Source organism: Schistocerca cancellata, chromosome 7, assembly GCF_023864275.1.
Source record: "Schistocerca cancellata isolate TAMUIC-IGC-003103 chromosome 7, iqSchCanc2.1, whole genome shotgun sequence".
NCBI classification, from domain to species: Eukaryota; Metazoa; Arthropoda; class Insecta; order Orthoptera; family Acrididae; genus Schistocerca; species Schistocerca cancellata.
The window spans coordinates 234,947,263-235,019,351 of record NC_064632.1 but is presented as its reverse complement, the minus strand read 5'-3'; the positions used below and the strand labels follow the sequence as shown (position 1 = coordinate 235,019,351).

The 72,089-nt window shown below is 43.5% G+C and overlaps 2 non-coding genes across 2 annotated transcripts; one reads left to right on the top strand and one right to left on the bottom strand.

The window, feature by feature from the left end:
* Nucleotides 1-46,828: 46,828 nt before the first annotated feature.
* On the bottom strand, nt 46,829-46,903 carry Trnas-cga (transfer RNA serine (anticodon CGA)). The gene has a single exon. It is a non-coding gene; the product is annotated as a tRNA-Ser (tRNA).
* A 546-nt stretch (nt 46,904-47,449) lies between these two features.
* On the top strand, nt 47,450-47,524 carry Trnas-cga (transfer RNA serine (anticodon CGA)). The gene has a single exon. It is a non-coding gene; the product is annotated as a tRNA-Ser (tRNA).
* Nucleotides 47,525-72,089: the final 24,565 nt, after the last annotated feature.

Genomic DNA, 72,089 nt, shown 5'->3' with positions numbered 1-72,089 from the left:
GCCTCCTTGTGTACTGTTTGCCTCCCCAAACTAAAAGCTTTTGTGTAACCGTCGTGTCTTGAATGTGTGTGTGTGTACGCCAGCCTCGAGTATTTCAATCTCGGTGCGCAATTGCGATTTCCTTGTTATTTGCATATCGTTTACATGAATTCATACAACATTGACTTTATCTTATCGAGTTTGGGTTCGAATGAAGCGTCTTGATGTGCAGAATATGATTGTGAGGGCGGAATATGAAAGCAATGAAGGTCAGGAGACCACGACATCTTACAACGCAAAGAGCAGAAAATACATTGGGCACACTCTTTCATTCGTGTTATATTTGAGTTCTGTTTATACCATGTGTCAAGAGGAGGAATGTTGGAATGCGAAAGAAATCACTTCTGCCTCGTTTTGTGGCGGGTGACAGCGGTGAGATCTGAGGCTCACAGCGGTCCATTTGCGCGCTGTTGGCGAGCCGGCAAGAATGCGCGACCACTGTGGTGAGGGTCGCGTCGCGTCGCGTCGCCCACACGCGCCTCTGTGTGTGTTCGCGTCTGCCGGGAGCTGGCTGCCGTCCCCTGCTCCGGGGCTCCCATTATACCGGGCTCCGGCAATTACTGCGTAATGTATTCAGTACGAACCGCGTTGTGTAATTTTTATAATAACGTGCTCGAGATAAGCGTGTTACGTTAATAGCGCGGCCGGTCGCGCTTTTGTTCTTGTTTGACGGCGGGGGCCCGTGGGACGCACGACGACGCACGGCGGAAAGGGATTAATAGCTGGGAAAACAGTGACAAGGGGTAATCTAATTTGTTGGCCCAGTAACGGAGCTGCGAGCGCCCTTGTAATGATGCGCGCTGATACCCGGAGTGTCTTTGCTGCATCTTCGTAGAACGAAGGCCGATTACGTGGACAGATTGGGACGGGGTCCCGACGCGGTAAGTGGCTGGCGACTTTCTATTACCGATGTCAACCGAGGGCTGAACATGATTTATGGAGCAATCAGCCGATAAAGATTTCGTGCATTCGTGGCTGAGGGCGACGTTTGTTAGTGGAACGTGACCGGTGAACTCAAAAAGGAGAACCTCTCTCTCTCGTAAGTGTGTGTGTGTATGTGTGTGTGTGTGTGTTTGTGTGTGTGTCTGTGTGTGTGTGTGTGTGTGTATATGAGAGAGTGAGAGAGAGAGAGAGAGGGAGAGAGAGAGAGAGTGAAATTCTGAACAAAACAAAGAGTGAAAAAAGATGGAAAACAAGGGTTACCTTTGGATTAATGCAACAAGTGAATCGATTTAAGGGGCTCCGGAAAGGCTCAAAATCATGAAAGTTCAATTTTTACTTTTTTGCGTTTTCTGAATCTGCAGACTATTACCTTTTAATAGATATATAATTTATTCAATTCCTAAGACTACCACTATTTTTAAATTTTTTTTGAAATGTCTTCTACATGGGCGTGACCCACTGTGGCGCTGTTAAACTGCTGTCACATGGTGTTATTATTAACGTCCGTGTTCATCAGGTACATTTTAGTGATGTGAGATAAAGTATGTGTTGTGGCTAACCTATTTTCAGAGACTTAGCAGCACCTGAACTGCTGAAAAAGTGTATTCACGGAAAAACTCAAAACCCCAATGAAAGTGTAAATAGTGTTATATGGTCGAGAATCCCCAAGACTGTATTTGTTGGAATAGAAACACTTCACTTTGGTGTGTATGATGCTGTTGCGACTTTCAATGATGGCAACATTGTAAGGTGCAAGGTATTTAGAAACATGGGAATGAAGATAGGTTCTAACATGGTACGAGCGATGCTTGCTTTAGACAAGGAACGCCTTCGGGCTGCAGACAGGGCTGAAATACAAGCAAGAGTAAACAGGAGGAGGAACAAGAGGAAGCTGGAGGAGGAGTTTGCAGAGGATGAAGATAATCCATCCTATGGACCTGGAATGTACTAAAAAGTTAATCCAATCTTTGTCGCTCGATTCCCAAAACTTTTATTTTCTCATACTAATTACATGTTTTCTAAGGATCTTCGAAACATATTTGTTTCAAACTTTCAGTAAATGTTACACAGTACCTTCTGCATAATTTAACACAGCCTTTTCCCAAAAAACTGTATATTTTTGAATATATAAATAAAAAATTGCAAAAAAATGTTGTGAATTTTCATTACAATTGAAAAAAATCATCTTTAATAACTGAACTAAAATTTTGTAAAATCCCTGTGTTAAGTTGTAGTCCATATTCCAATAAATAATCTGTAAAAAGTTCAACTTCCTACCTCAAATACTTTGTGAGGAAAGATGTAATTTATAAGCGTTATTTTAACATTGCAAGTATAGGGCGTTCCGGAGCCCCTTAAGCAGTGCGGTAGGTAGAATGAAGAAATGATCAGTTGCAAGTTGGAATAATAACAGTTTTCGTAGCCATCACTTCGTATGCTAGTGATGTGGGGTTTTTGTTTTTTATTTATTGCGCTCTCGTTCGGAGACAGGTTCGTTTAAAGTGTTTCTTTGTGCTAATGACGTGAATTACACAGTGCCGACAACGACTTTTACACGAAATGTTTACAAGTAACCTGCGACAGTGAATGCCAAAGGATGGCAGTAAGAGTTTTCAGTGAAAAGTACACGTTTCTTGGCCCATTATCCTTAAGTAACTCATTAATATTTTAAACCTTTGCCTACCATTGGGACATATCTGTCCCACGAAAAGTTATCAGAGAGCGAGAGTGAATTTGGCGCTTTTTATTCCTATGTATCAATGTCCCACTGCTTAAGGGAAGTCTGCAAATGGTTTTCAGGATTCTTACAAATACACGCTGCATCCGCACGTTGTGCTGTCCTCGAATTTCATTGTTAACCCTCGTCTCCGCCCTACCGTATCGCAGTAGTTCGCGTCTGCAGATAGGTAAACCAATTACAAAATTTGCAAGTGTCGACGAACTGCACACATGTATTACAAAGGAATTCCATATTGAGCATCTATAATATGAGTAGCAACCTTGGAGCAATGCTGTTTCCCATGTTATGTGTGTGTTTTCTTTGTCTTTTGAAGATTTTGCGCAGTAACCTTCTGAAACACTTATGAATAAAGATATGTGTCCTACCTCACCTCGTGTTGGAAAACGAAACGGCGAGAAATATTGTTTTCATAGTTTTACTTCTCACTACGACATTAATTAAAATAATCATACATAAACGACTCAAAAAATGGCATTGTAGGGTTATAATGTAAATTTAGTGCGCTATGATACGAAGCGTCACTCGCAAGAGCAACTTAAATCATTCATAGCATAACGAAGGAAAATGACCAAGCAAAATAGCGCAGTCACTGGAATCCCGTACGGTACAAACTATGCTCAGTTCCCAGTCCCGCCAAAGATTAGGAAACTATTGAAGGGATCGTCGAAGATTGCACCAAAGGAAAAGCAAAATGTTCCAGAAGTCTGAACGCTTTCATTTAAGTATCGTCATTTTCAGAACATTTCGAAAAGAGTCCATTCTTTGTGTCACATGCTATCATTTTCCCTGTTTAAAATCACACTTAGTAACAAGGAAATGTGACTTCTGTTGATGATGTTACGACAAGATTTTCTGTGAGTTGGCTTCTGTACAATCGTCTCCCATAACTTGCCATATTTATTAATAGTACGGAAAAATCTATTAATTTTCAAACACAGTTATTATCTCAGTTCAGAGATAATTTGTAACTGTCCACCACCACTGCGCAAATGTTGATATGGGTAGTCTGAATCCCATAGCAACCAACCCATTTTAGAGAAGAACCGAAAAAATCGCACTTCAGTCGACGATCTACAATGGACCTGCTTTCAGCGTTAGATGCATATCGCTTTGGAGACGAGATATGCGAATTTTCCGGAAACTGTTCAAATCACTCTTCAAAAAATCACCGATTACGGTGAAACTGCGGAAAGATGGTAACTACACCGTCTGATTTTATGTAAAGTGCCGAAACACAGGGCCACGTTGTGTTTCGACAATACTTTTCCTATTAGTGTTCATGAAGCACCAGATACCACCACCTAGCCCAGAATAGACACTGGTCTACACAGCTCGCGTCTTGTTAGATTGCGGCAGCTTTCTCTGGGAACTGAAGAATAATGTTGGGCTTCCGGAAGAATTGGTGTTGTTCCGAGACATCAATTCACCATCCACTTCCATCAAAACATGCAATAACAGCAGCATAGTAAATAAATGAACAAAAGAAAAAACTCTAGTGAAAACCTTTTTTTTCATTTTTCCGACGAATCTCTTTGCATTTGGGTAATTCGTGTTCCGTAACAATGTTAATAGTCAACTACGAAACGCGGGCTGTCGCCATATCCAAAGAGACGAAACTGGTATCGTTTGAATTGTTGTTAGAGGCGCCTGCTGGATGTTAAGTCTAAGAAGAATACTTAGAATATGATAATGAAGGAGGGACAGTTTAGAAACGTAAGCTCACGGAAAAAAAAGTTAGTTATCCTCTTATAAGGGAACAGTGGTCATCTTGTAGCGCTGTAGATGGTTTAGGACTGGAACGAGGTGGGCGTGGCAGTGAAGTGGCGTCTACACGCCAGTTGCTTGTATGGAACCAGTATGATGCAAAGACACAAGATAATGGTAGGACTGAGCTATTGTGGTACACGTCCTCATGGTCTCCCTGCCGATAAAGCTGTCCGATTTGTTGGTGTCTCAACGCCGACTTTCCGGTATTTCTACAGGTAATGGTGACAGGAACTCGAGAGGAGTGTCACACCTTGATAATGACAATCGATTTAGAACCCGACAAGAATTACTGCTATCAGTGAATGCAGGTCCATGTGAACCAATTTCCTAGCGAACATCGCGAAGGGAATTACATGTAATGGTCACCTGGAGTCCGGTATCGCGCAAAAGGCAATTGCTCACAGCGTCGCATGAAGTTTTACCTCTTCAGCGGGTGAACGAACAGGCAAATTGGATAATAGCTGACGGAGGCTTTTAGTGTGCTATGTATCTTTTTTCCACATGATGCGTGGTGTCGAGACCGCCGTGCATTATGAACAGGTGCTCGATCGTGTTGCAAGATGCAATCGCCATCCTCGAATTGCTCTTCAAAATTGGGAAGCAAGAAGGCGCTATAAACATCAATGTAGGCCTGTTCTGTGATAGTGCCACGCAAAACAACAAGGGGTGCAAGCCCCCTCCATGAAAAACACGACCACACCATAACACGCCGCCTCCGGATTTTACTGTTGGCACTACACATGCTGGCAGAAGATGGGCCTTCGCCATACCCACACGCTGCCGTCGGATCGCCACATTGTGTACCGTGATTCGTTACTCCACACAACGTTTTTCCACTGTTCAATAGTCCACTGTTTACGTTCCTTACACCAAGCAAGGCGTCGTTTGGCAGATGTGTGGCTTATGAGCAGCCGCTCGACCATGAAAGCCCGCCTAACTGTCATAGTACTTGCAATGGATCCTGATACAGTTTGGAATTCCTGTGTGATGGTCTGGATAGATGTCTGCCTATTACACATTACGACCCTCTTCAATTGTCGGCGGTCCCTGTCAGTCAACAGACGAGGACGGCCTGAACGCTTTTGTGCTGTGCGTGTCCCTTCACTATCCCACTTCACTGTCACAACGGAAACAATGGACCTAGGGATGTTTAGGAGTGTGTAAATCTCGCGTACAGACGTATGACACAAGTGACAACCAATCACCTGAGCACGTTCGAAGTCTGTGAGTTACGCGAAGCGCCCCCGTTTGCTCTCTCACGATGTCTAATGACTACTGAGGTCGCTGATATGGAGTACCTGGCAGTAGATGACAGAACAATGCACCTAATATGAAAACGTATGTTTTTGGGGGTGTCCGGGTACTTTTGATCAGATAGTGTATATCCTCCTGTGACATCAGAAGGTTATTGGTTCTTGTTACATGCAGTCTCAGCGTAGAAAAACAAAGCTCGTAGCGTACGTCACTTTGGAAGTGTGCTCATTTATGAAACTTGTCGCACCGTTCAATGGGATTGCAATGAGATCTGCGGTCATATATGCGTACAATAGAAGCCACATTCTTCAATAGCCGAACAGAGTCTCAATGACATCATGAGATGACAAAGCTTCCACTAGAAACATTTCTTTCTATGATTGCTCTACCATATTCGCGTATAAGCGCAACAAATCACCGCGTCCACTCTCTAGGAGCCCCCCCCCCCCCCCCTCCCCCTAGGAATACTATAACTGCAGCTAGCTCCTACCGCAAAATTATGTGCTTCAAAGTAGCATTTCACTCGTTAAGTAAACTCTGATTCTTCCGCTAGTGGGGTATGTGATGATTTGGAGAATGATGGCTTAGAAAGTTAACTGACATAGACAATTCTATGTAACTGTTGATACCTGTGGGCAGATCTGAAGAGCAAAGGTATGCAGTTCAAATTGTTTACAACCGGGGATAGCAGAAAACTTCTGTATTTTAGAAGCTGAAGACGAATTAAGTATATGGCCAAATTTTTTGTCAGTTATAGCAATCAGACTTAGTATCAGTTGGTTACTACCACTTTTGTAGAAATATTTTCATTAAATTGAAAATGTAATGAACATGCTCACTAATTCTAGCATGTACACTCTTGACTAAACTATTCAGAATCAATAAATGTGAGCATTACATGCAGTTATTGCAGTATCATTGTCTAAGGCCTCCCCGGTTGGCCGTGCGGTCTAACGCACGGCTTTCCGGGCGGGAAGGAGCGCCTGGTCCCCGGCACGAATCCGCCAGGCGGGTCTGTATCGAGGTCCGGTGAACCGGCTAGTCTGTGGATGGTTTCTAGGCGGTTTTCCATCTGCCTCGGCGAATGCGGGCTGGTTCCCCTTATTCCGCCTCAGTTACACTATGTCGGTAATTGCTGCGCGAAACAAGTTCTCCACGTACGCGTACACCACCGTTACACTACCACATAGGGGTTACACTCGTCTGGTGTGAGACGTTCCCTGGGGTATCCACCGGGGTCCGAACCGCACAATAACCCTGGGTTCGGTGCGGGGCGGCGGAGGGGTGAAGTGGACTGCGGTAGACGTCGTTGGGTTACGGACCACTGCGACTGCGGCGGGGACGGAGCCTCTCCTTCGTTTCTAGGTCCCCGGTTAACATACAATACAACATACAATACAATCATTGTCTAAAATCACAGAATATATATACAGGGTGAGTCACCTAACGTTACCGCTGGATATATTTCGTAAGCCACATCAAATACTGACGAACCGATTCCACAGACCGAACGTGAGGAGAGGGGCTAGTGTAATTGTTTAATACAAACCATAAAAAATGCACGGAAGTATGTTTTTTAACACAAACCTACGTTTTTTTAAATGGAACCACGTTAGTTTTGTTAGCACATCTGAACATATAAACAAATATGTAATCAGTGCCGTTTGTTGCACTGTAAAATGTTAATTACATCCGGAGATATTGTAACCTAAAGTTGACGCTTGAAACCTCCGACGTTCAGTTGTGTGTTGTAACAAACAGCTGCAACATACATCGCGTTTCTACAGAATGATCTGCCAACGTTGCTCGAAAATGTCCCACTGCACATTCCGCAATTAACACTAGGCTGACCCTTGACAGGATGTTCGACGGGCGTTTCATAGGACGTGGAGGACGCATAAATTGGCCAGCCCGTTCTCCTGATCTTACACCTCTGGACTTATTTCTGTGGGGTACGTTAAAGGAGAATGTGTACCGTGATGTGCCTACTACCCCAGAGGATATGAAACAACGTATTGTGGCAGCCTGCGGCGACATTACACCATATGTATTGCGGCGTGTACGACATTCATTACGCCAGAGATTGCAGTTGTGTACAGCAAATGATGGCCACCACATTGAACATCTATTGGCCTGACATGTCGGGACACACTCTATTCCCCTCCGTAATTGAAAACGGAAACCACGTGTGTACGTGTACCTCACCCCTCATTGTAATGTACAAAAAGACCAATAAAAAGGTGTTAGCATGTGGACGTAATGTGCTGTTCCAGTCTCTTCTGTACCTAAGGTCCATCACCGTTCCGTTTGGATCCCTACGTAATTCCGTACTCTCCGATACACACGATCGAACAGCGGAGGAGTGGTACTCAAGCGTCAACTTTAGGTTACAATATCTCCGGATGTAATTAACATTTTACAATGCAACAAACGGCACTGATTTATATGTTCAGATGTGCTAACAAAACTAACGGGGTGCCATTTAAAAAAACGTAGGTTTGTGTTAAAAAATATACTTCCGTGCATTTTTTTATAGTTTGTATTAACCAATTACACTAGCCCCTCCCCTCACGTTCGGTCTGTGGAATCGATTCGTCAGTATTTGATGTGGTTTACGAAATATATCCAGCGGTAATGTTAGGTGACTCACCCCGTATATCAATACAACTGTTGCTTTTAACTGAAATTAACATACTTCATAAAGATTATGTCTGTACTAGAAAGCCGAGGAAATATGTCCGACAAATAAATAGATCGGGTCCAGTCGGTAAGAAATATCACTACAGCGACAGAAGAAACATTTCTTTCAACCAGTGTGGTATGGATATATATACCTCTAAACTCTGTATCAATCTCTTTTGTAACTGCAGCATTTAACGTGCTCTATAATCTAAGTAAAATGGAACTCATAATGCTTTGTATTTTAATAAATTTTACTCACAGGTATTTCATTCATTAACAAATTAACTATTCTTATTCGCACAATGTGTGTTCCATAGTGTAACTACACTGAAATGGGATTTCACATATCTACGTTGATTAACATATTTCTGAGGCAACCACATTTCAAGTGTTTCCAATTCTTTTCCGAATTTCTCTCTAATCAGTTCCCAAATCCCTTTCCCAAAATTTCTCATTATATTGTTTTCGAAAGCATCATTTAAATTTGGTCCTACATTTCTGTTTTTGTACATTTTAAAAATAGTTTTCTAAGTGTCAATCCGACAGATATAAATTTTTTGGAGTTTGTATTTCTGATTTCTGTTGCTCTCGTTTTATTTCTGTGTTTTGTTTTGGCCTTTGGGAGAATTCAATCAGGAAGCGAAATTCAAACACGCATGTCAGTACGGTCAGATATCCATTGCACTGTTACTACTTTTTTAAAGTATATTTATAAATCGGTAGCCCTTTTCAGATTTTATTATGCAGATCCAGATTTAGGCCAGTAGCTAACCATTCTCAATGCGCTGTTTTTATTCCCAATGCATGTAAGTCCCCGTTGTTCGGGCGTCACAGTTCTTTGAATTAGTATTCAAATAACTATGACTCCCGGACAACAGGGACTTACCTACATTGGGAATAAAAACAGTGCATTGAGAGTTGCTAGCTACTAGCTGAAATCTGGATTTGCATAATAAAATCTGAAAAGGACGACTGATTGCTGCACTCTATAATTTATAAGTAACATACAGTCACTGAGTGCATCCATTTTGCGAATGGAAGGTAACCTGACTTTTTTTGAGATTTAATTCTTTCATTTTACTGCCTCGCTTACTGGTGATTACAGGCGACCCTGATCCTAACATGGGAACAGAAGTCTCGACGTACAGATATTCGTCTGTTTGCATTTGCTCTGATCATTTCACACTTTATTTCAATTGATTCACTGGCTCTTAATGCGTATAGGAAACAGTTAGATGATAGGTCATTACACTGTTCTGAAATGTGGAAAAAAGTATCGACAAGCGATTCAGTTGAGAGCATGTATATCAGCCATGTAATTCGAGCTTTGAGTGCTAGTTTATTGAGACGGATGGCGTGGGAGGTGCAGAATAGCGCGTCTGGCGAACATCTCCATCTCGGGGCGAGCTCTGCTCGGAGAACATAAATTTCTGGTCGGTGTCCGATCTCGCGTAACCGAGATTAATGGTCCGGCTATCCGTTGCGATGCAGCCCCTAACAATGCTGGTCCGCCCCAGCTCCACGTGAGCAATTACTGCCGCCATATTTCAGAGGGCTTCCCGGAAAGGAACTCCATCACGGCTGTATGAAGATGTGGCGCTGACCGGGTCAGCGGTTCGCGAGGCACGTACCGCTCCGTGCACGTTTGCCTGCCGGGCTGACCATTATCCTGTCCCCTTGCAGCTGGCGGATTGGCGGCTTCACTCGCAAACAAACCTGTGGCGGACGGGAAAATTTCCTTCAATCGCCGGTTCTCGCTGTGATACTTGTCGGGAAGTTCTAGCCAGAATGCGGAAGGAAGTACGTACGGCCACTAAAGGGTGCATTGCGTAATTACAGGTTTGTGAAATAGTTCGAGACGGAAATCTGATATTGTAATAGCTGCGATAACTCGAGCGTCGGATGACTGTGTTCCGTAAGTACACGGTGGGAATATGGGAGTGCTAAATTGATACAAACATCCGATGATAAATGCTGATCGCCTCTCATTTTCACACTTACATAAATTACTCGAAATGACTTCGGATTATGCAGGATAGTTAGTTCAATAATGTTTGCCAAAACCTCCCCTGGAGTTTCTGCACAATTCGTTTCAATTATTCTCTACGATCAGTCGTTGTTCCTCTTGGACGGAGTCGTGGGAGATCGTCGTTTCCATCTGGGTGCTGGTGTGGCACTGCGCCGTTATCAAGGTAATACAAGTTCTTGTTCTCAGAAACTGTAGGAACGGTCACTAAATAGTTTAGGGCTGACATTTTTCATGCTCTATCACGCATCGCTTTCTTTCACATAACAAGAATTGTTGGGTGCGACCAGTCTTATCTTCAGATGAGCGTTTGGGAGAGCTTTGTCGTTCCTTATGTCAATTCAGATGTTTTACAGGGGTACAGTTGCACCACAGGTCGTCAGCGAATGATGCACTACCTTAACAAATTGTGGTAAGTATTAGGAAACACTGTCTCTGAAGGTAATATACCACACATCAATAACCGTTGGTTGGTTGGCTGGGATTTAAGGGACTAAGCAGCGAGTCATCAGTCCTTGAGCCAAGAGGTAGTTCATCTGGAGTTAGTGACGTCCGCCAGATATTTGATCGAATTATGGAAGTACGTATGTGTGGTAAAATCGAGGCATTGAAGGCACTATTATCGCACGAGCAGAGAAATAATATAAAGAAGAGTATATGTGCCGAGCAAGTACAGGTGGGGTGTCTCCAAGGATTAATCGGTGACAGGAGAAACCCCACCCACATCCCACGCTCCACCAGTTCAAATGGCTCTGAGCACTATGGGACTTAACTTCTAAGGTCATCAGTCCACTAGAACTTAGAACTACTTAAACCTAACTAACCTAAAGACATCACACACATCCATGCCCGAGGCAGGAAACGAACCTGCGACCGTAGCGGTCCCGCGGTTCCAGACTGTAGCGACCACCATGGCCGGCGTACGTTTACATGGAGACAGTTAGACAGTGGAGAATGCCTTCTTTCTGGGAAATTCGTAGCAGTAAAAATGAAAAGGCGAAAAATGAAATGGACAACTGTTGGACTCATAACAATAAAATACCCAGAGCGGGGCGCAGGCGAGGAGTGCCCCCTGGGAACACTGCGTGCAATGGCGTTCATCCTGCCCACAACAACCCCATCCTAATATGTTATAGCCCAACTGCTGAAGAGGGAAACAACACCCACTGTTCATCGAAATGCTACCCACAAAGCGGTAAGAAGGGTGCTGCAGAAAAAAGGGGCTAGCTGCATCTAAAAGAAATTAAAAAAAAAGAGGGATGACAAAGGCAGCTGGCAAGTGAGATAGTGAGGTACAGTTGATGGTCCCATAGACGCATCAGGCGGGTAACACAACAACTCCAACCACACTGCCCTTGGCGAAAGTAGTTTAAAACGTTATGTCTGAGAATAATAACCACTTTCGCGGTGAAAGCAGAGAAACAGCTCAAATCTTTATGAGTTATTCGCCAATATTAGAAGCAGAGAGTCCAGAAGATCATGCCTAACATGGGGAGGAAGAAGGAGGGGTATTCCACCAGGACGTGAGCTGCTGTCTCTAAGGATCCACAATTACAGCATGGTGATGGCTCGTTACATAAGAAAAGAACTGAGTATATGGAGCGACATTGGACTATGAATTTCTTCTGGTAGGAACGGAAAGAGGAGCGCCATGCAGCAGTAGTCTCCTTGATAGCGTTGTGTCCTTTAGGGGGGGGGGAGTGGGGGGAGGGGCAGGTGTAGTCACCAGATGTTGATCAATCACTGAGTGAGGAGTGCTCTTGCTTGCACTGGCAACTCCACACGTAGATATGTCAAATTGAATGTTGGGCGAGTAACAATTGGCGAGTTCATTCCCTGGGATACCCTTATGACAAAACAACTGAGCAGGTCTTTATGACTAAGCTCAGAGAGAAAATTATGAGTAGCATGTATCACAAGGTGATATGAGTAACATCAATCAGTAGCCCAGATACTGCCCATAGAACCACTAAAAATTGAAAATTGGTCGAGCAGGTCTGTTTAAAATAACGTAGGGCTCTGCCAATGGCTGTTAGCACCAATGTAAAAACTCTGCATGTTCTGGCAACAAATAATGTTCGTGACTCGTGAGATACGTGATAGCGTATTTTGTTGTATCCGCGGCTTTAGAGTCGCAGAAAGGTGATTAGTAGTTCCAACGACGACTGTGATTGCGTGGGAGACGTCTCCCACAACCTCATCTCGATGCAGTCTGACAGAGGTGGGGCGAAGGTGATAGCAGAGGTATAGTAGACTGACAGTTGGCTCTTCAAAGAAACAAAACTGGTAACTGATACGCTGGGTGGTGACAAAAAAATGAAAGGATCACCAGACACTGGTTAGTCACGAAGATCATCGTGTAGCAACCATTGTAGCGAATCGACCGGTCCTTGGGAACAAATTGCGAGGTCGATAGATGATGGAACTGGCAGTGCTGAAGTACCGTCAGCGAGGAAACGCTGATGAAGATCGTCAAAAAGCTGTTCAATCGAAAGGTCCTTGCCACACGACATGGCACTTTCCCACTTCCCAGCAGGGAGTGGTGCGCATTGTAACCTCCAAGCAGGAGAAAAGTTTGGGAAAGACAGTTGTTGCAGTTAGGGGGTCATGTAGTAGGTGATTTCCCTGCCTATGGGTAATTAAACAGTATGAATGGTGAACACTGTGGTCGTTCGCACTCATAATTCTATTGCTTCTAATGTTGTGTGGAGAGGAATGCACTCACTGAGGAGGTCTGTGCGAACTGTGAACCACTGTACAGATCCCTCCAGAAGTTCACTTTGGACCAGTGCTATCCTGACAGAACACACGGTAACTTGCAAGTCTTGGAGAATGGTCGTCAGTGAAACGTGGTTCTTGCAGAGCAATGCACAATGCAGGAGAGGAGAAAATTAGTTGTTCTGCTTGGCAGGTGACATGTCCATTGTAGTTTCACCGAATTACAACCTTAAGAGTGTTCTGGCTAGGCCCGAAGAGTTCAGGAGCACTGTCACTGGTGGGAAAGCGCCAACAGACATCGGTTCAGATTACGTCGGAGAGGGAGGATCTCGTCACTCCAGAGTCATGAGAGTGAGATTTTCTTCCTTTACACCTTCACTACTTTATCGGTCGAAAATCTTGTGATGTGGAAGTAGGAACCAAAGAAAAGTTGACGCTCTTGGGACCCACAGTTCTGTTAGTCCAACATCTGGCTGGTGTACGGTCGCTGTTCTGGAAACTTTCGGTGAGGTTTCTCGAAAGTGGGCCGGAGGAAGGTGCTGCTACTCTGGCCAGTGTGGGGAGTCGAGATTCCTACAGATGGTTCTGCAGGAACCACACGAATGGAGATCCTATCGTCCCACTCTTTCCTTGGCGCTACCGAAGGTTGGATAATTACACCAGGTACTGCCAACGATGTGGTCACACTAGTGGCAAATGAAGATGTCTTTGAGACAGGATATAAAATATGCTATTTTTCCGCATTTCGAAATATGAGAGACAGTCGTAGGCCTTCAGTTCCTGGATTTAGGTTCTTTAACTGGGGTAACACATTTCAGTAACGCGTGTGTGATCATTTCCGCAACTAACCAGACAGGTGAAAGTCCATACGGTCAGTTTTCGTGAAACGGCCGATCAGAGTTTCCACAAATGGGATCGTTTGTACACTGGGAAGGCATTTGCCTGAAGCTCTGGTATTTAAAGCACCGCATCAGGTGTGGGAAATGCGGCTACTCACCACAACGGTAAAGCATGATTTCGTACTTCTGTTGACTTCTGAAGAGTGATGATGACTGCTCCAATGTCAGTCTTTTTCTCTGTCACATCTTGACGTAAATATATGAGACGGATAACAAACTTCTCCAACTGTTCACGTAGTTCTCCAATTATCTGCAGCATTAAGTCACAATGAAAAGTGACATGAATTCTGATAGGTTTCAAGGGACTGTTAGAGCCTCACATTCAGCGGTTCAAAGCTTATGTCCTTCGATGGTGCCAAATATCCATCATGATGCTGGTTAGTCTAAAGAGGGTTTTCCCCATCAGCGTCACCCAACCAGAGCAATATATACTTGGTCTAATGGCAACTGCCTGGGTTTCCAGTGCTTCCAAATGGACAGGCACCTACACATTGGCATGCAAGGGGAGATAACCGCTTGGGCATCAATAGTGCGTCCTTGTGTAGTCAGGGGGCAACCACTGCACAGTTGCTGACGACCCCTCACATAGGCTGGCTACCATGCCGAGTATTGAGCGGCCTTCCCCGCAAAGCCCACACACTCTGCAAAAAGTTTTGAAAAGGTGGAGGTCGAACCTAGATGTGAAGAAGGAACTTAACGGACTTGGGTGGGACAAAATGGGGAGAAGGGAAGCCAGAATCGACGCCCTAGAAACGAGGTAAGTTGTCAACAGAGGATCTGTCTTAGAGAATATGTCGGGGAAAAGTATAGTGAGAGAATAAAATTACAGCACAGAAAAGGGATAAGTACTTGGAACCCTATGCACGCTACACGTGACTCGCAAAGGGGTTGTGTACCTCTTTGGAGGAGTTTAATGTGGATTCCAAACTATGCTGTATCTTGCAGTTTTTTTACGTTTACAGATTACTGCCAAATGTGAAAGGACCTAAATGCTATAATTAAAGATCATCTAATAGTTGCACGCAAAATGAAGCTTCATCCTAAATGCTGTAAGATCATTGAACAATCAAAGAGTCCTTGGCCCTCTGCAGTGGCCTTCGTGAAGAAGGATGGCATACGACGTTTCTGCGTCGACTACCGACGACATAACACTCTCACGTTGTAACAACAATCAAATCCAAATCCGAAATTAGGGTCGTCAGTGAAGTACAGCAATTAGCACAGAGAGCACGTTTATTACGAAAAGCAACGTACAGCGAGAACAGAGCTGAACTACTTTACGGAGAGTGGTGCTTTTTATATAGATATCACATGTCACATTGCCTTCCACAAATGTTGAATACAAAATTACAAATGGTTGGTGGTGATCGGGCATGAACCGGGAACCGGCTGCACATCATCCAGCAACACTAACCGCTACGCTATGCAACATGCAGCACAGCTCAAGGTATTACTCGCTCTCCTAGAGAGATGGCAACCTAATGTCTCAGAAGTTCTTATTGGAGGCGACTGCAGCACTCTGGAATTAGAGCTTGTTAACGATCCTCTGTATGGCAGAACTAGAGGATCCTCGAGTTCTGGTCGTGCTGTCACAGCCTCTTCATCTTGACGAACATGGAGGTAGCCTGACAGCAGGAGCCGTGCTGCATCCAATGTCAAGTAGCATTTAGCGTGCATGTGTAGTAGAAATACACTGGCGTGTTGTTCTCTGTCTTCCAAACGTCCGTTCTTCTGCAAGGCCAAGGTGTTGGTTCTACTTGTATTGATCGATTGCCGCGTTGTCGTTTGACAGCTGCAGCATAACTCCTAGCTCACCGAGTCTATTCTCCCTGACACGTACGCCTGATGGCAGAGATTGGTGCTAAAGAACGATACACCTCTTTAACATTCTCTATTGCCTCCTGACGTATGCGGTCGACATTCATATCTATTACACAGTTCACTTATATTGTATTTTGATGGTACCTCTAATTGTTACAGCCGTTGACACAAATCTATGATGTGTGTATGCAGACTGAAGCGACGAATGAAAATTTGTACCAAGGTTGGGAATCGAACCCAGGTTTCGTGCTCGCTCCGCAGATGTGCTGACCACTAGCCACCCTGGCACGGTAGCTTTTGCACAACTGCACGGCTACCTCCTCAATCAAAAATTCCCATTCACGCCTCTGCCCATTTGGTACTCCCACTAATCTCAGACAGTATTGCAGAGGCACTGTAACTGTATTGGAATAGCACCTGAGCATCGAACGAAATGGGGATCCTGCCTTGAATCAAATGAAGCGCTGGAGTTTGGTGGAAATACCAAGTGGGCTGAGGTGCAAATGGAAATTTGGATTGAGGATGGAGCTGTGCTAGAGTAGTCCGTACAGTTGTGCAAAGACATTGTTCCAGGGCGGCATAGTGGTTAGCCCATCTGGCTAGTGAGCAGGGGACATTGGTTCGAACCCTGACGTTGGTACAAATTTTCATTTATCGCTTCAGTTCGTATATATACGTCATGGGTGTCTGAGACTTTTAAAGGTCTCTGGAACCCTATTGTTTCATTTTTCACGTATGTCTGTTGAGGATACCCTGAAGTGTCTTAAAGAAAGGTGTGACGTTTGAGCATTGGCTGTCAGGCCCTCGCGCAGACTATTCTCCATTGGATACGGGGCTCCAAGAGGCGGCTGATCAGCTGCTCCAGCCGGGTCGCTGCAACGAGCATGCAACGCGGCTGTCGCAGAGCCCTGCGGCCACCTCAGCAGGTCTGTAGGTTAGCAACGTGCTCTCGTCGTGCCGGCCGCCTCCGAAACCAGGTCCATAAATTCCTGTCACTGGCCGGCCGGGCGCAGCGGGTTTTTTTGTCTCTGGCCAGGCGCCTGTCCGACTCGTGTCTCTATTCGGGCCGGTGCTGGCCCGCGCAGATGAATCACCTACCGCCAGACTGGACGATCATGCAACTTCCTGGCGGAGGCAGTGCGTCCTCAGCGAACAAACGAGTCGGCCGACATACACTTAATCTCGCATTCCAATGCAAATAGCATAAAAACAACTAGGGGATAAAATGACTGCGAAGATCTGTACTGATGCCCATTCCAGCTGTAGAAAATCCTAAGTGGTTAACGAATGAGTGGTACGCAAGCTCGGTGTTCGGCACTGTGCGAAAGTAATACAAGGAGACGACAGATTCGAAGCACTAACGCTCTTACCTCGCAATCTGAGCGGTGTTCATCGGTTTTTATGTATATGGCTTGACAGTAAACCGAAGAAAGACGAGAGTAATGAGGAGCAGCAGGAATAAGATAGCGGCAAACTTAACTTCAAAACAGGGGACTACGAAGTAGACGAAGTTGATGAATTCTGTTATCCTGGTAACAAAATAATACATGACAGATGAAGCAAGGAGGACATACACTGAAGCGCCAAAGAAACTGATATAGGCATGAACATTCAAACAAAAACATATGTAAACAGGCAGAATACGGCGCTGCTGTCGGCAACGCCTATATAAGACAAGTGACTGATGCAGTTGTTAGATCGGTTACTGCTGCTACAATGGCAGGTTATCAAGATTTAAGTGAGTCATAACGTGGTGTTATGGTCGGCGCATGAGCGGTGGGACATAGCATCTCCGAGGTAGCGATGAAGTGGGGATTTTCCCGTACGACCATTTCACGGGTGTACCGTGAATATCAGGAATTCGGTAAAACATCAAACCTCCGATATAGCTGTGGCCGGAAAAAGATCCTGCAAGAATGAGGCCAACGACGACTTAAGTGAATCGTTCAACGTGACAGGAGTGCAACCCTTCCGCAAACTGCTGCAGATTTCAGTGCTGGGCCATCAACAAGTTTCAGTGTGCGAATCATTCAAGGAAATATCATCGATATGGGCCTTCGGAGCCGAAGGACCACCCGTGTACACTTGATGACTGCATGACACAAAGCTTTACGCCTCGTCTGGGCCGCCAACACCGACATTGGACTGCTGATGACTGGAAACATGTTGCCTGAACGGATGAGTCTCGTTTCAGATTGTATCGAGCGGACAGATGTGTATGGGTATGGAGACAACCTCATGAATCAATGGACCCTGCATGTCACTAGGGGACTTTTCAGGCTGGTGGAAGCTCTGTAATGGTGTGGAGCGTGTGCAGTTGGAGCGATACGAGACCCCTCATATGTTTAGATACGACGCTGACAGGTGACACGTACGTAAGCATCCTGTCTGACGACCTACATCAATTTGTGTCTACTGCACATCCCGACGGACTTGCGCAATTCCAGCAGGACAATGAGACACCCCACACGTCCAGAATCGCTACAGAGTGGCTCCAGGGACACACTTCCAGGAACGCTTCCGCTGGCCACCAAACTCCCCAGACATGAAGGTTATTGAGCAAACGTGGGATGCCTTGCAATGTGCTGTTCAGGAGATATTTCCAGCCCTCATACCCTTACGGATTTCTGGACAGCCCCACAGGATTCATGGTGTCAGTTCCCTTCAGCAGTAGTTCAGACATTAGTGTAGTCCACGCCAAATCGTGTTGTGGCACTTCTGCGTGCACACGGGACCCTACACAATATTAGGCAGGTGTACCAGTTTCTTTGGCCCTACAGTGTAAAAAGCAGATTAGCACAGCCAAAGAATGCATTCCTGGCCGACAGAAGTCTGCTACTTTCAATTGGAGTTAGAAATCTCTGAGAATTTCCATTTCGAGCGCAGCATTATACAGAAGTGAATCATGGACTGTGGCACAAAGTGAAAAGACGAGTTGATGGTATCGTGTCAGAGAAGGACGTCGAAAAACCGGTGAACTGATAAGAAATTAGGTCCTCCTCCGAACCGGCGAAGGAAGATGCGTATGGAAAATAATAACAAGAAAGAGGGAGAAGACAATAGCACATGTGTAAACGCATCAGTGAATAACATCCAAAGTACTAGGTGAAACTGTAAGGAGTAAAATTGTAGAGGGACGAAGAGATTGGAATACATACAAAAAATAACTGAGGACGTGGAGATGAATGGACTGGCACAACAGCGTAATTCACAGCGAGAAGCTTGGAACAAGTCAGATGACTGATGACTCAAAAATCAGTACAAAAAAATAACTCGACGAGTTAGGAACAGTCTTGGGATCGTACAAAAAAAACCGCAGTGCCATTTAGAGTTTTACTCTTGTGTGTCAGTACCATCTGTTGTAAACTGAAAACTTAGAAAGTAGCTAATAGACTGAAGAATTCAGATACTGTTGCTCGACTTTAGAACTACAACAGACCATTTAAAGATAGGAACTGTTATAAAAATAAGGTGCATTCGCAGTGTACATTCTTACAGTGTTAGGGGTGATATATAGGTAAATCTTTTCATTGAATGGTAGTCCTCTGAAAAACAGCTACAATATACTGTTCACATACGTATTATGAGTTATGGTTTGGCGGAAAAAGATTGATCCAATAATTCGCGTTGTACAAACTGCACACGACACTCCTCTTTCACATTGTGCTGTCCTTTTCATGTAACAGATAATATTTCCAGAACTCTATCGACGTTTATGGCGATGGTTTGATAAGTCTGGTAAAAAAGCAGGAATAATGTTTGTTCCGTAAACAACTCACTTTACATCTCGATATAATTTCCTTTGAGGATATTGTTCAGCTTTTTCATCCCATCGGAAAAATAGGTTCCGTCAATACTCGACAGCAACTATCACTTCTTCATTTGATGAAAATTCCTTCTCAGCAAGCTACAGTTTCTAGTTAGGGAACATCAGGGAGTCAGCTGCGGATACGTCTCGTGAAGGAGGCTGGATGAGGAACCAATGCAGAGCCTAATTCATGCACTGTGAGGAGTGATGCATTAGTCACGTGAAAAAGCTCATTTGTGTACCAACCTTGGTCTTTTTTTCAGTCAACGGAAGTTTCAAACGATCCAACAATGAAGCATAATAGGGTCCAGTTATGGTTCTGCCTTTTTCCAAGTTATCTATGAGGATTATTCCTTGGTAATCCCAGAAAACGGTGGACATCGCCTTACCTTTGCTTCTATGACGACTTTCACCAGCCATTGTCCATTGTTTTGACTGTCGTTTTGACTCTGGTGTGTAATAATGGATCCAGGTTTCATCAACAGTCAACAACTGCCGCAAAAAGTCTTGCGGATTGCGATTAAACATCGCCAGACGTTGTGTTGAAATGTTGTGCCGGATGCGTTTTTGGTCGTCCATAAGCAGTCTCAGCATCCACCTGGCACACAGGTTCCACATTGCGAATTCTCTGTGCAGGATTTATCCACTCACCCAACTGAGATGCCTAAAGTCTCAGCAATCTCAAGAATTTTCGGCGATCTTGTGTTACCGTATCATGGATGTTGTCACTGTCTTTCTTTTTTGTGGTGACCTCACTTGAACGGGCAGGGCGCGCTTCGTCTTCGGCACTTGTGCGACGACGTTTAAATTCAGTAATTGAAAAGGAAACGATCTTTAGTCTTGATGGTGCAAGGTCCGCGTGAAATTCATCCAGTTTTGTTTTGATTTGTGCGGCAGTCCAACCATTCAGATGGAAACAGCACGAAACTCTGTTTTCACCATTTTCAGTCGCCGTCAACGGACTGACCAAATCATGCGGCTGTCAATAATGAACTGTACGCCGTAAATTTTTGGAAATCTTTATAGCATTCTTGAAATCACCTATTTTACCAACCATGAAGGCGCAACACAAATGTTCCATTCTTCCATGGAAATTCACCAGAGCTATCAAACCATCCTCGGAGTAGCTGCGACGATCTCCAAGTTCTATAATACCTGTAACTTGTACGAGGAGCTCCGATAGTCTGCAAAAACAAGGTTGCATTAACATATTCAGTAACGGTATATATGTGACCGTTCTTTCGAACATGTCTGAAGAACACCATTTTGATCCACAGCCACTATGAATTAAGCACAAAGGAATAAGGAGGCCCGAGTTCGAATCCCAGTCCGGCATAAATTCTAAACATTTCCCACTGGTTTAAATCGATGCCCACTGGCAACCAATATCTGTAATTTCTTTGTGTCTCTATTCAGTAACAGACCTAGCTAATGACGTTTTCACCGAAGCATAAAAATTTCAAGAGGAAATACCGTGTGTGAAAAACCATTTTGCAGGAATTTTTTCAAATACTGTTTCAAATGCTCGAAGGGAGAATCGTCAGTCTGTGAGGCTAGCAAAGCAGAGCCATAAGCGTTGAGATAACATAACAGTTCATTAAAAAAAAAAAACGCTGTACTATCGTTTCTGGTGTAACTATCTTATGGTTGACAGACTGACTAATCCAATAAGTTTATTATTGAGAACAGTGAGAATAAGAATAGTTCATCCGTATTATCTTAGAATAATGGTAGTACAGGTTGTTTCCAGTTATCTTATTCTAACTTGTACAAGATGGATCAGATACATAAATGAATCATGTGGAGGAAATGACGACGATGACAACGACGACTATAATGATGACGATGATATAATGATGGTGATGACGACAACGCTGGATGAAATAATGATGATGATTACAGATCATATCTGAAGCAATGCGGATCTCAATGAATAAGTGTTTTACTACTGAGCCGTGGACCGGAAAGATTCGATTGCGGCGGCGATAAAAGGTACTATGTTTTCCCCGGCTGCACATGCGAGCCGAGAAACTTCCACCTTCACGTTTACCACAGCAGGGCTGTTATTGGTACATCGATACACGTCTGCACGGCAGAGGACGGCTCGTAGCGTCACTACTCCATGTGGGGCGAACCATTGGCTGTGGGACTAGGTGTAAGTTTCCGGCCCAAGTCTCTCCTGTGTGTGGTGAACTCGACGCTGATGTTCACACAAGACCTCTGCCAACAGACAGGTTTGGACTATTATACGTTAACTGAATGTGATGAGCATCCGTTCCAGAGAAAACTTTGTTGCTATGTTCGGGCCCACGCGTTCTTCTACTATCCTTGGCCGCGTTCTAATCATACATTTTCTGAAGCAAATCTTCTATCCCAGTGAGTTATTATATATATTTGAGGGCTAGCCAAGGAACTACTTGTTCCCTCTATTTTGAGTGTTATGTGGCTGTACACTGAGAGTCAGTTTTCGGACTTGCGTTCTGCTTCAGATAATCCTTTCTGATGTCAGTTTGTACAGAACGCTGATAAAATCACAATCGTTTGTTGTGCTCACACAATCGCGCAGCATCTGTAGTGAACTATGATTCGCATTCTGGTAACTTTTATTTCTGTATGTAAGCTGTTTGCATGGCTAGTTGCATCCGCTTAACGGCTGGACAAACATTTAAAGTGGGTGCAGCAGGAGTCCTTTCCGGTCCCTCGTACAGAAGTCATTTCATTCGCCATCTTGTTTGGTGTATTCTTTGTTATTAAATTTTTACTACATGTAATATGTGTGGGAAGACTGTCGTGTAATTTTATTTTAACATTCATTTGAAATAAAATTTCGTCAAAGTTTTTGGGTTTTATCTGGTCAGTTATGTTTTATGTAAGATTACATTTTGAATTTATAAATTTCAATAGTGTCCGCTTTCAGTAAGGGAGCTAGATTTTTCTTAATTCAGTCACCTGATTTTTGGAAACCTTAAGCAAAACGTTTGAAATGAAATATACGATAAATGGATTAATAACTGCAATCAGTACATTTATTTGGTTATGTAATTATTGTTAATGAATGTTGGCTTTAATGCAAGGTTAGACATAGTGTCAAGTTTCATGTCCATAGAAAAACGGCTCTGGGAAATAAATGCGTTCTAAACGAAAAAAAACGCTTCAAGGTCCATGCCTTTGTTATCCATGCCCCCCTCTCCCCCTCCACCCACCCTCATTCCAACTCAAATGGTTCAAATGGCTCAGAGCACTATGGGACTTAACATCTGAGGTCATCAGTCTCCTAGAACTTAGAACTACTTAAACCTAACTAACCTAAGGACATCACACACATCCACGCCCGAGGCAGGATTCGAACCTGCGACCGTAGCGGTCTTGCTGTTCCAGACTGTAGCGCCTAGAACCGGTCGGCACTCCGGACGGCTCATTCCAACTACGCAAGATACCGTAGCGTTGTTTCTAACCGGTTTTCCGCAATATTTTTGGCAAGTTCCGTGTTTGTCCACAATAACGCCCCATATATGGTAGATACTACAGCGAGAACACTGTTTAAGAGGAGCGATGTACAAGTTATCGTCTGGAGGTACATACACTCCTGGAAACGGAAAAAAGAACACATTGACACCGGTGTGTCAGACCCACCATACTTGCTCCGGACACTGCGAGAGGGCTGTACAAGCAATGATCACACGCACGGCACAGCGGACACACCAGGAACCGCGGTGTTGGCCGTCGAATGGCGCTAGCTGCGCAGCATTTGTGCACCGCCGCCGTCAGTGTCAGCCAGTTTGCCGTGGCATACGGAGCTCCATCGCAGTCTTTAACACTGGTAGCATGCCGTGACAGCGTGGACGTGAACCGTATGTGCAGTTGACGGACTTTGAGCGAGGGCGTATAGTGGGCATGCGGGAGGCCGGGTGGACGTACCGCCGAATTGCTCAACACGTCGGGCGTGAGGTCTCCACAGTACATCGATGTTGTCGCCAGTGGTCGGCGGAAGGTGCACGTGCCCGTCGACCTGGGACCGGACCGCAGCGACGCACGGATGCACGCCAAGACCGTAGGATCCTACACAGGGGACCGCACCGCCACTTCCCAGCAAATTAGGGACACTGTTGCTCCTGGGGTATCGGCGAGGACCATTCAAACCGTCTCCATGAAGCTGGGCTACGGTCCCGCACACCGTTAGGCCGTCTTCCGCTCACGCCCCAACATCGTGCAGCCCGCCTCCAGTGGTGTCGCGACAGGCGTGAATGGAGGGACGAATGGAGACGTGTCGTCTTCAGCGAGGAGAGTCGCTTCTGCCTTGGTGCCAATGATGGTCGTATGCGTGTTTGGCGCCGTGCAGGTGAGCGCCACAATCAGGACTGCATACGACCGAGGCACACAGGGCCAACACCCGGCATCATGGTGTGGGGAGCGATCTCCTACACTGGCCGTACACCACTGGTGATCGTCGAGGGGACACTGAATAGTGCACGGTACATCCAAACCGTCATCGAACCCATCGTTCTACTATTCCTAGACCGGCAAGGGGACTTGCTGTTCCAACAGCACGTCCGCATGTATCCCGTGCCACCCAACCTGCTCTAGAAGGTGTAAGTCAACTACCCTGGCCAGCAAGATCTCCGGATCTGTCCCCCATTGAGCATGTTTGGGACTGGATGAAGCGTCGTCTCACGCGGTCTGCACGTCCAGCACGAACGCTGGTCCAACTGAGGCGCCAGGTGGAAATGGCATGGCAAGCCGTTCCACAGGACTACATTCAGCATCTCTACGATCGTCTCCATGGGAGAATAGCAGCCTGCATTGCTGCGAAAGGTGGATATACACTGTACTAGTGCCGACATTGTGCATGCTCTGTTGCCTGTGTTTATGTGCCTGTGGTTCTGTCAGTGTGATCATGTGATGTATCTGACCCCAGGAATGTGTCAATAAAGTTTCCCCTTCCTGGGACAATGAATTCACGGTGTTCTTATTTCAATTTCCAGGAGTGTATTTAATAAACTGAAATACAAGGAATCACAGAATAGAGGTTACCAGCAGCCCAGAAAGACAACACACACAGCATAATGTTCTGCATGTTATTACACAAAGTATTCAGTCCGCTGGACAGTTGGGCAGTATCAGCGCTTACAGTCATCATTTCACAAAACTACCCAGGAAGTAATTGTTTTTAAAAATATATATGAGAAGCGGGAAATAAAGTGGCATTTTCTGGTGCGGAGAAAGGAAAGTCTATTAATGAAAGTAATTTCCAAACGACTGACAAGCCTCTCTAATTCGGCGATGATGCCGGAGGCTGGAAGCGCTAAGGACAATGAGAGGTGACATGAATGCACCGTTTTTTTCATTGGTTCTCTTTTGAGTAATAATAGGATTCTCTGTGCAAGTACGTCACGCGCAGTCTTTGTGTGTTTAGCATGTGTGCCCTGAAGCACCGACCGGTCGTTTGTGTATCGGCTCATACAAAAATGAAATTCTCTCTCCAGTTAAATTGAATATTTCAATGATTGCAGATTACAATTTCTAGGGGTTTATGGAACTGTCACTTCCAACAAGTCCTTGGGACAATTAGCCCATATACCTTTAAACATTATAGAAAAAAATAGGTAGGTGTGTGTGCGCGTGAAGTTGAGCAGTCTTAGCAGATATCTCTCTCTATCTATCTCTCTCTCTCTCTCTCTCTCTCTCTCTCTCTCTCTCTCTCTTCCCCAAATCTTCCTCACAGTGTCTTCTTAATTTACTGAGGAGGAATGTAACAGCGTTGTTTTTTATCTGCGTGGACTGTTGTGTCTGCATATGTGACGTAGATGTTTGTGAATTCCATGTAGAAGAAGAAGAAGATTAGAAAGCAGTTTGGGATTCGTGTAAAGGATACTAACTGCAAAAATGGCACCCTTCGTGGTATATTTTCATAAAACTGGTGGTAATTCACGCAACGAATTCGCGCCATGTCAAACCAACATTTATATCATGTTACCGGTACAAGTAAGTCATAATTACTTTTTTTATAATAGTCTACATAGATGTTATAATACGTTATAGTGATGCTGACAACTGCCTCATAAAATACTTGGTAGTGGATTTTAGAAGTTAAACTAGGACCAAATATCTTCCGCTACGGAACGTATGATGAGGCGAATATAGAAACAGACTGTGTGCTCAGTTGTGGAGAATCACGGTTGATTTCGATTTGCGGGTAATAAAACACCACAAAGTATAGTGATCAAGGGCGTTTCAATAATTCTATAAACTTGAATAGTCTTCATCTTATCTATGACTGTGTGGCTCATCAAACATGCTAAAATAAGAGTTTACATACCCTGAAATCATCTCAAAAACTAGAGTATTAAAAGCAATGTGTTAAATCGCTACATAAAAACTATAATTTTTCCTTATCATGAACATCTGAAATTTCTACATCCTCAACTAGTAAGGAAGAAGAAAGAATTTTAAATCGGAGATAGTCGCAGTCGGAGAATTAGTCATCACTATATGTACTAGTACAATTGCGTAACTCCAAACATGTTATGAGGAAACAGACTGACAAAGAAGCATCCCTTACAGCAACAGGGCATTTTGTCTAGCATTCATTACCTAAGCGTTTGATAGTAAGTTCTCAGAAAAAAGAGGAAAATTCTAACTACTGCACGTTTCGTAAAATCTGCTACACAAGCAAGCACTTGAAAACTTGCAGTAGTATTATATGGTATGCCAAGAAAATGTGGCGAACTTTGAAATGAATCACAAAGGAAGAGAATGACTTAATTGAAGCAGCTTAGTACCATCAGTGAATTGGCAGTCGCGATCTGTACATCGGAGCAAGATGTTCAGAAATCAGATCTTTATCCAGACCGAGATCACTTTAGAAAAAGATGTTTCTTTATTTCTTGGAATTTAAAAGCGCAGTTTTAATAGAAAGAAGGAAATACAAAGCCATTAAATCGTTGTTAATCAGAAAAAAGAATACCGCGAGTTCATTCGGTTGTCTTGATTTTCGACCAACATGATCCTATATCAGCGATATTCGATATTGTGCGCTCGACCTTATGGCATAACGGACGTTGCCCATAGCCAGCACTAGAAGGTGCTGCTATTACAAGCAGCATAGAAAAACAGAAATGGCCAAATTATTCCAAAATTTGCTCGTTGTTGCTAAAAACACTTCGCTGCTGATGACAAATCGGTATAAAGCAGCCCGCAGCTCGTGGTCGTGCGGTAGCGTTCTCGCTTCCCACGTCCGGGTTCCCGGGTTCGATTCCCGGCGGGGTCAGGGATTTTCTCTGCCTCGTGATGGCTGGGTGTTGTGTGATGTCCTTAGGTTAGTTAGGTTTAAGTAGTTCTAAGTTCTGGGGGACTGATGACCATAGATGTTAAGTCCCATAGTGCTCAGAACCATTTGAACCATTTGGTATAAAGCAATACGAATACTGCCTAATGATAGCTGTTAACGATGTGTTGAGATTAAGAAGAGTAACTGAATTGTGCCAGAACACCTGTTCTTACTACTACTGTTCATCAGCTTAAATGCGCCACTTCAAACTTCTTAAGTTCACATAGTTTTCTTGCGGTGTACCGATAACCGAAAAAAAATCTATTTTTTCTGACGTTGCAAATCATCCTCTATCTTCAGTATCTTTGTGTTAGAGTGGTTCCGAAACGTTTTTGTGACGACAGTAACCGTTATGAAAACCGTCCTAAGTAGCACGGAAAGAATATTCATTTAGTGATAAACAGTTCCGTACTGCTTGTTCATTATCAAATCAGCAATAAGTGCAAGTCTTGTGTTACATCAGATGTACAAGTGGAAAATTGGGTGTGAAATCAATAAATGTGATATTAGATAACGTGGCTTCCAATGGGCTGATCGCTGACCTTTATCTGCTATATCTACATCTACGTCTATACTTTACAAACCACCGTGCGTGGCAAAGGGTACATTCCATTGTACCAGTTGTTAGGGTTTTTTCCCATTCCACTCACGAATGGAGGGCGAGAAGAATGATTGTTTGAATGGCTCTGTGCGTGCTGTAATTATACTAATTTTATCCTCAAGATACCTATGTGAGCGATACGTAGGCGGTTGTAGTATATCCCTAGAATTTTCGTTGAATGTCGGTTCTTGAAACTTTGCCAGTAGACTTTCTCGGGATAGTCTACTTCTATCTTCAAGAGTCTGCCAGTTCAGTTACTTTAGTGTTGTTGTGACACTCTCCCACGGATCAAATAAACCTGTGAACATTCGTGCTGCCCTTCTCTGTATACGTTACTGAACGTAAGCAATATTCGGGAAACGGTCGCACGAGTGATTTGTTGGTGAACTCCTTTGTGGACTGACTGAAATTCCCCAGTATACTACCAATAAACGAAAGTCTCCCATCTGCTTTACCCACCACTGAGCGTGTGATAATTCCAGTTCACATCCCTAAAAGGTGTTAAACACAGGTATTTTTATGAACTGGTCGATCCAATAGGGACTCATTGATAATCTAGTTACAGGATACTGCGTTTTTTCGTTTTGGTAAGTGCACAATGTCTGTGTATTATTAACAGTTAGTCAAAACCAATCCTCAGTTAGGGATCAATCAAGGTTTCCAATAACTTTGCACCTTATCTTGTAACTAATAGTAATGTATGTTTGTCGTAATTTAGTATCTAAGAAGGTAAACGACTATTACAAACTTAGGATATGTACAGGGTGAGTCACGCAATACGCAACACCTCTTTCATTTCATGTAGCCCAAGATACTGAAAGAAGGTTTCCAGCTCTGAAGAGCATGTAATTTTGTTGTAGTCTTTTTAACTCTTCTATCGAATAAGATACAGGAGCTCATGACTTTTTTATGGATCAATAAACTATTTTACTGGAATCTGAAAGCACTTGAAAAGGCAAATGCAGCGAGGTAAATCCTCCCAGCACTGATGCTGAAACATTTCGCAAAAATATCCCAGAACTGCGCTGAACCTGAAATGTATAGAGGCTGGCATTAGCTGCTGTAGTGTAAACACTGCTGGGTGGTACTACTATCACACTTGTTGATTCCATGGCCAATTTTCATAACGGTTCTGTAATAGCAAATCATTGTTGCAAGAACCAGTGTTAATACACTTAACAACTATTGCTTCAGTATATTACCACTGTTCAGAGCATGGTCGTACGCTGCAAAAAAACTACTACTCCCCTGCGTAGTAGTCGCACGGTCGCGCGGTTCCAGACTGAAGTGCCCAGAACCGCTCGGCCACTCCGTCCGGCTGCCCAGAATTACTAGTAGTGAAATCTGTAAACTATTTCGCTACTCTCCACGGAACTAATACTGGTAGTCCCCCACACCCCCAATAATAGTTCAGATCCTGAGCTCTCTTTTTTTCATAGTATTTATCAGTGTGGATACGACATTACTGAAGGGTGATGCATGCAAATTTAGTGCCACAGTGAAAATGCCTGGTCATCAACGAAACCGAGTATACAATTAAGTGAAAATTTCGTTTTATGATCGATACACCGCACTGCAGTTTATGCTTCGAGATACCTGAGTCAACAGCCACTTTCGGCAACTCGTAGCACTGCCAGCTGAGGAGGAGTGAGCCAGACAGCCTCCGGTGAGCGCCCGAGGAAAGGACTCTGCAGTTATTCTGCAAGCACACGGCGAGAAGCCAGGCTGTCACCCTCGCCTCGCTTAAGATGTGACGCATTCCGAAGGGCTTGGCTTACAATGAGAGGCGTGCCGAGAACTGGTGGACACTTGGTTCAAATGGCTCTGAGCACTATGCGACTTAACTTCTGAGGTCATCAGTCGCCTAGAACTTAGAACTAATTAAACCGAACTAACCTAAGGACATCACACGCATCCATGCTCGAGGCAGGATTCGAACCTGCGACCGTAGCGGTCGCTCGGCTCCAGACTGTAGCGCCCAGAGCCGCACGGCCACTCCGGACGGCTGGTGGACACTTCCAGCCATTACGACGGAACGTCAAGAATGTATGTGCGAAAGCAAGAGAGTTCTTCTGGCTTGGCGGCAGTCATTTTAACTGCCTTAGACAGTAGAAGACAGAAGTTCTGTGTTGTTTCAAAAAATGGATGTATTAGTATTTTATCTCCCATGCCATCGCTACCCACCATTCATGTATGGTTTGCATCCTGCTTAGTGGTTACGGTATAATGCTTGAAGCCATGTAATGTGCGGACAGCCGCACTTCTATGCTGTTACCTTTACTGTACAACTCTATGTTCTTCTTCTCGAAGAACGGTGACTATTCACTGCAAGAGATTAATGAGGAACCGTCATACTTTTTAAATTTCAAACAATATGAATCTGTCCTTTCGTTATGTAGGTAGAGTTTTAATGTCTTAAATGTAATATATTTTTCTATCTACGTTATCTAAAGATATATTCATTAATGTTTCTTTTCAATTTATTCTCAAATCTGAAGATGATATTTGATAATGGTCGAAACTAGTAATATTTGGATTACAACTCAAGAACGTTATCGTACGACAAATTGGTGGAAAATACACTGAAGCGCCAAAGAAACTGATAAAGACATGCGTATTCAAAAACAGAGATGTGTAAACAGGTAGAATACTTCGTTTCCGGACAGCAACGCCTATACAAAACAAGTGTCTGGTGCAGTTGTTAGGTCGCTTACTGCTGCAACAATTGAAGGTTATGAAGGTATAAGTGAGTTTGAACGTGGTGTTACAGTCGGCACACCAGCGATGGGACACAGCATCTCCGAGGTAGCCATAAAGTCGGGATTTTCGCGTAAGACCATTTCACGAGTGTACCGTGAATATCAGCATTCCGGTAAAACATCCAATCTGCAACATCGCTGCGGCCGGAAAAAGATCCTGCAAGAAGGGGACCAACGACGACCGTAGAGAATCGCTCAACATGACAGAAGCGCAACCCTTCATCAAATTGCTGCAGATTGCAATGCTGGGCCATCAACAAGTATCAGCGTGCGAACCATTCAATGAAAAATCATCGATGTGGGTTTTCGGAGCCGAAGGCCCACTCGCGTACCCTAGATGAATGCACAACACAAATCTTTACGCCTCACCTGGGCCCGTTGGGCTGTTGATGACTGGAAACATGTTGCCTGATCGGACGAGTCTCGTTTCAAATCGTATCGAGTGGATGGACGTGAACGGGTATGGAGACAATCTCATGAATCCATGGACCTTGTATGTCAGCAGGGGACTGTTCAAGCTGGTGGTGGCTCTGTAGCGGTGTGGGGCGTGTGCAGTTGGAGTGAGATGGGACCCCTGATACGCCTAGATACGTCTGATCACCTGCACCAATTCATGTCCATTGTGCATTCCGACGGACTTTGGTAATTCACTAGGGCAATACCAGAAGGACAATGGGAGAGGCCACACGTCCAGAATTGCTACGGGAAAATCTCCAGACATTAATATTATTGAGCATATCTCGGGGATGCATAGCAACGTACTGTTCAGAAGAGATTTCTACCCCCTAGTACTGTTGTGGATTTATGGACAGCCCTGCAGGTTTCATGGTGACAACTCCCTCCAGCATTACTTCAGACATTAGTTGAGTCCATGCCACATCGTGTTGCGATACTTCTCTGTGCTCGCAGGGGGCCTAAGCGATTTAGGCAGGTTTACCAGTTTCGTTCTCTCTTCAGTGTAGTTCAGCGCAGAAATTTAAGATATTCCAACGTTAGGTTTAGAAATTAAGTTATTATTTTCAATGTTAAATTATGACATTTTGCCGTATACGACCCTTTTTTTTTCACTGTACGTGGAGTAGATGCACCGGGTGACGGCATGAGTCGATACGCCAGCCCTTTATGGGCGATAAATATCTCGGAAGAGCTTGTCGCCGGACGTGTGGCTTCTGCAAAGAGGCTGTTTAACGGAAGTACCGGGCAGCCAATGACGGCTTCATAAGCGGCTGCAGTCTGCAGTCTCCCCGGAAACAGGGTCGCGCAGCAATTTGCCTAATGGAGCGCCTCGCTTACCCCGTTATGGCGGTGCTCGGCGCACGGCTGATATTTTATTCATAACGCGCGTCCCGGCGAGTGCACGATTTAGTTTCGCGCTGCTATGACGTAGTGCAGCCACTAAGTGTCTGCAGTTGCGTACTGCACGCGGATGTGCAGCGTATCTCAGAGCAGTCTTGCAATATGCAGCCTTCGAATGCGGGATGTATTTTCATGACACGTGGACGGAATTACTTTATCATCTTTCTGTTCATGAAATATAAGCTACGGTCATGAGTGTTTAGCGAGAGATTCTGAAAATTTTGTATGTGTCTACATACCGTATCTACCCAGCATTACGAGAACATTAAGGGAGAACGACAGAATGACGGTCGAAAAAGCTCGAAATTTTTTTTATTACGGATTTTGAATGTATGTACACCGAAAAATGCGCGAACTACAGAAAGTAACGATTCTGTGAGTGTTTAAGGCAGACCGTGTACGGCACGGCACGCCTCGGAATTAGAGAACCGGTTGCCACAAATCGTTATCGATGCCATCACCCCTATGTATAACCGATCTGAGTAATGTGATTTGCTGGAGCGTTGTTTGGGCGGTTTTACTCAAAATGTGAACGAAAGTTTCAATAGTATCATTTGGTGATACGCTCCAGAAATAACATCCGGCCGAAGCGAAATTGTCACCATTGCTTCAAATTTGGCCGTGTGTCTGTTCAATGCAGGCCATACTGCATTAATATTATTATTAATGAAACTTCCTGGCAGATTAAAACTGTGTGCCAGACCGAGACTCGAACTCGGGACCTTTGCCTTTCGCGGGAAAGTACTCTACCATCTGAGCTACCCAAGCACGACTCACGCCCCCTCCTCATAGCTTAACTTCCGCCAGTACCGCGCCTCCTACCTTCCAAACTTTACAGAAGCTCTCCTGCTAGGTTCGCAGGAGAGCTTCTGTAAAGCTCGATACCGATTACACCTGTAGCGAAACAACTGAGACGTCAGGCATTAATTCTGTACACGAACACGCGCCGTCGAAGAAAGTTCAAGTAGAACCAAGGCTAGACGTAACACTCGCGCAGAAATCGAAACAGAAAACCCCGATTAAAGTAATACATGACATGCCACAAGACCAGGCACAGTATCTAGAAAAACGGAACACATGCATTCAGCCGATACCAATCGAAAGACAGGCAACTGAACCAGTAAATCCAATGACACAACGTAACAGCAGCACAGGTATAATACCGCGAACGACGAGCGTAGAAACACACGAACAACACTTTTGTTCACCAATGATACGATATGACGCGGATATGAGTCAGGAAATTGAGAATAGGCAGACAGGCAGTAGATTACCGGAGAACAAACACGACGACGCAAGCAGTGGCAGATTATTTGAGTTCATGAATCAGCCACAAACCGGATTTATGAGTAGATATGATACAGACCACTTCCTTACAGTTAGAAAATATCAACATATCAAGGAAGAAGGCGGTAGCTTGCACGCACAAACATTCATCGATCAGTTTCAAGTAGGCTTACCAAACCACTGGAGCGTAGCTCACAAACTTCATATGTGCACACATGTCAGGGACAGTAGAAGAGGTGATGCAAAAGATCGCGGCTACCTGTACGTCTTACCTACAGTTCAGAACAGCATTTCTCGAAAGATATTGGTCTAAGGAGCCGCAAAACAAAATTAAATACGAGTTACTTCAGACACCATTTGAAAACTCAGGAGAGAAAAGCGTGGTAAAATTGGATAGCTCATACGTCTGTGAAGAATGAATTTACTGGCAAAATATCAACAGGCGACAGTAGGAAAAAATGAAAATACCGAAGAATTCAAAGAGGTTTTTAGGGAACTTGAATTTATGTTTAAAGAAGACGAGGTGAAAGAAAAAAGAAAGGAAAGGGAACAGCAAAAGGAGAGGACTAGGAACGAATATTCCAATAATAATAATCGTAATCCTAACACCAATAATTTCAGGCAATTTGACAGACAAGGACAGTGGCACAATGGAGACAATTGGCATAGAAGCGACAACCAGAATGCCAGTCGGTGTGGCCGTGAGGTTCTAGGCGCTACAGTCTGGAACCGCGCGACCGCTACGGTCGCAGGTTCGAATCCTGCCTCGGGCATGGATGTGTGTGCTGTCTTTAGGTTAGTTAGGTTTAAGTAGTTCTAAGTTCTAGGGGACTGATGACGTGAGAAGTTAAGTCCCATAGTGCTCAGAGCCATTTGAACCATTTTGTAACCAGAATAATTGGTACAGAAATAGGAACGGTAATGGACACTCATACAGTGGCGGATATGGGTTTAGGAATCAAAATGCCACTGGTCACGGGTACTTTGAAAGAGGTCACGATGTTATCAACTGGCGAGACCAGGGCGCGAATAAATACCGAGAAAATTATGGTCCGAAGAGGCAAGAACGACACAGCAGAGAGAAACCAGAAGTAGAAGTTAGGCCACCGAATACTGCAAAACGTAAAGATTGAATTGGAAAATGCGGAAGAGATTAGGCAAACTAACGTCCACCCTATCTTATACTAACCACTAAATAAAAGTTAAATTAATAGATCAGCAAAATAACACATTAATTAAAGGCAAAAGAGATACAATACACACTAACAATCTCTTGTAGTATCAAGTACACTACGACATGCACACAAAAAGTAAATGGTACACAACAATTAAAAGAATGAAGAAGTGGTAGGCTATAAAAATGATAGATATATGCTTTAATTAAATTATCATATGAGAAATATATAATAATTTTCTTCATTTTCATAAACATTGCATTGTATAGAGTCAAAATCTCTTATTGTTTGTATAAAAACAAAACATTGTAAAAAAATTTCTCTACACGAAAAAAGGGACATCGCCACCAACACCAGTCACCAGCTCCCTTAACACCAGATGCTTCGAGATAGCGACGGAGAGGGTACAGACATGTTGAGAAAGCACTTAGGGCAATAACAACTACATGAAGACCAATGCCACACTGGAAATGCAAGTTACAACCAGGTTGGACTTCAGGAGGACAACGCGCAGCGCGGACATTTCATATGTCACGACACTGCTACACAACGGAAGAGCGTGGGGAGAATCATAATATGACGAGACGACAATGAAGGTACAAAAAAAAAAATTACTAAGATCTACAAACTCATCAAGTAACATTTGCAAAGGCAGTCAGATCCTACAAATCCTATATCACTCCTACACTAAAATTCAAATATTCCTAACCCAAGAAGAACAGAAGAATGCAAGAAACAAGAGAAGAACAGAAGATGCAAGATGAAGAAGGGTAGAAGACAGCAAGATACTTTTCTCTCCTATCCTACAAAGCAAACTGCTACAAACGTCTTTCGATGAACGTTGAGGTATGGCAACTACTACAACCCCCTCTCCAAAAATAAACCTTGAATCGTCAAACAAATACAAGCGAATGGTAAACGGAATAGTAAGTAGTACCAACCCACATTATGTGGAAAGAGATTCAGCAAAATAAACGGTTTTCTCCCTACCACATCATCAAATTGCCATACCGAACCAGGTGTGAAGTACCAAGACGGCACAGCACAATATTGGGTGACGATTACTGTTTATGCAGTAAACCACAGTCATCATCATCGGTCAAAAGTACCACTCCATGATGAAAATGTCAACAAGTAAGACCCAGCATTGCATGCTACAGCGCTTCTCTCATGATTTGTGACACCCATACAAATGAGTCGATGCCTTCCAGTATTTCAGTGGGGATCGTCGAGCACAGAAACTGACACAGTACAAAACGAAAAGACTGATAAAATACAAATGTAGAGTTAAGAAAATGATATATTTGTAAAAATATTTTTCCCTTTTTGTAAAAGTAATTATTTTATCATATATGTAAAGCCCATAATGTGATAGAGACCTTAAAATATTATGTACAGAAAATTAATTAGTATAAGTAGGTAATCTCAAAAATCCCTGTAAAGCCAAGTTAGTTTTTTATATAAAAAAGGTTTTGGTTAATCATAGGTTGAAAGAGGACAGAATAAAGAAGAAACACTTCTTCACTCTTAAAACTGTGACACGAGAGAAATAATGCCTAAATAAAACAAAAAACTATTTCACACAACAGAGCTTTTGCGAACATTCACGAGAAGCTTAGCTAAAGAAAAAGATATAACCACACTGAAACATGATACACTGTACACTAACGAGTTTAGAAAAATTAATATTGTAAAAACAATTTTTGGAAATGAAAAAGAAAAACAGAGACATGTACTGGCAACGACAAAGAATAACAACCATTGTAAAGTCGATATTTGCCTAACAACAAAACACAAACTGTAGAATTAAAAAGTAGAAACAATAGCTATAAAGAAATCATTAGAAAAAATTGTTAAGAATGGCTGAGAAAAGTTTATTAGAAAATCTAAAAGAACAGTTTTTGCCTGACTTTGTCAATGTTTTCCTCGGCATTGACAAACCTCAGACAAAAATTTTGTCAGGAGGAGGGAGGTATGTAAGACGTTGTGGTCTCCTGACCTTCATTGCTTACATATTCCGCCCTCACAATCATATTCAGCACATCAAGAAGCTTCATTCGAACCCAAACTCGATAAGATAAAGCCAATGTTGTATGAATACATGTAAATGATATGCAAATAACAAGTAAATCGCAAGTGCGCACCGAGATTGAAATACTCGAGGCTGGCGTACACACACACATTCAAGACACGACGGTCACAAAAGCTTTTAGTTCGGGAGAAGAAAACCGCACGCCGAGAGGCCGGTCCCTTCAGAGGACGAGTCAACGCCAAACGCTGAGCAGAGAACGTTTGCACGAGTGAAAGGAAGAACGACCCCGTGTTCGGCTTAAAAGCAAATTCCGCTACATTGTGTGGGAGCGCCCAGCCTACACATTCTTTACAAACATAGCATGCAGTTTCAGAGGTTTTCACAGGGAGATAGCAAACGCCAAACGTCGATGCTACATATTTCCGGATTGGTCGCCTTAAACGAAACGTTATTCTACCGTTTTAGAAGAGCAATGCTGAATGGCAGACGATATTCCTGACGCCTTGAGCTGAAGGAGTAATGGAAGAAACCGAAAGATATACCCCTTCACGTCTGGCGTGGAGAGGGGCCGTTACGTTGTCGCTCTGGGAGTGAAAACACGTAACAAGAGCGTGTGCGCTTGTACATGTACTCAAAGAGCGAAGAACAAGTCTTCTCCTTAGTACTTCACTGGGAGAGCACCTCTGTCGAGAGCGAATCAGGGTGTGACTCTATATTGAGTCCTTGCGATTAAGCATTGTTCACTGTGTTGGCTGCCACACTTATTGTGCAGTGTGAACGGACAGAATTATAATTAAACGTCTGTGAGCGAATTTTTGAGTGGCATTGTGGTGGACTGGTTATCTGACCGGTGTACCACGCCCATAGTTAGACTAGGGGTGAACAGGAGTGTAAAGGAGTTTGATTAGCGAAGGTCAATCCAGATAGAACGAGAGTTATTTGTCAGCAGTGAGCGGCGCATACAGCAATCATCGCAGCTTACGGTATTGTGCGCTACAGCTCTTGCGAACCCCATATTTGCTCCACAACAGTACACTTCACTTCATTTCACATGCGACAGCCTCGACCGTACCTAGCAACATTATGGCTCTCAGCCATTCTGCCAAATCAATAACAATCTTAAACTTTGTATAGAAATTTCCTTAAAAGGTAACTTCACATTCCGAAAAGAACCTGGAAATAAATTGTTCAGTTCATAGCTAAAAGTGCCATTGTGATTTCTCAGAATTTTAGCAAAATAAATAATAATTTTCGTTAGTTTCATGTTTTTCTTACACTAACTAGCACTACTCCAATACCCAAGTATCCCACTAGTTATGTAAGAAATTTTGTGAATTTTTGTGTCATTTCCTTACAGCGGAGGACTCCAGAAGATATTTACTGACTTCTGTAGTAGTGTGGGGGTGGAAATTGCATCTTGCAGGAGCCACAGGGTAAAGGGTACATCTCAGATTGATCTGTTGCGCAGAATGACAGAATACCACCCATACGCTCACAGTGTAAAGAGCAAATAAACTCCTGCGAGTCCGCAGCTCGTGGTCGTGAGGTAGCGTTCTCGCTTCCCACGCCCGGGTTCCCGGCGGGGTCTGGGATTTTCTCTGCCTCGTGATGACTGGGTGTTGTGTGCTGTCCTTAGGTTAGTTAGGTTTAGGTGGTTCTAAGTTCTACGGGACTGATGGCCAAGTCCCATAGTGCTCAGAGCCATTTTTTGAACTCCTGTGATACGCAGTCTTGACTTAAATTTCAAGAACCTTTAACTTGGAGTACAACTTCTCATCAATAGCCGATCCATTAAAAATAAATAGGGGAAGTCCGACTAAAATTACATACCATTTTGTTTTTAGGTCATATTGCTTCATAAATCATGCTATTAAATAAAATCAGAGCCTTGCCTCATTCACTTGTGCATTTCATCATTCCGGTGCCATAAATTAATACGAACCATACGTTTTTGACATTCTTGTAAAAAATGCATAATGTGTCATTCTGGACCGATGTCAGGGTAAAATGACATAGGAGTCAGAAAAAGTAAGAAATTCAGATAAATATTACATACTTGATGTATGTAATAGATTTGTATTTAACAAATAAAAGACTACTCTCCAAGAAATTCTTCAACAGTATCAGTTAACGTTTCTCAGTTCAATCGTACAAAAAGTGAAGACTGAAAATAGAATAACGAATGGGAACCCATGAAGCAACAGTATTAGTTCCGTTTTGGAAAAAGTAATTCTGACCAGTTCTAACTATCTGAAGACATTACAAATAAAGTTTATTGTTCTGTGATTTACTCCAGCACATTCAGTGTGTGCGCACAAATTACTCTACTTACACCTTAATCAGTGGTCTTCGGGTTTTGAAAGCGAGTGTAGTTCCAAGCATCACTGTTGTCGTCAAAAAGGTCTTTTTCGCTCGACATTTATTTCCCAAAACTAAGTTACCTCTTTGCTTTTCTTGGCTATTTGGAATGCAAGTTGTCTCACCTCCTTCATAGTCAAACCAAACAAGCGCGACTCCAGTAGTTTAGGGAGTTGTACCAGTTCATGCTATAATAAAGTGTTGAGAGCTGACTGGAATCTACCCAATCCATTTTGTATTCCCAGTTCGTCCTCTAAGCGTAGCCAGGGTAACTCCGAATGCTCTCGTCACCCCCAGCCAACCCATCTCGACGCTGATAGCAGCATCTATAGCCCGTTGCATCTGCACCGCATCCAAACAGCGTCTTGGCGATTTCCTTACTTTTGTGCCTACAAACGGAAAGGGGAAATTCTTGTTCTTACATTTGGCCTATGTAAATTCATTATATTTGTGTATCATTGCACATTTATCAATTCATGTTTAATGTTTTGACATACTGTGTCATTTTACGCTGACACATGGTATGTCACTGTAGCTTGAAACGCCTTCTTTATGCATTCTAAAAACGTTCAACTACTGCGTGCTCTAGCAAAATCGTCTACCTCTGAAAATATAGCTAAACGTATGCTTTACAAGATAACTTATACTTTTGTCAAACATGTAATTACCTACAGTTCTAATGAATGAATATACGTGAATGAAAGTAAAAAGTTGGAGGCTTACCTGTTAGTTTTTCGTTCACAGAACCGAAACGAAAGCTCGCAGTTCGTCGCCATATTCATAGGAACAGGATTGCCCATCGACCTTTCTATGCAGCTTAGTGCAGGAGGCGTCACTCAGCTTGTTTCGTCCATAGCCTTTCTATGCCATTTTATATTGAATAATAATATATTTAATAATAATATGCAGACTGCAGGAGTGAGGTGGCGTGTGTGTGTGTGTGTGTGTGTAACGTGTCAAGTCTGAAGGAGCGCCTTTTCTCAGGTGTCACCGTCGGTGATGCTTACGTCTGGCGTGCCCACCCGCTAAACCGGGCCCTGTCGGCGGCCAGTCTCTCGTGTCATCATTAACGCTGTTTACAATCCTCGCACGCGCTGGCGCCACCCACCGCTGACAGGATGCTTAACTACGCTGCCGGGATGCTAAGCAGCCGCGAGGGCTCGTCGCGCTTTCCTCGCAAATAACGAACAGCTGGCCCGCTCTCTGTTTTCACCCCAATTCTTGAATAATTGAAAATTTTCAGTTATTTATTGTTACTTTACTTTGCAATTCTCAGCACATTTAGGCCTATTATTGTGTAACGAAAATGTTGACATCTTATTAGCACAATCTGGGGCCTCACTCCCCTCCGTAGGAGGGATTATTATTTCGAGAGGAGCTGTTTACATCACGAAACCCTACACGATACGGACTCGCACTCGGCTGGACGACGGTTCAGGTCTCCGTCCACTCGTCCAGGCGTAGGTCTTCCGTGATTTCCTTAAATCGCTCAATGCAAATGCCGGATAGGTTCCTCTGAAAGAGTATGGCCGATTTCCTTCCCCAACCTTTCGTAATCGGAGCTTGGGCTCCGTCTCCATTCCTCCCTACTGTGTCTCCGTCAGACGCAGTCCACAGAAGGCGACAGACAAATACACTGAAGCACCAAAGGAACTGGTATAGCCGTGCGTATTGAAATATGTCACTGCTGTCGGCAACGCCTATGTAAGACAGCAAGTGTCTGGCGCAGTTGTTAGATTGGTTACTGCTGCTACAATGGCAGATTATCAAGATTTAAGTGAATTTGAACGTGGTGTTACAAGCGCGAACGAGCAATGGGACGCAGCATCTCCGAGGTAGCGACGAAGGGGAGATTTTTCCCGTACAACCATTTCACAAGTGTACCGTGAATGTCAGATCATCAAATCTCCGACATCGCTGCGGCCGAAAAATGATCTTACAAGAACGGGACCAAGACGACTGAAGGGAATCGTTCAACGTGACGGAAGTGCAACCCTCCCGAAAATTGTTGTGTCGTCGACATGTGTCACAGTGCGAACCATTCAACGAAACATCATCGATATGGGCTTTCGGAGCCGAAGGCCCACTCATGTACCCTTGATGACTGCACGACACGAAGCTTTACGCCTCATTTGGACTTGTCAGCACTGACATTGGACTGTTGATGACTGCAATCATATTGCTTGGTTGGCCGAGTCTCGTTTCAAATGGACGTGTACGGGTGTGGAGACAACCTCATGAATCCGTGGACGCTACAAGTCAGCAGGGCACTGTTCAAGCTGGTGTGGCGTGTGCAGTTGGAGTGACATAGGACCCCTGATACGTCTAGATACGACTCTGATAGGTGACGCTTAAGCCTGATCACCTGCATCCATTCATGTCCATTGTGCATTCCGACGGCCAATTCCAGCAGGACAATGCGGCACCCTACACATCCAGAATTGCTACAAAATGGCTCCGGGAACACTCTTCTGAGTTTAAAGTCTTCCGCTGCCCACCAAAGTCCCCAGACATTAACATTATTGAGCATATCTGGGATGCCTATTAGGTGCTGTTCAGAAGAGATCTCCACCCTCTCATACTCTTACGGTTTTATGTACAGCCCTGCAGGATTCATGGTGTCAGTTTCCTCCAGCACTACTTCAGACATTAATCGAGTCCATGCCACGTCGTGTTGCGGTTCTTCTGCGTGCTCACGGGGGCCCTATACGATATCATGCAGGTGTACCAGTTTCTTTGGTTCTTCAGTGTAGTACGGTCTGTATCCTGAGCACATACGAGGATCTACTTTGTGATAGCACCATAACACTCTCAAATAGGTCATTCATCCGTCAATAGCTACGTCTTCCACCACAGAGAGCGCTTGAACTTTAAACTAATTGAAACATCCCCTCTAGTTCACACGAAGTCTTTCATACGCGATTTAAGTGACTGCACGCCGACACTCGGCCATTTCCTGCGACTATCACCCTGCAGTGAACGCAATAGTTCTCTACAGTTGCCTTCAAGTTATTGGCAGTGATGATCGGTGTAGTCGTCGGGCATTTTACGATGTCTTAACAATATTCCAAGTGATAGTACAAGTGTTTTCCATTGCGAAACTGAAATTGAACACTTTGAACTTCAGTTAGATTAGTTAGAAATCGTAGATTGAGTTGAGTTAGTGTGTGTTCACCAGCGTCATGAATGGCAGCACAGCAAGTCGAACCACGAAACTGACGTACAAGTTTTGCAGTAACTGTGCGTGAGGTAACCACAGGAGTGCTCCTGTTGTCATACGAAGTCGCACCCCAGACCATAGCTCCAAGTGTAGGTCCAGTGCGTCCAGTACTCAGAAATGTTGGCTGCAGGCCGTCAACTGGCCTCCTAACCAACATAATGCCGTCACGGGCATCGAGGGACAACCGACCTTCATCGGAAAACACAACAGACTTCCACCCTGCCCTCCAATGAGCTCGCGCTTGACTCCACTGAAGTTGGCGATGGTTTGGTGTCAGTGGAATTCACGCAACAGGACGTCTCACTCGGAGCTGTCCTTGAAGTAATCGATTTCTAAGAATTCGCTGTGTCACTGACGGGCCAACTGCTGCTTCGTCCACGAGACTCAGAGGGCCATAGACACAGGTTCCCAGGTAGATGGCGTGTTTCTTGACTTCCGCAAGGCGTTCGATACAGTTCCCCACAGTCGTTTAGTGAACAAGTAAGATCATATGGACTATCAGACCAATCGTGTGATTGGATTGAAGAGTTCCTAGATAACAGAACGCAGCATATCATTGTCAATGGAGAGAAGTCTTCCGAAGTAAGAGTGATGTCAGGTGTGCCGCAGGGGAGTGTCGTAGGACCGTTGTTATTCACAATATACATAAATGACCTTGTGGATAACACCGGAGGTTCGCTGAGGCTTTTTGCGGATGATGCTTTGGTATATCGAGAGGTTGCAACAATGGAAAATTGTACTGAAATGCAGGGGGGTCTGCAGCGAATTGACGCATGGTGCAGGGAATGGCAAGTGAATCTCAATGTAGACAAGTGTAATGTGCAGCGAATACATAGAAAGATATATCCGTTATCATTTAGCTACCATATAGCAGGTCAGCAACTGGAAGCAGTTAATCCCATAAATTATCTGGGAGTACGCATTAGGATTGATTTAAAATGGAATGATCATATAAAGTTGATCGTCGGTAAAGCAGATGCCAGGCTGAGATTCATTGGAAGAATCCTAACGAAATGCAATCCGAAAACATATGAATTAGGTTACAGTACACTTGTTCGCCCACTGCTTGAATATTGCTCATCAGTGTGGGATCCATACCAGATAGGGTTGATAGAAGAGATAGAGAAGATCCAACGGAGAGCAGCGCGCTTCGTAAGAGGATCATTTAGTAATCGCGAAAGCGTTACGGAGATGATAGATAAACTCCAGTGGAAGACTTTGCAGGAGAGACGCTCAGTAGCTCGGTACGGGCTTTTGTTGAAGTTTCGAGAACATACCTTCACCGAGGAGTCAAGCAGTATATTGCTCCCTCCTACGTACATCTCGCGAAGAGACCATGAGGATAAAATCAGAGAGATTAGAGCACACACAGAGGCATAGCGACAATCTTTCTGTCCACGAACAATACGAGACTGGAGAAGAAGGGGGAACCGATAGAGGTACTCAAAGTACCCTCCGCCACACACCGTCAGGTGGCTAGCGGAATATGGATGTAGATGTAGATGCTTAGATTTCTGCTGCAGATGCAGTACGATGCTCCAGAGCCGTACGCCAAGCACAACCGTCTTCCCTCTCGGTAGTGGCACTTGGCCGTCAGGAGCCCGGTCATGTTGCGACCGTACATCCCCGAGACCGCCGCTGCCAGCAGTCATGTACAGTGGTCACATTCCTGCCAAGTGTCTCTGCAGTATCGCGGAAGGAACCTCCTGCTTCTCGTTTCTTTGACGCACGGGGTAGCCGCGCGGTCGAGGGGGCCTGGCCACGGTTCGCGCGGCTCCCCCCGTCGGAGGTTCGAGGAGCCCTCTCTCGGGCATGGGTGCGTGTGTTGTCCTTATCGTAAGTTAAACTTAGATTAAGTAGTGTGAAAACCTAGGGACCGATGACCTCACCACTTTGATCCCATAGGAACTTACCACAAATTTCCACACACACATTTATCGTAGCCTTGGTTTTTACACGAGCTGGTTCGAACTCAGTCAGGTGTTGATAATGGCGTCCTAGTCGTCTTAAACGCATTCTTGAATAACATGCACTCACCATGTCCGTCCTCAGAGGTAACTAACGCTCACGACCTTTACAGTGTGCATTTAAAGTAAACCTGATTTTCATCCTCATAGTGGCGCTACTTAAGTCACTCTTGTGTGACTAACTGTGAAATTGGAAAAGACGTCATCTTTCAGATATACAAACACGCCTACAAGCTTTCATTTATGCTGCAGAACTTCTTCTTGGTGTTGCTATTTCTTTTCCATCAGTGAGTTTGTGGAGAATATTATTTTAATAAATGATTGTTATTGCACCCATGTGTCACCACTAGTTATTCTTTATTTTAGTGATATTGCCATTTGAACAGTGCGATGTAACGTGCCAGAAGGACACTTCCATTTATGCTGGGGAGGGTTCGCTTCCTGCTACCTCAATGTTGGGCACTTTCCGTAGGTGTTCAATGTTTGACTCACGCATACCTGCCGTTCAAGGAACATAGGCCTTACGCCGACATCGTAATTAGTCCTCTCTCGTCTTTCATCGTAAAAGACAAACAGAACAAGCATCAATTACGGTCACCTACGCTCAACAGATAAACTTCAGAAACAACTTTAACAACGCACTAAGAAAGGGCCATTGTGGGCAGAGCAATGAAACTCCTTTTAATTATGAGGATGAGCGTGCGTCTCGCGTTCTCATAGACGACAATGCCATACGAATCTGTCTTGCCTCCTTCCTTTATTTGCCTGACTAGTCAGGGGTATGGACCATCCTCTGCGGCATCAAGAATGCATCCGTGATGTGTATTTATCAGTCGTCAAAATTTTGGACAACTTTCTCTGTCTAGTGGATCTCTAGAAAGATACCAGCAGTACACATAAGACATACAACAGCATGCGAGACACCAATCATGTCTTGTTGGACAGCTGCTAACTCCACCCCACGTCAATATTTTTCGAAATTTCATTTCGACTGTCTTATCGATCCATGCTTCGGCCACAATACAGCCTATGATGTTGTTTGGAGTTACGAATTGTTCTAACTTGGTATTTTTGGTAAATATCAGGTGCAACTCTTCTGCGTATTACCATGGGTGTGTGCTTCGAGACATTTCTCGCAAGAGGTCCATATGCTAATGAAAGTTATCCCGAAGTTTTAAAGCTGACAATTCGATGTAATTCATGCAGACATCCATGCATACCACTGACCATGGACTTCCTGCTATACCGGTTTGTTAAATAAAATATAATTATTAATACAGCTTACGATGCACCAAGAAGATGTTTTTTACACAGAAACACCAACACTTCAATAATTTCAATAATTCCATTTATCAGTGAGATCAGTGGTAATCAACCTCTTTTATCTGCTAACCACTTTGATGTCTCTGTTCTTCTAACCGCCCATCTGTTTCATAGCAATGGTGATTTATGATTTAGGGAAGTAACTTTACTCTACAAAATTTTTAAAGCAGAGTTAAAGCATTTAGTAACAGTTACTTACCAAACGCTTTATGTCACAATTTTGTGAAAACCAAATGAAAATGTTTTTAAACCTTTTACGTCCTATCATCTGCCTTGAAAGCTGGAACGCCCTCTAGTGGACGTCTGGGACCAGGTTGAATACCACTGTACTAGGTGGAGGTGATGTTTGATGAAAGGAGCAGAACTGGCGAGAGTTAATTAAAGCTAATAAACTGAATTTTTTTCTCTGGAAATATGAATTGATTTAATTTTGGTGTGACGCTCAACGTAAGACTGAACCGCTTCTCTGTGTCCTCTATGCGAAGATTTCTGCGTAACCTTCAGTGAAGCACCTAGCAGTTGCCTGATCTTTGTATCTTTATCAGTGAAGGTAGAAGGATAGACGGTTTTATTGGCAGAACACTTACAGGTTGCTACGAATCTACTAAAGAAACACAACTTGTGATCTTTTTCCGGAGTACTGCTGCGCGGCCTTGTATCCTTACAAGACGGACACAGAAAAAGCTCGTTTTGTGTTATTGCTAAAAGCGGGAGAGTGGCAGACATTATTCGCGAGTTGGGTTGGTAATCATTAAATCATAGACGTTTCTCGTTGCGCCGAAATCTTTTCACGAAATTACATACACCAACATTTTCCTCCGAATGAGAAATGTATTGTTGACTTCCACCAACGTATGGAGAAATGGCAATCGAAATTAAATAAGAGAAATCAGAGGTCGTGCGGAAAGATTTACCGTCAGTGTTCGCCGCGAGCTGTTCGAGAGTAGAACGGTACAGAAATAGTCTCAAGGTGGGTCGATGAACCTTCTGCCAAGCACGTAAGTTTGAACTGAAGAATAATCATGTGGCTATAGATGTAGATATATTTATCGCAGTATTGGAATAGTGAATATTTTAGTCCTGACTTGCAGAACAGAGAGAAACTTGCGACAATTTACATCTGTATACATACGGTGTAAACCACTGTGAAATGCATGGGAGAGGATACTTCGCAATGTACCAGTTATTGGGGCTTGTTTTCGTTCCATTCATGTATGGAGAGCAGAAAGAATGATTGCTTAATCACCTCTGTGAAGTAATTAGTCTAATCTTGTCTTCGCGACTCTTATTGGAGCGGTACGTATGGGGCTGTAATAAAAAAAATTAATATTTAGATTTTCTTCATAATAATATGGGAGAACCTCTTAATACTCCGCTACCACTCCATAATGAAAACTTACTTTTGTTGTCAATACATTTGAGTTACTAGAAAGAACCGAATCACTTCGTGTATCATCGGCTTGGTGCCAAATTACCGAACAGAGAAGTGATTCAGACCATACAATTCAACTGTTAGTGGAGGGGCCAAATCGTTGGGTCTGAAGGATTGCGGCATACGTCTAAGATAGCGATTCTGTGTTTTGGTTTGACACGCTAATACAAAACTAGGCCCCTTACACGTCCTGAAAGACCATTAGAGCCGGAGAAAGTTACGTACCATCTGTGGTAACAGAAAAGAGAGGATCACAACCACGAAGAATGAAACTTCCTGGCAGATTAAAACTGTGTGCCCGACCGAGACTCGAACTCGGGACCTTTGCCTTTCGCGGGCAAGCGCTCTACCAACTGAGCTACCGAAGCACGACTCATGCCCGGTACTCACAGCTTTACTTCTGCCAGTACCTCGTCTCCTACCTTCCAAACTTTACAGAAGCTCTCCTGCGAACCTTGCAGAACTAGCTCTCCTGAAAGAAAGGATATTGCGGAGACATGGCTTAGCCACAGCCTGGAGGATGTTTCCAGAATGAGATTTTCACTCTGCAGCGGAGTGTGCGCTGATATGAAACTTCCTGGCAGAAGTAAAGCTGTGAGTACTGGGCGTGAGTCGTGTTCGGTAGCTCAGTTGGTAGAGCGCTTGCCCGCGAAAGGCAAAGGTACCGAGTTCGAGTCTCGGTCGGGCACACAGTTTTAATCTGCCAGGAAGTTTCATATCAGCGCACACTCCGCTGCAGAGTGAAAATCTCATTCTGGAAACATCCCCCAGGCTGTGGCTAAGCAATGTATCCGCAATATCCTTTCTTTCAGGAGTGCTAGTTCTGCAAGGTTCGCAGGAGAGCTTCTGTAAAGTTTGGAAGGTAGGAGACGAGGTACTGGCAGAAGTAAAGCTGTGAGTACCGGGCGTGAGTCGTGCTTCGGTAGCTCAGTTGGTAGAGCGCTTGCCCGCGAAAGGCAAAGGTCCCGAGTTCGAGTCTCGGTCGAGCACACAGTTTTAATCTGCCAGGAAGTTTCATATCAGCGCACACTCCGCTGCAGAGTAAAAATCTCATTCTGGAAACATCCCCCAGGCTGTGGCTAAGCCATGTCTCCGCAATATCCTTTCTTTCAGGAGTGCTAGTTCTGCAAGGTTCGCAGGAGAGCTTCTGTAAAGTTTGGAAGGTAGGAGACGAGGTACTGGCAGAAGTAAAGCTGTGAGTACCGGGCGTGAGTCGTGCTTCGGTAGCTCAGTTGGTAGAGCGCTTGCCCGCGAAAGGCAAAGGTACCGAGTTCGAGTCTCGGTCGGGCACACAGTTTTAATCTGCCAGGAAGTTTCATATCAGCGCACACTCCGCTGCAGAGTGAAAATCTCATTCTGGAACCACGAAGGATCTTTGGCGAGGATCTTTAGCAAGGTGCGCAACGTCCAAGCTGGCCATGGGCGCCAGTAATCTTAGTTCGCCACTGATGATAACCCCTTGTTAAGATTGTTACAGAAGTGTAGCAGTGCTGAGAAGTGATCGAGGTCCGCCGATAAACGTTTGCATTTAATGGAGGTGACACTTAGTTCAGAGATACGATGTCATAAACAATGAATGCCTGAAAAAGTACAATACATTCTACCATAAGGGTTATCATGCTTAACATTAACTCATTTGTAAAATATTCAGATGACATGCTGTTTTGTACATGGGAGTTCGATTCCCTACATAATCGGGAGTGGGAAGTTACTGATATTAGAGAACTTATGCTAGAATAGAGTGGTACAGAAAGCCTTTTCTCTCCATGAATAAAATGGGAATAGGGGGCTTGGATGATATTGATATACTGCACCGTCCGCCACAGACGGTACGGTAACTGTAGAAGTACGGATATAGACGCTCAGGTTTCCTGTTTAAAAGTACTTTCTTCGAAGACCTCAACCTATTTGACGCATGAGCATAAACTTACACACAAGAAGTTTACCTTATAAGGATTCTCTACAGCAAAGAGTGAAATTTAATGTAAATATCACTGGGGCTACTCTCCCCCATCAGAAAATGGACATTCAGCAGCAGACGTTTTCATGGAAAGTTGTAAAACATTTTACGTGGTGCCCGCATCTCGTGGTCGTGCGGTAGCGTTCTCGCTTCCCACGCCCGGGTTCCCGGGTTCGATTCCCGGCGGGGTCAGGGATTTTCTCTGCCTCGTGATGGCTGGGTGTTGTGTGCTGTCCTTAGGTTAGTTAGGTTTAAGTAGTTCTAAGTTCTAGGGGACTTATGACCACAGCAGTTGAGTCCCATAGTGCTCAGAGCCATTTTACGTGGTAATGATGAGAAAATATGCACGTGATGTTAACTCTCATGATACATTAACTTCCGCTGTGATTCGAGGATATGAACAGATACATTTTCTTGTAAAAGGAGAACAGTTTCTGTAAGCATCCTGTGAAGTGTATTTCTTACACAAATTTTCCGTAAGATAGCAGCAATAGACCTGATTTCAGGCAGTGTCCTCACCAAGTAGCGTTAGGAATCAATCAATTTAGCCGCAACCAAGTAGTTTCGCAAATAAATTACTTTCACATCACAAAAGAATGAGACAGAAGTTGGCTTATTTTCTGTCGATCATGACTACGTAGTTTTCCGTTATTAACAAATGAAGAGGTATGTCCGAGATAGACATCAAGGGATTACGCAACATGCAAGTGGTCAGTATATCTTTCTTTCGACGACACCCGCGCCTTCACCGGCTTTCCAAACGATTACCAACCTTGAACACGTGCTGTAGGCTGATAGCGAGTTCTCCAGAAGAGAGGAGAAGGAGAGAGAGAGAGAGGGGGGGAGGCGGAACGTTACTTATGATATGGGCCATCTTTAGCATAAACAGCCTTTGAACGTCATGCAGCGACGAGTTACTGGATGAGGTGGCTGTTTCGGAGAATCTTGCATAGCCAGGATGCTTCTGTCAAAACCCCAGTGGCCGTGGTGAGTGATTCTGCGTCTACGTACACACTGATAATCCACATGGGGCCTACAGTCGACGATGTTTCGTTCTACGTTATATCGCTCTTTATTTTTCTGTTTTCGAAAAGACTGTATCGAAATATTCCTTTAATCATTGCACGCACTTTACTTCTGTCGTAATCAAGAGAATGATGTTAGTTTATTTTAGGACAGCGCTTAAGGAAAGTCAGCTTCGCTCGAGTGGGAATTCAGTTCCTTTCTGTTGCTTCTCACGTAATACCGTTGAACGTCTGTATGACATATCATGACTGGCACCATCGGAAAGATTTCGCAAATAATAATAATAATAATAATAATAATCCACATCCCATTTTTAGTAATGTATGTGAATCGTGTAAAATTTAAATGCGAAGAACGAATCCCCACTCCTAAAAAAGAATCCAGCGCTTTAGCCATAGCTACATTTAGCTAAATTTGCTTCACCATCGCGAAATTACACTAAATTTATCAGCGACTTCCTACAGAAGACACTGCAAGAAAAACCATAATGGAACCCGGAGTACCTTACTCTCAGAATACCGGAAGCTTGAGACAATTGAAGAAGACAGAAACAATAAAAGCATCACTTCGCAAATCGCTGCGCGAATGAAATAAGAAGGTGGAAAATGTGTCCTGCATACTGAATAACTTCCGCCTCCACAGTAAGCAATACTGTTGATGCTTGTGTAAGTAGGCTAATTAGGTTTTTATGTTGGTAACGCCACGTAGTGCTCTGCATGAAAATCACTGACTGTGCTGTGTGCAGTCTGTGGCTGATTTGCATTGTTGGAATATTTGCTATTGTAGTGTTGGGCAGTTGGATGTGAGCTGCCATCAGTGGTGGATGTGGGAAGAGAGATGGCAGAGTTTTGAGAGCGGACGATCTGGACGTGCGTCCATCTGAAAAACGAAATTTGTAAGGCTGGATGTCATGAATTGATGTATATATTATGACTTTTGAACAACACTATTAAGGTAAATGCATTGTTTGTTCTCTATCAAAATCTTTCCATATGAATCATCCCCTTAGAAAAATTTATGAATTACTGTGCTGGTAAACCTCTTACGTTATTTGATTTTCAAACAGCTGAGCAAAACTGTACGTAGTCAGACATTTCTCCTTTACTGATTCTGATCATCACTAAACTAACACACAATATTTTTAGCCTAACGCAATCTGACTTTCAATCATCCCTACAAAAGAATGGCCGTGACTAACAATAACCTATACCTTTCATGAATCACGTACCCCACAAAAATCTTCGTTACTCTAACTACGGCAATACAGCGAGTGCCAATACTGCCAGCTAAATAAAAGATTCTAACTACTGAAGTCACTAACTACTGATAGGCATAGTTAGCATATGAACTATTTTGATAGAGAACAAACAATGTATTTACCTTAATAGTGTTCAAAAGTCATAATATATACATAAATTCATGACATCCAGTCTTACAAATTTCGTTTTTCTGACGGACGCACGTCCAGATCGTCCGTTCTCAAAACTCTGCCATCTCTCTTCCCACATCCACCACTGCTGGCAGCTCACATCCAACTGCCCAACACTACAATAGCAAATACTCCAACAATGCAAATCAGCCACAGACTGTACACAGCACAGTCAGTGATTTTCATACAGAGCACTACGTGGCGTTACCAACATAAAAACCTAAATAGCCTACTTACACATGGTACAAAATATGTGGAGCCTCTAATGCCGTAAACATTACTGGTTTTTTGCGACCTCTCCCTCTAGGGCTTCCTTGTCAATGGTTATGGCAACATGTCTCTTTAACTGTGGTGTGCATGTGGTTCTTACCCCCACAGCGTTTTTTGCCTGACAGTGAGGGATATATGTACCAAATTTCGTTGAAGTCGGTCCATTGGTTTAGGACGAGGTGTGGAACACGAACACACACACACACACACACACACACATATATATATATATATATATATATATATATATATATATATATATATATATATATAGCCGGCCGGGGTGGCCAAGCGGTTCTAGGCGCTACAGTCTGGAACCGCGCGACCGCTACAGTCGCAGGTTCGAATCCTGCCTCGGGCGTGGATGTGTGTGATTTCCTTAGGTTAGTTAGGTTTAAGTAGTTCTAGGTTCTAGGGGACTGATGACCTCAGAAGTTAAGTCCCATTGTGTTCAGAGCCATATATATGTATATGAATAGGAATCCATGTCCGGAATCGTATCGTTCCCGTTGTACGACAGTTTCAATTCAGATATGTACCTCGTCAACGTCTGATTAGGCCAAGAGAAACGTCTCAGAGTATATAACAGGGTAGACCCGATGACGTGTACTACGTCAAACGATCCGCAGATGTCACTTACTGTCCGTTTTGCTGTGAGACTGAGTCAATCCCTGTGCATCACCGATAGAGGAAACATGGTGCAGTACACGTTTGCGGAATACACAGACATGCTCTTTGTGTTTGGCGAGGTATATATATATACTTTTTACAGTATGTGCGGATTCTTATCTGAACAGTTAACACTGACTTGTACATTATAAAAATTTAAAAAGGACGACTGATCGCTGCAATCTATGATTTACAGTGTAACAGTCGCTGAGTGCAACAGCTTTCTGAATGGAAGGTAACCTGATGAGTTTGCACTGATATCAAATCATGCTATGGCATATTCAATTATGTCATCCCCATCGACTCATATATTTTATTTCTGTGCACTGAACTAATTTGAAATGAACAGTTTTTTACCAATTAGTAATGTTTTCGCTGCACTCACTGTGGAGAAACTGTTAGCGAGCTGGCCACTGCAGCCTCTATGTTGTCGTGCGTTCTCGCGCCCTGCGCGCCCACTGACCGTGCACTATCGGCGTGACGCCGCTAGAAGACACAATGGGACGGCCTTCCTGTTCTGGTGGCGGCGCGAACTCGTTCCGCCGGCGACGACGACCGAGCGGCTTCTTTCGCAACGAGCGGCTCACCAAAAGGGGCCGCAATTTTCGGGTAGGGACGGCGCGGCCAATCGATAAGGCACGTCGATGACGAAGGCACCGCGGCGAACTGGCGAGACCCGAAGCGACACCGTGCAGGGCGGACCAATGCGGCATGGGCGTGTGCGTGTGCGTGTGTAGAGGGGTCACCAACCGACGACGGTTCCAGGCCCTGCCGTAAGGGACAGGGATTCAGTGCGTACCAGTGCACGTCTCTCTATGTGCCGAATGTGCTTCGGGGTGTCTCGATGGGCGGGGAGTGTAATCATCTTAATACCAGATTCTACACTACTGGCCATTAAAATTGCTACACCACGAAGATGACGTGCTACAGACGCGTAATTTAACAGACAGGAAGAAGATGCTGTCATATGCAAATGGTTAGCTTTTCAGAGCATTCACACAAGGTTGGCGCCGGTGGCGACACCTACAACGTGCTGACACGAGGAAAGTTTCCAACCGATTTCCCATTCACAAACAGCAACTGACCGGCGTTGCCTGGTGAAACGTTGTTGTGATGCCTCGTGTAAGGAGGAGAAATGCGTACCATCACGTTTACGACTTTGATAAAGGTCGTATTGTAGCTTATCGCGATTGCGGTTTATCGTATCGCGACATTGCTGATCGCGTTGGTCGAGATCCAATGACTGTTAGCAGAATATGGAATCGGTGGGTTCGGGAGGGTAATACGGAACGCCATGGCTCTAACAGATCGTGCAGCCACGTCTCGATCCCTGAGTCAACCGATGAGGACGTTTGTACGACAACATGTGCACGAAGAGTTCGACGACGTTTGCAGCAGCATGGGCTATCAGCTCGGAGACCATGGCTGCGGTTTCCCTTGACGTTGCACCCCGGACAGGAGCGCCTGCGATGGTGTACTCAACGACGAACCTTGGTACACGAATGGCAAAACGTCATTTTTTCGGATGAATCCAGGTTCTGTTTGCAGCATCATGATGGTCACATCCGTGTTTGGCGACATCGCGGTGATGGCACATTGGAAGCATGTATTCGTCATCTCCACCCTAGCGTATCAGCTGGCGTGATGGTATGGGGTTCCATTGGTTACACGTCTGGGTCACCTCTTGTTCGAATTGACGGCACTTTGAACAGTGGACGTTACATTTCAGATGTGTTACGTTCCGTGGCTCTACTCTTCATTCGATCCCTGCGAAACCCTACATTTCAGCAGGATAATGCACGACCGAATGTTGCAGGTCCTATACGGGCCTTTCTGGATACAGAAAATGTTCGACTGCTGCCCTGGCCAGCACATTCTCCAGATCTCTGACCAATTGAAAACGTCTGGTCAATGGTGGCCCAGCAACTGGTTCGTCAAAATACGCCAGTCACTACTCTTGATGAACTGTGGTATCGTGTTGAAACTGCATGGGCAGCTGTACGTGTACACGCCATCCAAGGTCTGTTTGATTCAATGCCCAGGCGTATCAAGGCTGTTATTACGGCCAGAGGTGGTTGTTCTGGGTACTGATTTCTCAGGATCTATGAACCCAAATTGCGTGAAAATGTAATCACATGTCAGTTCTAGTATAATATATTTGTCCAATGAATACCCGTTTATCATCTGCATTTCTTCTGGTGTAGCAATTATAATGGTTATTGGTATATTACTGCGCAGCATTTATACTACCGCGCCTCTTCCCTTACCCCAAGGGCTGAATGGGTTTTGCGAAATCCGACCCATTTCAAAACCCAGTTGTTTTCAGTACTGGGGTATAATGCGTCGAATTAAAATATTTGAGAGTGGATTTGCAGTTTCGGTATTTGCTTTAGGATCATGGTAAATCTACCGGAATCCTTGATCGGAACTAGAGAATAGGATTATTTTTGGTTTATTTCTGCTACTTAATTTAATATCTGTTTATAACAGGTCATAGTCGCTGAATTGCTCCACAATTGCAGTGTGCAGTATATACCAGCGGCTGTCAAACAAGACGGTACCGAGTAGCACTTAGACAAAAGAGAGAGAGAGAGAGAGAAAGATGCACCACGAAGGAATTACCCGAATGGGACGGAAATCGGTAGATCTGATGTACATGTACGGGCAAACAGAGATAATTGCAGTTTCACAAAAACTCAATGGTTTATTCAAGAGAAACAACTCCACAAATTGGGCAAGCCAATAACTCGTTGGTCCACCTCTGTCCCTTATGTAAGCAGTTATTCGGTTTGGCATTGATTGATGGAGGGGTATCGTGATAAATTCTGCCCAACTGACGTTTTAAATAGTCAGAATCCCGAGCTGGTTGGAGGGACCTGTCCTTAATGCTTCAAAAGTACTGAGTTGGGGAGGGAGGGTCCGGTGACCTTTCCGGCGAAGGTAGGGCTTGTAAAAGTAGTAGAAACTCTCGCCGTGTGCGGGCGGGCATTTTCTTGCTGAAATGTAAGCTCAGGATGGATTACCCTGGAGGGCAACAAAACAAGGTGAAGAATATCGTCAACGTACCGCTGTGGTATAAGGGCGCCGCGGGTGGCAACCAATGGGGTCATGCCATGAAAAGAAATGGCATCCCAGACCATCACTCATGGTTGTCGGCCCTATGGCGGGCTACAGGGCCGAGGAATGTCCAGACACGTCTTCACTGCTCATCGGGGCTCACTTAGAAGCGGGACTCATTGCTGAATATAATTACACTCAGTAAAGGGATTCAAGGCCGAATGTGCCTGAAATCACTGAAAAGAATTTTTTGGTGTACAGAGGTCAATGGTAGTCGGTGCAAAGGGCGCCGTGATGTCAGCCCCCTTTCAGCGAGTCGCCTGTATGTTCCTGCACGCTGAATCGATAGTAATGAGGGATCCAGGACTCTGATTTTCCTCTCTGACGACTGCTCGGTCCACTCGTTCTGCCGTCTTTCTGTCCAGATCGACCGCTTCTTTCTTGACGCTCTATTCGGTCATGGTACACACATTCCTGACAACATCGTCGAGTACTGGTATCGTTTCCATTCAAATGTCGAGCGATTGGCTGATTACTCCAACCGTCTCCCTTAAGCCCAACTACTTCCTTTCTCAAATGTTGAAATGTACGTATACAGTTCACGTTCCTGTCTGCGGGACATCTTACTGAGTACACGGAATTAAATTCGGAAAGACTTTGTATCCTGGTATCAACATGTCCCTTGTTTTCTGTCCTTGCCAGCTGCACGGTGAAACTGCGCTGCAGCTTCACACATTAATGCTATCGGGCGCCCAAGTTATGTTTTCTGTAGATATCAGCACGAAGATCGATTTGTGACCAATATGCTTAACTCGTTCATGGTGCGTCGTTTTCCTTTGGCTTGGGGTGTATTTACTAGCGACTCGCATCAGTTCCATACGGGTGGCACGAAGTATCTACAGCCCGACGCCTTTTCCAGTACGGCCTTAACAAATTGTCTATAATATTCATTCTATCAGTCTGTCTATTAGCAAAAACTGTATTAAGGTCCCTAAAGTAATTCCCAAGATTAGCCTTCACATAAAGACAGAAAAAACGTGGCAGTTGACTTTAATTCATCATAGCGCGCCCAGTTTGCACGAAATATTTATAAATTATTAGCGAACCGCCGCGGTTTCATACGCACATTTCTAAGTGCGAACCGTCGGATGACTTGTCTGGCTTGGCGTTAAGTGATCGTATTCACAAAGCTTCCTCGTGAATCGGTCTATCTATTCGTGAAAGGCGTATCAAAACCCATACTTTAGTTCCTGAGATTAGCCTTCAAGTACATATATAAAAAAAGACAGCGAGAGTCTTTTATTTTGTAAGATGTATAGATACGTGTAGGTTCTGGTCAACTGTATTGTTCTCTGCCGTAGCGGCGACTGTTTACTTCGCTCGTTTCCCCGCCAGAATGCTGCCACGTCTTTGCCCGACCAGGACGTAGCCCGCATAATTGACACGTGATTTCATTCCTAACACCAATTACGTACGGGACAGAATACGTATATAACACAACCATCAAAACCAATGTGACTATTAGTGAAAACCGTATAAAAATACCTGCAGTAATTCCTGAGATTAGCCTTCACATACAGAAAAAAACCGGCAGAGTTATTCACTTACTTGTTAATATTCTGGTAACAGTAATACGAGTTGACACTACAGCGCTATAGTGATTGTATACACTGCTAAAGCTGTCTTCACGCGACACATGAAAGCGTGCCTGGGCGAGCTCATGTATGAGGACGTGGTTTCCAGCGTTGTTGGTGAGCCCACAGAACCAATCATGCAGGAGGCGCTCAGGGTTGTGATGGCAGTTGTCCGTTACATCTGTCGTGCCAACCACAAAGATATTCCGTCCTAAGAGTCGAGTAGCTGCTGATAAGGTATCATGTGATTTTCCTGATTTTGTGCTTGTCCATAAGAATCTGTTCTTTTCCCTCTCTTCATGATAATTGTTGTGGATTGGCAAGACAGCCAATCCACTATGACAGGAAGCCGAAAGGCACGCGTTTAAGCTCACGCAGGCTGGCGTGAGGTCTGGAACAGGACAAGGAATTGAGACTAGCAAAAATAGTACGTATCTGTTGGAATACTTAACCTTAATCCATAATTGGTGAACATCGCTCTTGACGGTACATGTTTTACAGCATCAATAGTAACTGGTAATGGCGCCTTGCTAGGTCGTAGCAAATGACGTAGCTGAAGGCTATGCTAACTATCGTCTCGGCAAATGAGAGCGTAATTTGCCAGTGAACCATCGCTAGCAAAGTCGGCTGTCAACTGGGGTGAGTGCTAGGAAGACTCTCTAGACCTGCCGTGTGCCGGCGCTCGGTCTGCAATCACTCATAGTGGCGACACGCGGGTTCGACGTATACTAACGGATCGCGGCCGATTTAAAGGCCACCACCTAGCAAGTGTGGTGTCTGGCGGTGACACAACAATAATAATAGATGTGATCAGCAGAGGTCTTCAGAAATTAGCACGTTGGACGCTTCTGGATGCTGACGTTCTTGTGGCTGTTACAGACAAGTACGACTTCAACGATTAAGTCCAGACATGGAACAACCTTGAACAATTCGGACTAACGTAAGTGTAAAGAAGACTGAATATCGGTTAAAAGATGAAAAATATAAGGACAGCAACGACATCGAGGGTAGACATCCGCCCAATATAGACTGGTGTGCTAAACGTGAGGAGAAAAGTACCTTCCGCATGATGTGTCACTGTCAAGTAACATCGACGGAAGTCTGACTACATAGAAAGAACTACTACAATATAGTACACAAGTTAACTGAAAGAAATAGGCAATGAATGATCGGAAATTATACTGCATTACCGCGATTTATGAAGGTATCCTGGACACTAGAAAACGTGAAAACGTGGACATGGTTCTTAATAGGTTGTGTGATCGTCATGGACGGCAACCCCAGCTCTGCAACGTGTTCCCATGTTGGCCACATGTTTGGTAAGGGGTTCTTGTGATAGTGCGTTCCATTTCTCCATCAGTGCGGTTTACAATTGCTGGATGGTCGTTGGTGAATTTGGACGAGCTGAAATACGTCTCACCAATGCATTCCACACATTCTCGATGAGATGTCGTGGGAGCGGGAAGGCCAGTCCAATCGCCGAATATCTTCTCGCTCCAAGAGTTGTGGTTGCGCATTTACATCCACAAAAAGGAAGCCCGTCGCATGTAGCTCAGAAAAGACGGACGTGGAGTTGGAGTACAGCGTCTAACATCGACCTGCGAGGTCATTACGCCCATGCAATATTATGCGGCCCTACCACACCTGGACCACCAGAGCGATCAACAGTGTTCCTGAGAGTAGGTATTTCTAGAAATCATTGTTTATGACTGTAGCCAACAGCATGCAAAGGGCCTTAGTAAATACTACATTGTTCGGTTGCCTGGTTGTTCACGGAAAATGATTCCGTTTTCTCGTCGGGGCGACGATTTCGTTGTTGTTTTGCTATCTTGTGAATCTATACAGAACATTGCCGAAATAGAGTACCCGATCTTTTGTCTGTCGCTTCCTTGTACAATCGTTAATGAGCTACAGAACAGGACATTTTAAATACGTATCACAGAACAAACATGCTGTAGTGTACCTGTCCGATATCAGTCCCCGATTCCCACAAGAACGGCCCCTTTCGCTTGCGCACATCTTAATCTCAATAATATGTTTGTATCTGACAAGTCGGGGCCTACTGAGACTTCTTCAGTTTTACACGATAAAGTGATTCGCATGAATAAAATCGCCATGTAAAACTATAGGTGTATTCCCCTATACTGCACCTGCTAGACCAAATACAGAAAAAAATAGAAATTTCTGCGCTCGACGAGAGGAAAAAATGGTAACGTATCGAAGTCGAAAAGGTATTTAACCTTCTTAAACAATATGATTCTTGAACGGTATGGAGCGCAACCCTGATTGATATACAGCCATACCGCTGTGCGTTCTGAAGTCTAGTTGCCATGTCTACGCAATGAAGTGCCAAACTACGGAGATGAAGGTGATCTTGGTTGAGTCTGACCGAGTAAGCCAGCCGGTGTGGCCGTGCGGTTCTAGACGCTTCAGTCTGGAACCGCGCGACCGCTACGGTCGCAGGTTCGAATCCTGCCTCGGGCATGAATGTGTGTGTTGTCCTTAGGTTAGTTAGGTTTAAGTAGTTCTAAGTTCTAGGGTACTGATGACCTTAGAAGTTACGTCCCATAGTCCCATAGTGCTCAGAGCCATTTGAACCATTTTTGAATCACATTTCGTTAGTATTTCCAATGTACATCCTTTTACGTTATTAATATGAATATTGATCTAGCAACAAACAAGCACTAAAGCTTTTGAACACGAAATATGGAAAAATGAAAGGGGTTTCTCAGTTTAAATACTTGGGAGAAATCTACAAGAAAATGGTCTGAATTAAGCAGCAACCGCATTCAGATTAACATAAAATATTTATAATAAAAAATCACTTTCTAAATTCAGTAAACTTAGGCATTAAAGCGCTGTAATCAAACTTGAATCTCTTTATGGAGGAGAAACTTTAATTTTAAATACAAAGAGAGATATTGAAGAAATTCAAAAGAAAAAAGTAAGATTATAAGGAAAATATTAGAACCCCAAAATTACTGACAGGGGAAACTTACAGGATGAGAAGTATTAACGAAATAGAAGAATACAAGACATACATGGTGACATGAGAAAATGGAGACTTAAATTTTATTGGCACATTAAAAGAATGGCACCCACTTGTTTGACAAAACAAATAGTAGAATTCTACAAAAACAGAAGTACGGCCAAAACTGAGCCAATTAAATGGATCGTTGCTGTTAAGGAGGATCTTAAAGTAGCCGGTATCACTCAGGAGGAAGTTACAGATAGAAAACATTCACACAAAAGATATTTGATTAGAAAGTTGGTCAGGGGGGAAATTAGAAAACGGACTGTTATACCCTGGTCTGATGAAAGAAAGTGACTTCATTCTGAAAGAATGAAACAACTTTGGACACAAAGGAAAGCCAACGTTGAAAAGCGACATTGATGGTTTGTACCTCACGTGGTCCTATTGGACTGATACGTGAATAATAATAATTGATGTAGCAAAGTTTAGAAAATAACCATTAAACTGGTCGGTTAGAACGTACTCTTTACTGCGTAAAAAATGGTTCAAATGGCTCTGAGCACTATGAGACTTAACATCTGAGGTCATCAGTCCCCTAGAACCTAGAACTACTTAATCCTAGCTAACCTAAGTACATCACACACATCCATGTCCGAGGCACCGTAGCGGTCGCGCGGTTCCAGACTGAAGCGCCTAGAACCGCTCGGTCTCCCCGGCCCACGAAATGTGATTACTTTTAAGGTATATCACTAATCAACATTCAAAAAAAGTTTACTGGACAACTATCAAAACACTTTTTGTACTACCAGTCGAATTTATTTCTTGAGGCATGACACACTATCAATCGTCGGTAGTGACATCGATGTCGACGGGACATTGTACCATAGTCTTCCTTCGACCCTTCCTTTCGACTAATGTGTAGTATCAAAAATGGCTCCTTAGGATTCTTGCTCCCTCTTGGCTAAATTTCTGCGGGTGGCCCGTGGTAAAAAGACCACTCGGTCCTCTACAAACCGATGAGAGTGCACTTTTGATGGGGTTACTATTGTGCCTGTGAGCTTACGTAACGCCTTATCTAAATTCCTGCGGATGCTCATAGTAACAAGATCATTCGGTACCAGTTCTGCACACATACATATCTACAAAGCGATGAGAGTGCACTTTTGAGGGGGTGACTGTTTTGCCCGTGAGCTTGCGTTACGCAGTGCGTTTGCCCCCACGCCTACTGCAATACACGAATGGCCAGTGTTACGACTACAAAAAGTGAGGCAGTGTTTGGAGAAGTAGAGGTTTCCATCAGGCTGGCAGACGCACGGACGCGGAGCCACGTCTGCGCGCCGTCCGGATCCGTGCCAGCGCGGCGCCACTGGGTGAAGGCCGGCGCGCTGCCGGTAGCGTAATTACAGGGGCGGCCGCTTACGAAACACGCAGCGGCGCGGAGGGAGGCGGGAGCCGCCTTCGATTAGCGGCGCTGATGGCTCCACGGCGGCGCGTGTGGACGTGCCTGCCGGCTGCCGCCTACCCCTGTACTTGCCCCTCCCGACGTACCGTTACAACAAGGACGTTCCTTCAACTGCACCGGAATCGATCGCCGGGCCGATGCTACATTAACCCGAAATTGCTTTTCGGCATTACGACACGACCGCCACGAATTACCACTTTATTTGGCAGTCGTACTGAAAGCAAGAGCGCCGTGTACCGGCTTCCTTTGTCGAGCTCGACAGGCAGACCGCAAAGAAGCGCGAGGCCAAGTAGATTGTGGTGTGCCGATACGTCTGTTGAATTGAAAGCTCAGGTAAGTGGAAGACCAAGAACGAAGTGCTCGGATTAAAGAGGGTTTACCACAGGGATACGTTTTATCCCGCTGCTGTTCAGCCCATGCAGCGAAGAAGCAGTGGTGGAAATAAAAGAAATGTTCGATGTGGGATTAAAATTCAGTGAAAGTGAGGAAGCATTACGGGAGTTGTTGAATGGTCTAATGGGCACACATCATGCACTGAGAGAAAATCGAAGAAAGACGAAGATAATGAAGAGTAGCAAAAACGGAATTAGCGGTAAATTTATCAAACTTTTGCACAACTAAATAGACGCAATTCAGGAATTCTGCTACATTAAACGCAAAATAACAAGTTCAACAGCCGGTTGGAGTGGCCGAGCGGCTCTAGGCGCTTCAGTCTGGAACCGCGCGACCGCTACGGTCGCAGGTTCGAATCCTGCCTCGGGCATGGGTGTGTGTGATGTCCTTAGGCTAGTTAGGTTTAAGTAGTTCTAAGTTCTAGGGGACTGACCACCTCAGGTGTTAAGTCCCATAGTGCTTATAGCCATTTGAACAACTTTTTTTTTTGAAGAAACTAGTGGACTCTTCGCCGCCGAATTGAGACTATTATCAAGGCTTATTTTCCTCTTTCTTCTTCTGCACTTCAAGGTTTATGTAATATGCCTGTTCCTCCTTTACATAACTAACTGCATCTCTCTCTCGGCTGTCCTTCCTCTCTTCTTCCTGAAGGGTTCACTTGCTTACAGTCGCCGGAATTCTAACTTCATCCATCCTCTTGAGGTGTTGTCTGCAGGCTTCTTTGTGTTCTTCAATCTCCTCGTTTAAAATGGGTTACAAAACAGTCTAGATCGCAAAGGTACGTTCAGAAGGTGACTGGTTTCGATCATCACATGATCATCTTCAGACCTTCAAAACTATAAAATCCTACATGATATAAATTAGAGAGAAACATAAAAGGAGCTTAATATTAGCTATAAAATTACAAAACATAGGTAGACCTATATTGATGGACAATGGCTCTACAGGGAGAAGGAGCCGTTGAATGACGATACTCAACTTTTGGGCAGAGCAGTGCAGCTGTTTCTTAAATACTGCAGGTTTTCTTTACAGTTGGCACCGTGATGTCAGCGTTAGCCAATCAGAAGATGGGCTTATTAGTAAATACAACCTCAAAATTACGTAGAATAATTTTATAAAAAAGAAGAAACAGCTTGTCAATGCACCTATTGTCAAATAAATGTTCTAAAATTTGGAGAAAGACATAAATAAACGTATCATTCGTTGTATATAGGTTGCCCCCCTATGGGCATGCTGGGAAATAATTACGATGTCTTTGGTTTCTATGGAGACTTTCGACACCGTTGCAAAGAGGTAGCAAGCAGCGTGATTTACAAAGAGATGGCTGCGAATATCGAGAGAAGGTGTCCGCCAGACGATATTCCTTAGATTTACGAAGTAGTTACTATGAAGATGGTAGACGCTTATTTTGGGCGGTTTCCATTGCAGCGATCACAAACATCGATGACTGAAGCTTAGTGTCGGACACTCCATAGATACAATCCCAGAAAATACACTACTGGCCATTAAAATTGCTACACCACGAAGATGACGTGCTACAGACGTGAAATTTAACCGACAGCAAGAAGATGCTGTGATATGCAAATGATTAGCTTTTCAGAGCATTCACACAAGGTTGGCGCCGGTGGCGACACCTACAACGTGCTGACATGATGAAAGTTTTCATCCGATTTCTCACACACAAACAGCAGTTGACCGGCGTTACCTGGTGAAACGATGTTGTGATGCCTCGTGTAAGGAGGAGAAATGCGTACCATCACGTTTCCGATTTTGATAAAGGTCGGATTGTAGCCTATCGCGATTGCGGTTTATTGTATCGCGATATTGCTGCTCGCGTTGGTCTAGCTCAAATGACTGTTAGCAGAATATGGAATTGGTGGGTTCACGAGGGTAATACGGAACGCCGTGCTGGATCCCAACGGCCTCGTATCACTAGCAGTCGAGATGACAGGCATCTTATCCGCATGGCTGTAACGGATCGTGCAGCCACTTCTCGATCCCTGAGTCAACAGTTGGGGACGTTTGCAAGACAACAACCACCTGCACGAACAGTTCGACGACGTTTGCAGCTGCTTGGACTATCAGCTCGGAGACCGTGGTTGCGGTTACCCGTGACGCTGCATCACAGACAGGAGCGCCTGCGATGGTGTACTCAAGGACGAACCTGCGTGCATGAATGGCAAAACGTCATTTTTTTCGGATGAATCGAGGTTCTGTTTACAGCATCGTGATGGTCACATCCGTGTTTGGTGATATCGCGGTGAACGTACATTGGAAGCGTGAATTCGACATCGCCATACTGGCGTATGACCAGGCGAGGTGGTATGGGGTGCCATTGGTTACACGTCTCTGTCACCTCTTGTTCGCATTGACGGCGCTTTGTACAGTGGACGTTACATTTCAGATGTGTTACGACCCGTGGCTTTACCCTTCATTCGATCCCTGCGAAACCCTACATTTCAGTAGGATAATGCACGACCGCATGTTGCAGGTCCTGTACGGGCCTTTCTGGATACAGAAAATGTTCGACTGCTGCCCTGGCCAGCACATTCTCCAGATCTCTCACCAACTGAAAACGACTGGTCAATGGTGGCAGAGCAACTGGGTCGTCACAGTACGCCAGTTACTACTCTTGATGAACTGTGGTGTCGTGATGAAGCTGCATGGGCAGCTGTACCTGTACACGTCATCCAAGCTCTGTTTGACTCAATGCCTAAGCGTATCAAGGCCGTTATTACGGCCAGAAATGGTTGTTCTGGGTACCGATTTCTCAGGATCTATGCACCCAAATTGGGGTGAAAATGTAATTACATGTCAGTTCTAGTATAATATATTTGTCCAATGAATACCCGTTTATCATCTACATTTTTTTCTTGGTGTAGCAGTCTTAATGGCCAGTAGTGTAAATAAGCAGTATCCATTAATGGACATATCGATCTATAGTAAAGAGCTGTTGACAGCAATGTGCTAGCAAGTAATAACGTAAGTGGTATGAAAGGATAGCAATATGAAAAGAATATGTGCCCATATTTCTAAAATATATAATGTTATAACTAATAAAAAAGTGAGTAATTTCAGAAGTTAGCTAATCAAGACAGTTCATTGATGAACAAGTATAATGTAGTGCTAAAACTGACCTCGCACGAATGTGACGTTTATTCATTTTTTTGAAGTTTTTAGTCTGTTTATTCTTTATTATAAAATTATTCTACGTAATTTTGAAGTTCTATTTACTAATAAGTACATCTTTCTGTACATAATTCTTTTGACCTATACGTGATTGGCTAACGCTGTCATCTTGCTGCCAGCTGTATCGGAGCCTGCATTGTTTAAAAAATGGCGGTACTGCTCTCTCCAGCAGTTGATTATCGTCATTGCTGCTGCATGTACTGCTATTGTCCATCAATATGGATGTATCTACATTTTGTAATTTTATAGCTAATATTAAGTTCTTTTTGTGTGTCTCTGTGATTCATATTCAGTATCATATAACAGTTTTTAAGCTCTGAAGATGATAATGTGATGATCGAAGGCGGCCACGTTGTAATAGACGTGCCTTTGCTATCTAGATTGTTTCATAATTAATTTATAGTGTTTTAGTTTGATAGATGTCTCCTGCAATGTTATCAAAATTAACTATCGTTTAAATTATAAATTCCTAGTGCTAACCGGATGTCATCATTTTATGTGATCCCTGCTTGAGCAGCTTTTGACATTTCTTAAAAATCTCGTTTTTGCTGACTTTATGTTATTTTTATCTCCCTTTCCCTTAATCCAGGATTTGCTGTCATAAAGTAGCACAAGCAATGCCATTGTTTTACATAGTTCCAATTTTGTCTCTATTCTAATTTTACGTTTGAAAGTTTTGTTTATAGTTCTATATGTACGTTAAAATTTGTTAGTTTTCTATGTTTTCGTCTATGTACAGTCTTTTGTCACTACCAGAATAACCCAAAATAACTGAAACTGAAGACTTGCCCAGTTACCTTGTTTCCGATAACAATCTTAGCTCAAACTGGAAATTAACAGTAGTGGGCCACACTTTTTAGTTTAGTAGCAGATGTTTTTAGCTTGTAATGCTTTCTTCCTAACTTTACAACTTTACAACTATCTAGATTGTTTCATAATTAATTTATAGTGTTTTAGTTTGATAGATGTCTCCTGCAATGTTATCAAAATTAACTATCGTTTAAATTATAAATTCCTAGTGCTAACCGGATGTCATCATTTTATGTGATCCCTGCTTGAGCAGCTTTTGACATTTCTTAAAAATCTCGTTTTTGCTGACTTTATGTTATTTTTATCTCCCTTTCCCTTAATCCAGGATTTGCTGTCATAAAGTAGCACAAGCAATGCCATTGTTTTACATAGTTCCAATTTTGTCTCTATTCTAATTTTACGTTTGAAAGTTTTGTTTATAGTTCTATATGTACGTTAAAATTTGTTAGTTTTCTATGTTTTCGTCTATGTACAGTCTTTTGTCACTACCAGAATAACCCAAAATAACTGAAACTGAAGACTTGCCCAGTTACCTTGTTTCCGATAACAATCTTAGCTCAAACTGGAAATTAACAGTAGTGGGCCACACTTTTTAGTTTAGTAGCAGATGTTTTTAGCTTGTAATGCTTTCTTCCTAACTTTACAACTTATACACAGAGTGTTGTAAGTGTACCTCTGTATTTTGTAATACAGTTACATCTGCACACAGTATAGGATTTATATTGTAGTTCCCTTCCAGCTTCCTTCTTCCAGTTTCTTATGAGGTCTTCAATACGACTCGGCGACATGCTACATCCCTGTCTGACAACTTAATTTATTACCATTGTATTTGTTTCTGAAGTGTCCGTATTTTTTGATTACTTTGGCGTCTTTGTACGTGGTTTAGATTACCTGAGCAAGATGCATGGGGTATTCTCCCTTTTGCGTTATTGTCCGAAGTCTATTTCTAATGACCGTAGTCGACAGTAGAGAGTCTTGCTGCTGGCCCACGATGTATCGCTCGCTGCAAGGAGGAAAGCGCGGACAGATGGAGGCAGTTGTTGACTGACAAGTGAATGTGGTAGATTACCACCGAGTGGATTGCAGTTCTTCGTCGAAGATGAGTTTACGGCACACACGAGATAGTGTGTTACCGAAGTAGACTTTAAAACTTGCGTTACACAGCACTGGGAGGCGAGCAATGATGGGACGTGTTATTAGCCCGTCGTGGACGGACTTACGTGGAGAGACGGCATTCGGTGTGAAGTAAGTTCCTCGTTGCAAGCGGGTTGAGTTGGCCGTTGTAATCGTACTGGACGGTGGCATTTTGCTGGCTCGCATACGAAATTGGCATGTCAATCTGCTGGTAAAAAAAGTGTTTTATTTTAATTTGTGGTTTAAGTTCCCTTAAAAGCTTTTGTGTGATTTCCATTTTATTCAATCACCTTAAACGAGCCGAGTTTATTGAAACACACTCTTGTTTAATAACCTTAAATTTGCAATCATTGGCCCATTGCATTATCATAACAACCATTCACTGATTGTTACTGGACGACTGTTAATGGAGTGTACTGGCTCTTTCAAGAAAAGCAACTGCCGTGTAATTCTGCGGAGCCATTAACAGGCACCGTGTATGTTTTATTTAAATTTGGGTTTTAAACGTTTTCTTATTTATGAAAATTTGTTATTAATTATAGTTAGTGCCATTGCGCTACAATCCTGAGAGGTTGTGGGCTTGTGAAACCATTATGTATGTTCTTACACATATGCACTTTTTTTTTTAAATTTTAGAAGTTTCCTGTGCTAGCCTGTAATAAGAGTGTAAGAGTGTACATGATACGGCAGGCGGCCGCTTTTGGCATAATATCCAGCGAGGTGGCGCAGTGGTTAGCACACTGCACTTTCATTCGGGTAGACGACGGTTCAAACCGGCGTCCGGCCATCCTGATTCAGGTTTTCCGTGATTTCCCTAAATCGCTTAAGGCATATGCCGGGATGGTTCCTTCGTAAGAGTACGGACGCTTTCCTTCCCCCGTTCTTCCCTACTTGAGCTTGTGCTCCGTCTCTAATGACTCGTTGTCGATGGGACGTTAAACACTAAGCCGCTTCGACCTCCTCCTGTTGGCATAACATGGGGATGGGGGTGTATTGTGTCCTTTTGTAACAAACAGCCTTTGTAACTAACAACGTACTTGGTTTTAGCTACTTTTTTATTTAAAATAATGTAATAAAGTGCGTGGATTTAAAAATTCTAGCCTTTGGGCTATGTTACTACGCATTTCCGAGTTTGAATGTAATTTAATTTTCGATAATGACAGAAGGTTAAGAAATGAATTAAAATTTGTGCTAAGGCCGGGACTTGAACCCGGGACTGCTGCTTACTAGGGAGGTACGAGGTGATTTTAAGGGGAGTCGGAATGTACTATCCGGTCAGTATTAAATTTGCGAAATTTATGTACCTTTTCCTCTAGAATATGAAACTTCCTGGCAGATTAAAACTGTGTGCCCGACCGAGGCACGAACTCGGGACCTTTGCCTTTCGCGGGCAAGTGCTCTACCATCTGAGCTACCGAAGCACGACTCACGCCCGTTACTCACAGCTTTACTTCTGCCAGTATCTCGTCTCCTACCTTCCAAACTTTACAGAAGCTCTCCTGCGAACCTTGCAGAACTAGCACTCCTGAAAGAAAGGATACAGCGGAGACATGGCTTAGCCACAGCCTGGGGGATGTTTCCAGAATGAGATTTTCACTCTGCAGTGGAGTGTGCACTGATATGAAGCTTCCTGGCAGATTAAAACTGTGTGCCCGACCGAGACTCGAACTCGGGACCTTTGCCTTTCGCGGGCAAGTGCTCTACCATCTGAGCTACCGAAGCACGACTCACGCCCGGTACTCACAGCTTCACTTCTGCCAGTATCTCGTCTCCTACCTTCCAAACTTTACAGAAGCTCTCCTGCGAACCCGAAGAACTCAGAGACCAAGAGATGAATACACTAAACAGATTCAGAAGGATGTAGGTTGCAGTAGATACTGGGAGATGAAGAACCTTGCACAGGATAGAGTAGCATGGAGAGCTGCATCAAACCAGTCTCATCACTGAAGACCACAACAACAACAACCAACTACCGAGCGAATCAATGTGATTTTGTAAAACTGTTAACAGAACAGTCAGCACTGTATTCAGTACGGACTGAGGGGGGCCGAGCGGAACGCATTTCGGCTCGGTGAGATCGTATGCAGAAGCGCGTTGCATGTTGGAATTCGCGGGTCGGCGAAAGCAAGGCCAGGGAACCGGTTCGACCCACGGAGTGGGAAGTAATTCGGCGAGGTGTCCTCGGCTTGATTACTGAGCCCGCACTTACTGAAGCCCGCCGGCGTTCTGAACTGGCCACTCACATGCTCGTATCGATTCTAGAACTTAACATAGGTATCGAGGATCAATAAAGCACTAACTTGTATTTTCAACGTGATTTCAGCTACGGATACATACCAAATACCTCACACATTCGTTTACTTCATCGTCTCGACAACACTCCTTTTTAAACACTAATAATTTCGATGAAAATATGGCTATTTTTTTCATCAGCCTTCAGTCACATTCAGGCACATACGTTCCAGAGTACACAACTGTTGATAGTTATCGAAATGGAGGGATTAGCTGTGCGTAACAAACGCTTAAATCAATCGTTGTGGCTAAATGCCAGTTTACGCACATATATTAGGACAACTTAGTGCGTCTTTTGGCGTTGACAAATGTCTGAAAGCCTGACACTCTAAAATGAGGCGTACTGAATTTCCTACCTATAGACTGGCCACATTATAAACTTTCAGTGGCTTCGTGTCTCTGTATTCTCTACTTTCTGCCTACGTGAATGTCCTAAGGAAACGGGCAGCAGTGCATGGTAGTTTTTACTGCGATATCTTTGCAGGTATTACTGCCTATATCGCCACTCCTGCTCATCTTTAGGCTGGAACTAAATTCCTTTGACAAAATTTTAATTTGAAACTCAGAAGTAATGACTTTTACAGCCAAGATCGCCAGTTATATTTTTATTTATGATGGCCGGTTCCGGCAAATCTAAGTTGTCATTATCGGATTGTTTGCAAATACACATGAATAAATATCCATCATGATCGGCATCGTCTTCACCTCCTTCCGAGGATTAGGTGTTGTAATCACCTGTTCCGGTCTATCATCCATCCATCCATCTCTTAAGAGGTCCATCTAGTTCCCTCTTTCCAGTCGGCCGAAAATTTATTATCTTTTCGGGCAATCTGTTTTCTTGCATTCAATTAACACGATCCTTCTATTTCATTTTTAAATCCGATCTTACTTTTTCATTTCTTTTTTCATGCATTTTATTACAGCCTCTTACGTTTCTCATGATCTTCATGTCTGCTACTTGTACGCATGATTTTTCTTTTTTGTTACAGTCCATTATTCGGAAACATACACGAGAATAGCCACAACCATAACTTTATATTCGTAGAATTTCATTTGTGTTCCTTTTCTTGTTTTTCTTTCCAAAGTTCTTCCAATTGTTCCTCAGATATCTTGATATTTATTAACCTTCTTTCAACGTCAGTTAAAACTGATATCACATCCTTGATAGCTAAGGTGGCATACTTGTTCTAAAACTCTCTCATTTATTATTATTTTCGATCGCACTGGATTCTTTCCTTTGAAAGTCATTATCTTTGTCTTATTTGAAGATATCGTTAAATTGTAATAAATATAATTTTGACTCTGTCTATATACTGTTCTTTGTAAATTATCTTCTGATTCCTGTATAATTATCTGGTCACCAGCATTTAACAATATTTTATGGTACGCTAGATTCTATTTTAATTCCTAATTGTATTTCAGGTTACCACTTCATAAGTGGGTCGTCCACATATATGTATTAAATAAAGTGGGTGATAACTGCACACTTGACAAACTCCTTGATTTATTGAAGTTTCATCTGACGTTTTCGAACCCTAACGTATAACTATTTTTGTATTTACATACAGACTCTTTACGGTATTAACAAGGTATTCGGCGAAATCTTTTATTTCCAATATTTTCAATGAAAGGGGTCTTTTTAGCTTATGAAAGGCATTCTCGATACCAATAAATGCTAAATGTGTTTCAAACCAAAATCCCGACTTTTACAATGATTTTCCTTATTAAAAATATGTTATTATTACCCGAATGTCCCTTTGTAAAGCCTGATTGTTTTGCTGAGATTATTGCACCAGTGATAGTTTGTAGACTTTGGTTAATAATTATAACTTTTATACCTTGCATTTAGTAAACTAAGTTATCTTATAATTTCCTGTGTCTTTCCTAATGTCTTTAAATACAGAAATTACTTTAGCTGTGATCCATTAGTCAGGTACAGAACAGTTCTTCAGACACATGTTTTAAAAAATGGAGGCAGCAAAATTCTAAAATGGTTCCTCTATACTTGATTAAAACAGCGTTAATGCCTTCTAGGACAGTGGCTATTCTATTTCTTGTTACATTTGAGGCTGTTTTTAATTCTTTTATGTCTGTTTCACCTAAAGTGTCATTAACAGTTGTTATAGAATAACTTTCTTCACTGTATTCATTGTACCATAAATTTCAGTGATGGTCTATCCATTGATTTTCTGTTACTATATTAATGTTTGCAGTATCTTTCTCCAATTTATTCATATGCTTCATAAGTTTAAACACTATATTCTACCTTCTGTGAATGTCATGTTCAGCAATAAATCTTTCCTAGGATTCACTATGGTGTCTTTTTATTAGATTCTTTGTTTTATATTTTTTGTGTTTATATATTTACCAGGTTTAATTTGTTCATGTTTGTAAACAAGAGTTATAATTATTTTGTTTTTCTTTAATATTGTTATCTATTTCAGTATCCCATATTTTCAGATCCCTTTTCCAGGGTGATACTTCACTTTTCCATAATACCCCATTAGTTGTTTTCAACATTGCTGTTTTAGTTTCAACCATTTGTAATTCCTGTGTGAGTCTTCGTTGATTTAAGTTCCTTATGCTTTCTTCCTGTAGAAGATGAACTTTATATTGCAAGTTTTCGCTTTGTTTTTTTTTTGCATTTGTTTATTTTCTGCATCCTGCCCATATTTCAATCTTTGAAGTGACTAGGAAGTGATCAAAATCTGTATCATTACATCTAAACAAATGGGTACCTGTAATCTGAGAACTTATTTTTTTTATTAGCTATTACCTTTTACATTCCAACTATATTTAATTATGTCTTTCTTTCTGAAGAAGTTATTAGTAATTTTTAACTGATTAAATTTAGTAAAACCTCTTAATGCCTTGATGGAAACTTAGTTTTGCAGAAATTGGTCATCATGAATAAAATTAATAAAACTATAATTAGCGGACTTGTCTGTTGAAGTTTTTACTTCTGTACTTCGTTTTGCTCTAGATCGCCTATCATACTCGAGTGATGTCTTTTTCGGGGAATTTCCTGAGTATATAGGATACATGGTATTCGTTTGCTCGTTGCAAAGTAAATGCATTTCGTTACATTTCTTGACAGCATTTGATTTCTTACCCGCATTGCACTGAAAATATCTGAACAACAGCGCACATATCAAAGGTATGTGCTGTGTGTCTTATTTAGGAGCTAACTTGTTCTATTGACTCACGGTAATTGCCACTGGAAACAGTAATGCCCAGTTTACTCTTCGCTCTCAAG